The sequence below is a fragment of the Lathyrus oleraceus genome, chromosome 7, assembly GCF_024323335.1.
Source record: "Lathyrus oleraceus cultivar Zhongwan6 chromosome 7, CAAS_Psat_ZW6_1.0, whole genome shotgun sequence".
NCBI lineage: Eukaryota > Viridiplantae > Streptophyta > Magnoliopsida > Fabales > Fabaceae > Lathyrus > Lathyrus oleraceus.
This window is the reverse complement of record NC_066585.1, coordinates 12,173,327-12,245,415: the sequence shown is the minus strand read 5'-3', so window position 1 is coordinate 12,245,415 and position 72,089 is coordinate 12,173,327. Positions and strand designations below refer to the sequence as shown.

General features: G+C 36.8%; 3 protein-coding genes and 1 non-coding gene across 8 annotated transcripts; 2 read left to right on the top strand and 2 right to left on the bottom strand.

Moving 5' to 3' along the window:
• The first annotated feature begins 49,383 nt into the window (after nt 1-49,383).
• On the top strand, nt 49,384-50,478 carry LOC127101343 (dirigent protein 11). The gene has a single exon (XM_051038734.1). The coding sequence runs from the start codon at nt 49,569-49,571 to the stop codon at nt 50,103-50,105; it is 537 nt and encodes a 178-aa protein (XP_050894691.1). The 5' UTR covers nt 49,384-49,568; the 3' UTR covers nt 50,106-50,478.
• LOC127109752 (U4 spliceosomal RNA) lies at nt 50,320-50,472 on the top strand. Its single transcript, XR_007797007.1, has one exon. It is a non-coding gene; the product is annotated as a U4 spliceosomal RNA (small nuclear RNA).
• LOC127101717 (uncharacterized) lies at nt 50,373-50,512 on the bottom strand. The gene is given in 2 exon segments (XM_051039167.1): nt 50,373-50,456; nt 50,459-50,512. Coding segments are annotated over 2 exon segments (138 nt in total).
• A 275-nt stretch (nt 50,513-50,787) lies between these two features.
• LOC127101342 (uncharacterized) lies at nt 50,788-57,954 on the bottom strand. 5 transcript variants are annotated; one of them, XM_051038730.1, is made up of 8 exons: nt 57,577-57,954; nt 57,076-57,308; nt 55,481-55,891; nt 55,310-55,402; nt 54,682-54,915; nt 53,928-54,030; nt 52,144-52,373; nt 50,788-51,699 (listed from the first exon to the last, which is right to left on the bottom strand). In XM_051038730.1, exons 3-8 carry the CDS (start codon nt 55,768-55,770, stop codon nt 51,480-51,482), a joined length of 1,170 nt encoding a protein of 389 aa, XP_050894687.1. In that variant the 5' UTR covers nt 55,771-55,891; nt 57,076-57,308; nt 57,577-57,954; the 3' UTR covers nt 50,788-51,479. The 5 variants fall into 5 exon arrangements, with proteins under 5 accessions (XP_050894687.1, XP_050894686.1, XP_050894690.1 ...); XM_051038729.1 differs by having other exon boundaries at nt 55,481-55,888; XM_051038733.1 differs by having other exon boundaries at nt 55,481-55,756.
• Nucleotides 57,955-72,089: the final 14,135 nt, after the last annotated feature.

Below are 72,089 nucleotides of genomic sequence, written 5' to 3'. Positions count from 1 at the left end.
TCTTTTTTATGTCGGTAAACATCGAGTCTCATCCCAGTCATCGGTAAATGTCTGGTCATTCTTTTTGATGTCGGTAAACATCATCTTTCGATGTCGGTAAACATCGTGCCTCATCCCCAGTCATCGGTAAATGTCTGGTCATTCTTTGTTCTCTTGTTAATAAAATCAAAATCCCCAGAAGTCGTCGGTAAACGTCTTGTCTGGTATCACCACGAAGGTTTTGTTCCTCCCCAAGCGGAGATGCCATCGGTAAATGGCCCAGTTTTCTTTCGATATCGGTAAATGTCGAGTCCCCAGTGAAGTCACCATCGGTAAATGGTCTTGCTTCCTTCCTACATCAAATTATTTCCCAGCAGCCATCGGTAAATGGTCTGGCTGAAGTTGATATCGGTAAATATCAAGGTCCCAGTTTTAACCATCGGTAAATGGTTTTCGCTTTTCAGAAGTTTGTTTTCCCAGCAGCCATCGGTAAATGGTCTGGCTGAAGTTGATATCGGTAAATATCAAGTTTTAACCATCGGTAAATGGTTTTCTTTTTCCAGAAGTTTGTTTTCCCCAGCCGCCATCGGTAAATGGTCGTGCTGAAGTTGATATCGGTAAATATCAAAGTTTTAACCATCGGTAAATGGTTTTGTTTTTCAGAAATTTTGTTTTCCCCAGCCGCCATCGGTAAATGGTCGTGCTGAAGTTGATATCGGTAAATATCAAGGTTCCAGCTCTTCAACCATCGGTAAATGGTTTTGCTTTTCTGAAGCTGTCATGCAGTTTGTCATCGGTAAATGACGTGGTTCTCCTGTATTATATTCAGTCGGTGCAAATTTCTACGGTTCTTCGGTATTCAATCCCTGTTTACCCTGAAAGTCTGACAGCCGTTGCTATCATCCGTTCGGGTCCCCAGCTGATTGAATAGGGGCAGCTGTAGCACCTCAAATTTGCACCTATCATTGTACATACTATCTCATATTAGGTCATAGCATATCATGATCCATTGCATAGCATTTGCATTGTCCCCCAGTTGCCTCAAGAGCAAGCAAGCAAGAATTAGGTCAAACTGACCAGGAGATCAGTCCATCAATCAAGCAAGGGTGTTTCTCAAGGAATCAAGGCCCTAGGGTTTGTCCATCAAGTTCACATGACTTGGAGGTCCATTTGAAGTGTTCAAGTCAAGGGTTGAAGGCTCAGAGGTCATCAGTCAGTGCACAGCCAGGCAAAAACCCTAGAAAGTCAACAGTCAGTCAAAGCAGTGGATGGTGGCCATTCTTGTGGAATTTGGGCACCATGATCAATAATCAAGAGTCCATACAACTTGGGACATCATTTGAAGTCAAGGTCTCAAGGATTTAGGGTTTGGAATTCATCAGTCAGTGCATAGTCAGTCCAAAACCCTAGAAAGGTCAAAGTTGGTCAACTGTGGTTGATTTTATGGTTTTGATGGATGGAAATGGTTTGAGAGAGCTTATTCATGTCCTAATAGACCTTATGTGTCATGGCAATCAACATCATGGAAGAATTTGAAGCTAATCAGAAAATTTCCCAAAATAGAAAGTGGACCTGTATTTTTAACTGCCAAAAATGGAAACTTCTTGATCCTCAACTTGCATCATGATACAAGCTTCAAATGAATTTTTGCCCAACATGAAAGTTGAAGATCTGGTCCTCCCATTTTCAAAAAGTCCAAGAACTCTCAAATCCCATGCATGGTTGTCAAGATATGATCAATGCAATTTCAAAAATTTGTGAACTTCAACAAGCCATAACTCATGAACCATAAGGCCAAATTTGGTGGGGTTTTTTCCTACAAACCACATTTTTCATCCTCTTTCCAAAAATATAAATTTCATGAGCCAAAACCTTACCAATCAAAATGGCATTTTTTGACCTTTTCCATTTAAAAATCAAGTTTGACCAAACTTTGACTTTTTGATTCAAACACTTTTTACACAATTGGCCAATGGGGATTCATTCTAAATGGTATTTGAAACTTGCTCCAAGCTTAAATTCATGCTCATACCACCATTTTAGACCAAAATGCAAAATTGGTAACTTTGGCAAATGGTTTCATTAAGTAAAAACAAGTTAACCATTCATTGAACAAACATAAAACAGATGGATTAAGGGTCAGTAGCAGCTTGGCTAAGGCCCATTCTCGTGCAAGACACACACCCTCCATTTCCATATTCTCCAAACTTAGCAATATGCATAATATTTCATTTAAGCTAATATGGTTTAACACTTGATTAAGGAAGTTTAAACAGCACATATAAACCTTTTTTCTGACATTTTCCAAACCCTAGTAGCAGTCACAGACCATAAAAACATTCATTCTCTCCTCTCTTGCAATTTTGCATTTTGCTCGATTTGGAATCAAACCTCAAAGACCACAAGGAACCTTTGCTTCCTTCATCACTTGGACCATCTTGTGGAGCTCTTTGAACCATCAATTACCAACTGGAACTCCCTTTTGAGCACTGCATCTTCAAGGCACCCTTCAATGGCAGAAATCGTTTCAAGCTAGCTTGTGCATCCTTGAGTGGAAATAGCTTCATCATTCATCATTTCAAGGCCTAGAGAATACCTGTTCCAAGCCAAAGTAGCCAAAACTTCATTGCAACTCAGTTGTGCTTCAAACTTGGTATTTTTTCGAATCCCTTATTTTTCAAAGCTTTGCCATATTTAATGAAGATCTTTGAATGCTGGTTCCATTAAACTATGCCTTGCTCAAAATGATTAAGAGATGTGTGAGAAATCTGAATTTATATTTTTCATGTTCAAACTGGTTTCCTTCGATTCCCCTTTTGTGAGCTTGTTTTAATGTTTTTGATTGCTGGATATGTGATGCTTATTGTTGGTAGATGCTATTGCCATGTTTAATTTGGATTTCTGGGTGATTCGATTTTGCTCATGTTTGAATGATGGTGATGATGCTCTGCTGTTTGAACCTTCATATCTGCCCAGAATTCCCATGGTTGTGTTTGTTTTGTTGTTAGCTAATGTTGCTTAGTGATGATGTTTCATGGCCACGCTTAATTATTGATGCTGTTGTTCATGATTGGTGTTTGGATGTTGAAGTTGATGAACTGCATGAACATGAAACCCTAGGTTGCAAGAGTAGGAATGTTGCCCAGAAATCCATGAAGCTCGATTGGTCTGTTGTTGCTTGCCTTGCCTGAGGTCACTGTTCCATTGGGAACTGACCAATCACAACATTCCCTGCCTTTGCCTTAAACTGTGTCGTTTTGTTAAATGAAGGGGTTAATTACAGAAATGCCACTGTTGACCATTGTTTGACTCGTTATACCATGCTTCTTGTTCATGTTTCATTCAATTATTCACTCAACTTGCAAAATTCGTTTCTCTCTCAAATTAAATCCAAAAATCATGAGATCTTTTCCACCATGATCACAAGAATGTCTAGTATTTGATTATGATTTTTAATTAATTTTTCATTGGCTGGATTTTGATTGGTAATTGATTTTTTGAAATGTGACAAAATTTGATACCTCTTGCCATTTCTTTTGTGAAATAATGATGATGCATCCTTTGGTCCTGAAATTTTTTGTGGTGAAACTAGACTCACTCATCTTCATTTTGATATAAAGTTTGTGGATTTCCCATTTGTGGTTTGTGTGATATGATTTTTTGAAGTGAGGTGTTGCATTTGGTACTACATGAATGATGTGCATTTTCCCAATTTTGTTTGACATGCTTCCTTACATCCAAATGATCCAATTTTTTGCATGAGCCATCCTTTATATGTCTAGTTCATGTGTGATTTTTCTTGGAATTGATTGTGCTGTTTTCCATTTGATTGTGAATTTTCTTCCCTGCCTAGTCCATGGTTGACTTTTTGTGCTACACATTGCCATTTCATTTGGGAAATTCTCATACCATATTGTATGATCATGAAATTTCATATGTGATAACTAGACATCTTGAGCTTTGCATTGGTGTTAATCTCATTCATTTCTCATCTGTTTTCAATTTGTTATGATTTTTTGAAGTTGACCCATGTTTGTTGACTTTCATTGTGCTTACTTGAAATTATGTTGACTTCATGATTTTCATTGACTGCCTTCCTCTCATCCAAATGCCATGAAATTTGACATGCTTACCATGCTAGATGTTAGGATTGAGTGTGATTTATCTGATGATTTTTGAAAATGTTTGGGTTGACTTTTGATGTAAGTCATTATGTTGACTTCTTTGAGCTTTCATTTGCCTTACTTTGACTTCAAATATTCATGAAATGATAATAATGATTGATATGCATGTGAGACCAATTGAGATTGCTTCTTGAGTGTTTGACCTTGACTTTGGTTGACTTTTCTTTGCTGTTTTGACTTTTTCATTTGTTTTTGACCCTAGGCTTGTCCTAGGGGTCTTTTGGACTTACAATTGAGTTAATGTTTCAGGTTAAGCACCAATGCCTCAAAGATCATTCAAACTTGTTTGAACTTGATTGTTTACCATGTGCTAACTTTTGTTTTGTAGGTGTGACTCATGTGTTTGAGTCTTGCTTTGCACAGTTGATCATCTGTTTTGTTTGTTTATCCATTCCTTTTGCTTTTAACTGTTTAATTGCATACTGATTTGTTTGTTTTTTCTCAGGTACCCTTTAGTTGCTTTAGTAGCTTGCTTTGCTTTTTAGCACTTGCTTGAGGTATAATTACTTCTTCTTCATGTAGTCTGGAGACCCGGTCTGTTATTTGACCGGGCAAACTGTCTGAAGTCCTCCTTAAGAGGCCATGCTTGTGTGTGTTTAAAATTGTCCCAAGCAGGAAAAGTCCTTCAAGTAAGGCAATTGGTGGAAGGTAGGGATATGCAATCTATCCCCCACTACTCTTGTTGTGTCATCCCTCTGCTCACGCTGCTGTGTGTTGATGCATTGGGATACAAACCCAAGATCTTGTACAAAGTGTACAGTGTCAGAGTCTTCGAGTATAGAAGGGTTCCCACTTTCTGGACCCATGCTCATTTGTCAAATGCTCTCCCAGGCCAGGGATAGAAGCAATGAGGCACACCCCTCATCTCCTTTCATCTGCTTCACCTTAGCCTCTCAATGGCAAGGTTAAGAGCAACTCTTTGACCCTATTCCAGTTGGCCTCAGTGCCTAACCCTTGTGTGAGCCTCTTGTGTGCATATAGTGTGTGCTTCCTGTGATTGTGTTTTGCTTGCTTTGCCTTTTAGGTTTAGCTTAGACTTGCTGCTTGTGCAAGATAGGTTTAGTTTAGACTAATCCTTGTTTGCTTTCGCCCTCGTTGCGATCCTTTGCTTTCGCCCTCGTTGCGATCCTTTGCTTTCGCCCTCGTTGCGATCCTTTCTCTCGCCCTCGTTGCGATCGAGACTTTCCCTTTCTCTTGCCCTAGTTGCAATCGAGTCCTTTTTCCCTCCGTTGCCGAACTACGGCAACTCTGATTCTCATGTTTAGATGAGATACGTAGGCACGAGACGCGATGTCTTGCCGAGTTTGACTAACAACTAACACTAACTCTTTTCTCTCACCCCTGTGTGATTGAGATCTCTCTTTTCTCTCGCCCGCGTTGCGATTGAGACCTCCCTTTTCTCTTGCCCTAGTTGCAATCGAGACCCTTGCTTCCTGTGCAAGCCTTGTCTAGGATAGGTTGGCCCTTGTGCCATTTAGCTAGAAACCTTAACTTAGGGTTGACTTTGCATGACAACATCTAGGCTCGAGTCGTAGTCTCCCTAGTGTTGTGTCTCCCTCTGTTATCTGGTTAGGCTAGATCCTTTGTCCCTGCGTAGGGGAACTACATCGCCCTGATCTTCATACCAGATGAAGTATGTAGGCAGGAGATTGAGCTGATCTCTCCGGGCGCCCTTTTTTCTTTTTTGTGCGTGTTTGGCAACTATTAGGCTCGAGCTCTAGTCTCCCTTTTAGTCTGTTTGTTCGCCCTTTTTCTCTTTTCACCCTTTGTGTCTTAACCACCCTTGTGTGTGTCCTGGTTGGAGTCCGACATAAGTCCAGCGATTGGCAGTTGGTTTCCTGTGTGCGTTTTCTGGTTCGGATGCTGATGTAAGTCCAACGATTGGCATTCAGGCTCCACGTTTGCCTGTGTTTGTGTTTGTTTGTGTGCGTGTCAGCCGAGCTACGAATGCTCTGATTCTTCTCTCGTCCGAGAAGATACGTATGCATAGGATGCGACATCCTAGCGAGCATGTGTCGTTTCCCCGGTCCGAACTACTTCGACTCTGATGTCTATGCCTGATAGACTAAGTAGGCCCAGGATACGATATCCTGCCGAGTCAGTCTCAGTCAGTTTCTTTTGTCTCTTTTCAGCCAGTGTGTGTGAGTTTGAGCAGTGTTTAGCAACCAATTTATCCTTTCTATTGTGCGTGGATCCCGAAGAGTACTACGGATGCGTAGGGTGCCTAACACCTTCCCTTCGCATAACCGACTCCCGAACCCATTCTCTTTGGTCGCGAGACCATGTTCTTTCCCAGGTTTACTCTGAGCGTTTCCTTTCCCTCTTTTGGGATAAATAACGCACGGTGGCGGCTCTGTTGTTTCTTTCTTTTCCCGCCGGTTTTTCGCGTGATGCGACACTATGCTCTATCAAGCTCATATCTAGGGTTTAAGACCCTCAATGCAAGGAGCTCAATCAATAAAGTGGTATACTATGACTCTAAGTATCATATATGGATCCCCATTATCTTCACATGTTATTTTGATCAAGAAATCATCAAGAGTTTGGAGTTGGTTTGCCTTGGAAACCCTAATTCACCTGGGTATCTTATGTGACTTCTTCAATAAGTTTCTTCACCAATTGATCAAATATTTCAAGGGATACTTCACATTACATCATATTATGCATATAGGATCCTCCATGAGTCCCGAAAGTCAAGATAATATCAAGCTAGCATGTTGGTTCATGGTGGTTGACTAGAGAAAGTCAACTGGTCAAAACCGGGGTTCCCTAGACCCTATCTCCTACAATATTTGTCATACGAAAATGATTCCCAGAGTAAAGTTACTCTAAATTAAATTCCAACCAACTTTCATGTTGAGCTCAAGAGCTATTTTTGCTTGGAAAGTCATTTTTTATGGTGAAAGATTATAGGTCATTTTGTCTAAACCCTAACTTGAAGGTCAACTTCCCAAGCCCATAACTTGCTCAATTTTTATGAGATGAAATCCATTAAAATTTCATGATCAAATTAACGATGTCTAATTCAACTTTGATGTTTGGAGGAAGTGGAAATTCAACTTGCAAATGCATGTGATAATAAGAAATATTATAGGTCATTTTGGGCCAATACCATTAAACAAGTGATTTTCCTCAACTTCTAAAATGCATAACTCCTTCATTCTAAATCCAAATGGGGTCAAATTTGTGACCAAATTTAAGGTATTTTAAAGAGATACAACTTTAATGAAGAAAAGTTTCTAATTTGAAGTCCATAGAAAAAGTTATTCAAGGAGGAAGAAGTCAACATATGGTTTGACACTTAGAATATTTTTTGATATGTTTGATTTTCCAAACTTCCACCTCAAAATTCATCATGATCCAAGCTTCAAATGAAAAAGTGTTCAACATGAAAGTTATTCCTCTTGATCTAACCTTTCTAAGAAGTCCAAATTCATCTCATTTGGACAAAGTATGAATGACTTGCGCATGGCTTAAAGTTGAAGGACCATTTGGAAGATTTGAAGTTTCACCTTTCATACACGATTGCATGGCCTTTCCACATGATTTTAGCATTGCTTACATACAATTTTGGACCTAAATGCATCATTACATGGGCCTATTACACGCCCATGCAAGCATGCAAGTGAGGTTTCCAATTTTGGCCAAAAATGGAAGTGTGCAATTATCAATCTCCTTGGCTATAAATAGAAGCTCCATTGCTCAGAATTAAGGACCCTAGCGCGCAAGGTTTGAATCAACAACCCTAAACCCTCATATTCATAGGATAAGCTTAAAGATTTTCTTTGAAAATCGAGTTTGAATCTCACACTATTTTTGAGATTGAAACTCCAAGAGTCATTCTTCTTCTTTGATCCATTTCCACTCCATCAAGCATATGAATCAAGGCCAAGCATAATTGAAAGCAAGATCATGCCAATCTGAAGCTACATTGAAGGTGATTTTCAGAATTTTTCATCTCTTCGATTCTCACTCAATTCTCCACTATTCTTGCTGATTTTTGCTTGTCTAAAGTCCTATCATTGTAGGCAACAAGATTGAGTTGCTTAGAGGTCAAATCGAAGAAACTCAGATCATGATCCTCAAAATTTAACTCCCTTTTCTTTCTATATACTTGGAGTTTGACAAAATTGAGGCCAGATTCGAGCTCCTGAGCATTTTTTCTTTAAATTCATGTTCTCCTTTTTTATTTTGGTGATTGTTGAAGATGGACCAGTCCGGTGAGGTCCACCGGAGAAGAAGACCGGAGCTCTGGCTCCAGCGATGTGTTGGCGTGTCTCTGAACCACATGATCCATTCATTTTGTTTTAATCTTAGGGGTTGGTTTTAATTACCACATGTGCAGCGTTGTTGAATCAAGAACACATGGATAGCACGCTCTGATCCACTTGATCTGCCACCTCAATTAATGAGGGAGATCAAGTGGTCCACGTTTTTTGTAATTTCTTCTTTTTATTTTAATTGCCTTATTTTCATTAATTCATATTAATTTTAATATTGATCCAAAAAATATGGGACTTTCACCAAAAAAATTCAAATATTTTTCTTTTTAATTTTATGAATTAAAATTATTTTTTGGATCAATATTAATATTTTTCATGATTTAATTATTTTGGTGCATATTTTTAATTGTTTAAAAATACTTTTAAGTTTCCAAAAATTATGAAATTTTTTCTCCAAGGTCCTTTGACTTTCATTGACCTAGGATAAATCTCTTGGTCATTTATTTGGTGTTTAAAGAGATTTTAGGTTTTTGATTAAACATAATTTAATTTAATGCATTTTTAGCTATTTGTATTGACTTGTGTAGTTTAACTTTTGTTGTTTGGGCCTTGGTCAAGGTTGATTTGACTTTGTTGGATTAAAATCATTGGATTTAGGGGATTGATGAAATATACATTTCATCTCCCAAAATGAATGAATGATTTTAATTTGATAAAAGTTATCCCTTGACCAAGTTGTGTTTGTCTCATTTCCCCTCCCTCTTCATCTTCAATTCCATTCTATCCCATCCACTTCATTGACCTATGATATCTCTATATCCTAAGGCTAATTGGTTCATAAACCAATATAAGTATGGATGAGATTAGGTCCACCTTTTTGCCATTTTCTTTTTAAGTGTGGTATGTTTTAGGAGGGTGGTTCATTATACCACATCTATAACATGCATTAACACTAAAATTTCAATTGCCCGACCTCGGATAGTTGAGACTTCTATATAAATCCAATTACGATTTCTTAACATAGAGCTAAATTTTGACCCAAAAGTCATAGCATTCTAGTAAGTGGGATTGTAAGTCTCCCCCTTTCATGGTATTGTATGGAAACTTAGCCTTTTTTCCTTCCTTTGGAAGATGTCTTGGTTCAAGGATCCATGCTTGTGAATAGAGGGTTGAGTGTTCTCCAAAGAATGACTTAATCAATTAAAAAGCAAAAATAAGACTAACTTCTAATCAACTAACATTTGACTAACTTTTACTTTTATTGCTTTTAATTTCAAGTCATTTACTTTATGCACTTTAAATTCAAGTCATTTATCATTTGCCATTATTCATATCATTTAACTTGTTTACCCTAATGCTATTTTCACTCACTTGAGCCATATATTGTGAATATATTGTGATTGTATATATTTATTTGTGTATTTTGATTTGTGTTTGTGGTCTTTTGACCCTAATGTACATAATAACAACAAAAACCCTAAAAAATGTTTGTGTGGACTGTTGGATTTGATCTGAGACTTTGGACTTAGAATTAGGCAACATTCCCTATGCAAAAGGACTTGGCCAATGCCAACATTTCTGAAACCAAATGCTTGTGAATTGAACTTTCATCTGATGCAAGTGTTGATATCTATTTGAGTTCATCTTCCACATGGTCTTGATGAAGATGTTACTTTGAACCTGTGTCTAATGCCTATCTCTGAGCCATTCAAGGAGTTTGTGTCATCTGATACATGGAAGATTATGAAGAAGACTATGAAGCTGCTAGCTTGGATGTGGCAATCTTTATTTGATGTCGTGCTCTTCACCTTGCTATTTGTGTATTGATATTTCTTGATTTCTAAAGTCCAAAGGGAAAGTGGGTTTCTATATGACACTCTTGTCTATTGGATTGCATCCCACTAGTTAGATCTTTTCAACTCTTAACTTTTAAATTTTTTGCTTAGGATTAGTCTCTTCGTCTCCTCCCACTTCTTAAATTTCAAATTTATCCCCCCTTTCAAAATCTTCTTGGTTTGTTTTCTTTAAACTTATACTTTATTTCAAATTAGAAACTTTGGCCTTATGCCATTGCATTTTTAAACTTCTTTCTTAATTCAAACTTGTAAATGAAGTTAACCATACTTGACTTAAAATTTCAAAAAGGCAAAAAGAATTAACACTCATTCAAACTCTTTTAGGCCTTTTGTGCCTCTTTTAAACTTAAATTTTTGTTAAAAGCAACTCACTCACTTTGAAATTGATACCACGAACTACGGGGTTTTGATCCCTTATTTTTATGTTAGTACGTAGGCATAAGTCCGAAGGACTTGTCAAACACAAAAATATAATCAATGAATTCTTTTCTCTTCCATACACTCTATTTTTTCTCAAGCATCTTTTATCCAAAAACACATACACACATAAGAAATGGCTCCCTAGGAGTACCTAGGACACTTTGGGTGCTAATACCTTCCCTCTGTGTAACCAACCCCCTTACCTGTAATCTCTGGCATTTTATTAGTTTTGATTTTAAAACTTCTTATCTTTGGGTTTTGTTCGTACTTTTCCCTTTTCCTTTGGAAACAATAAAAGCGCGGTGGCGACTCTGGTTTAATTGACATTAAGTTTATCCATAGCTTAATGGTCATGAATTTACCGCTCACTGGGCGATGATGAATGGTTCCCATAATGATCTTCAGCCATACTTTGAGGTTATGGTGAAGTTCCTTGCTCTTGGAAGAGTTACCCTCAGCGTTTTGTTTGAAGATGGTTGGAGCAATTTCCTGGGACATATACTTTTCCATAGGGTTTATGTTGTAAATCCTTCTTCCTCCTGTCTTCTCCATGTTCAGAAGAGAGGCAATAGACTTCTCTGTGATGACGATCTTCACCCCCAAAACATGGGACACGATGTAATGATCATCTGTGTCTGTAAAGCGCCAGAATTCCTTTACTATAAAAGTATAAATGGGACCATAGAGCCTTTGGAAGTATTTTTCCCACCCTTGCTTTCTGAGTTCTTCAATGAGGTCTATTCCATTTCTCTTCATGTTCTCAAAATCCACCAATGATTCACACAAAACTTCAAGCTTGTCAAAGGGAGTAGTAAGATGAATGTGTGGTTCACGATCCAAGATGTATGGTTCTTTGTAAATTGGAGTGGAAACAACGCTAATTGTTGCTGAGGTTTGCTGAGAAGAACTTGGAGGTTGTTCCGTTGATTCCATCTGTTGAGAATAGTTGTAGACAGATTGTTTCTGGGAATCCATGAAGAAGATGAAGTTGAAGAAGGTTGAAGATCTTTGAGGATGCTTGATAAGGGGAGAGGTTTGTGTAGGATGTGAGTGAAAAGTGTGAAATATGGGAAATATAAGTACACATAGAAAGCATGCAAAACGAAAGTGTTAGGTACAAAGTTAAAAAAATTAATGATGGCACAGAAAAGGAGTTGACACGCTTAGGGGAGACATGATTACAGCTAATGATGGAAGTCAAATCCCCAAATCAGCATATTTCTCGAGGAGATCTCAAGGGTATGTCTCTTGATTTCTGCTAGACAGTTGTCTAGAAGATTCAAAGTCAGACACAAGATAACCCACGTGATGATCTATATGATCTTCAGGAATACCAAGGGATTGGATCCTGAGGATTTCTGATTCAGATGACTCCTAACTGGTAGAAGTATCAGAGTCATATCTGGATACTAGATGTTATTTTCAAAGCCTTATTTTGCTATTTCAGATAAACACGTTAGATTCATTCTGAGCAGTTTTCAATCTTTAAGTGTTTCAGAACGAATGAGAATCTATCTTCAGCGAGGGGTTTTGTGAAGATATCAGCCCATTGATGGTCTGTATCTATAAATTTTAAAGATATTACCCCTTTTTGAACATAGTCTCTGATAAAATGATGTTCTATTTCTATATGCTTAGCTCTGGAATGCAGAACAGGGTTCTTACTTAAACAAATGTCGATAGTATTGTCACAGAAGATAGGAACGTTACTCTCATATATATGAAGATCTTCTAGTTGATTTTTCATCCAGAGCATCTAAGTTGTGCATAGTGAGGCTGATATATATTCTGCTTCTGCAGTAGAAAGCGCAATGGTAGACTGTCTTTTGCTGGCCCAAGATATGAGATTGTTTCCCAAGAACTAACAGTTTCTAGATGTGCTTTTACATTCCATTTTGTCCCCTGCATAATCTGCATCACAATATCCAGAGAGCCTATACTCTGATGTTTTCTCATACATCAGGCCAAGGTTAGGAGTTCCTTTCAGATACCTTAGGATTCTTTTAACTACTGTTAAGTGAGATTCCCTTGGATCTGATTGGAATCTGGCACAAAGACATACACTAATGTTTTTACAGAAAAGTGTAGAGTCAACCTTTCCCCTAATAAAGTCATGTTCGATAATAAAGTTGCTTAGTCTTTCATACCAAGCTCTAGGGGCTTCTTTTAGACCATACAGTGATTTTTTCTGTTTAAAAACATGTTCTGGACATTTAGAGTTTTCAAAACCTAGGGGTTGATGAACATACACTTCTTCTAAGATATAACCATTAAGAAATGCGCTCTTCACATCCATCTGATATAATTTGATGGAGTGATTTACAGCGAATGATACAAGTAGACGAATGGATTCTAACCTGGAGACTGGAGCAAAGGTTTCATTGTAGTCAATGCCTTCTTGTTTACTGTAACCTTGTGCCACCAGTCGTGTTTTGTTTCTGACTACTTCTCCTTTTTCATTCAATTTGTTTCTGAATACCCATCTTGTTCCAATAATATGAATTCCTTTTGGCTTTGGAACAAGATCCCAGACATCATTCTTTCAAAATTGATCAAGTTCTTCTCTCATTGCCAGAATCCAGTCATTGTCTTGAAGTGCCTCATCACAGGAAGTAGGCTCAATCAGAGATACTAATCGCATAGGAGTTTCTTTAGATACTTTGAATGTACACCTTGTTCTGACAGGTTCATCCTTGTTTCCCAGAATCAATTCTTCAGAGATGTTTGGACGATTTCTTGATCTTTTATGGATAGTTGAGATTTCAGTTATTTCTGGACTTTGCTTCTCAGCTTCCTATGATGCTTTAGTCTTTTCGTCAGAACCTGCAAGAGTTATCTCTAAATCTGCAAGTTTTTCAACTAGCCTTAACTTTTCAAAGTCAAGCTTATCATCAAATCTGACATGTATTGATTTATCCACAATTTTGGTTTCTGTGTTGTATACTCTGTAGCCCTTAGAGCATTCTGAGTATCCTAACATAATACCTTTTTGTGCTTTGAATCAAACTTGTTCAGATGTTCTTTAGTGTTAAGAATAAAACATGAGCATCCAAAAGGATGGAAGTAAGAAATGTTGGGTTTTCTTCCCTTGCACAGTTCATAGGGAGTCTTTTCCATAATAGGTCTTACAAAGATTCTATTCTGAATATAGCACACTGTATTTACTGCTTCAGCCCAAAAGTGCTTAGCCACATTTGTTTCATTAATCATGGTTCTGGCCATTTCTTGGAGTGTCCTATTCTTCCTCTCTACAACTCCATTTTGTTGTGGAGTTCTAGAGCAAGAGAAATCATGGGATATTCCATTTGTATCAAACAATTCTTCAAAGAACTTATTTTTGAATTCTCCATCATGATCACTTCTGACTCTGATGATTTTAGAGTCAAATTCATTTTGCACTTTAGAACAGAAGCTAGTGAATACAGAGTGAGACTCACTCTTGTGCTTTAGGAATTTTACCCATGTCCAGCGACTAAAATCATCAATAATAACCAATCCATACTTCTTTCCATTGACTGAAGCTGTCTTAACAGGTCCAAACAAGTCAATGTGAAGAAGTTCCAGAGGCTTAGAGGTAGAAACAACATTTTTATTTTTAAAAGATGTTTTTGAAAATTTTCCTTTCTGACATGCCTCACACAGAGCATCTGAAGAAAACTTCAATTTAGGTAGACCTCTGACTAACTCGAGTTTATTTAGATGAGATATTCTTCTCATGCTAATGTGGCCCAAGCGTTTATGCCATACCCACTGCTCTTCGTTTACAGACTTTAAACATTTTACATTTTGATCTTTTAGATCTGAAAGATTTATTTTGTAAATATTGTTTTTCCTCTTGCCAGTGAATAAAACTGTTCCATTATTCTAATTAATTGCTTCACATGTTTTTTATTAAAGATTATATCATAACCGTTATCACTTAATTGGCTTATTGATAGTAGGTTATGCATTAATCCTTCTACATATAGAACATCAGATAGAGGGAAGAGATCCATTACCAATAGTTTCGGAGCCTCTGATTCTTCCTTTCTGATTTCCTCCAAAACCTATGAAGCCAACATCCTTAAGTTCCAAGCTTTGGAACATATGCTTTCTTCTCGTCATGTGTCGTGAGCACCCAGAGTCCAGGTACCATGATTGGTGTCTCAACTCTGCTGCATAGGATATCTGCAACATAGACTATCTTATCCTTTGGTACCTAAAATCTTTTGGGTCCTTTGTGATTAGTTTTCCCAAAGTTTCTTAAAACTTTGGGTTTTCTAGAATTAGTAAAACTTTGTGTTCGTGCATATGTGTAGTGATAAGAAAATGGGGATTTAGGTTTTTCATTTGCAGAAGATATGTGTTTGTCTTCATTAGGATCATATCCTATTCCACTTTTCTTATTCTGACTGACTCCATAAATTATAGAGGCCATTCTGCTTCTTTCTATCCCATTTTTCAGAAACTTTTGAAAATCCTTTTCATATTCATATATAATTTTGTTAGAGGTCCGTGGGGCTTGAGAAAACGCTTCTTCAAGTTTTAAACTTTGTTTATTTGTAGACATATTTTCTCTTGTCAGAAATAGAATATCATCCTTTAATTCAGAAACTATTATCTCAAGCTTATCACATTCTTCAATGGTTCCTTCAAGGACCATTTTTAAGGCTTTAAATTTCTGTTTAAGTTTCTGATATGAGTTTAGAGATTCAGAAAGGCAAGATTCAAAGTCAGAGTGAGAAAGATCAGAAAATACCTCTCCAGGATAAGATTCTCTCTTTGATGAGTTTCCAGATGTGGTAGCCAAGAATGCCACATTTTCCTGTTCTTCTTCAGAGTCTGAGTTTGAGGAATCAGATTCAGAGTCATCCCAAGTGGCCATGAGTCCCTTCTTAGTTTTGAAGGAATTTTTCTTGAATCCTTCTCTTCTGGAGCTTTCCTTCTTGAGCTTTGGACATTTGTTCCTGTAATAACCTGTTTCTTTACATTCATAGCATGTTACCTCTTTGTTTGATTTTCTTCTGGAAGTTGATTCTAAGCGATCTCTCTTGGGTCTTGGTCTTCTGAAATTGTTATTCCTTTTTCTCCAGAGTTGTTTCACTCTTCTGGTCATAAGAGATAACTCTTCTTCATCGTCAGAGTCTTCCTTTTCAGATTCGTTATTATCTTCTTCTTTAGCTTGGAGGGCTTTGTTCCTTTCTGGTTTACGTCTCTCAGATCTGGATTTCAAGGCCACATATTTGTTCTTCTTCTGGTGCTCATCTTCCTCAAGTTCTATCTCGTGACTTCTGAGGGAACTGACAATTTCTTCCAGGCTTATGTTGTTAAGATCCTTTGATAATTTTAATGCAGTGACCATAGGTCTCCACTTCTTTGGAAAGCTTCTAATGATCTTTTTAACATGATCTACAGTTGTGTAGCCTTTTTCCAGAACCTTGAGTCCTGCAACTAAAGTTTGAAATCTAGAAAACATTACCTCTATAGCTTTTGTAAGACCCCAATTTTGACCCTAAGATCCCTCATGTAACTTCATCATAGGCATTAGCATGGGATCATACCTTGGCAGCCTCCTTCCCCTTTTTCATTGGGTTTGTTTTGGGAGAGATCACCAAATACTTTGTGATTGTATCATACTTGTATTTTATCATTTCACTAACCAAAATACCCAAAATATGTCTTTGTATTTGCCTAACTCTTTTGTAGGAAAGGCATGATCCCATTGATTCATCAAGTTCACATCTAGGGTTTGAGACCCTCATGAACAAAGAGCACAACCAAGAATTTATCCAAGAATGGTTATGAGCATCATATATGATTCCCAATGTTCTCTACATGTTATATTGATCAAGTTTTCTTCAAGAGTTTGAGGGTCATTTGCCTTGGAAACCCTAGTTTGACTAGGTATCTTGAGTAACTTCTCCAACAAGCTATCTCACCAATTGATCAAATTTATCAAGGGACACTTCAAAATTCATCATCTTATGCATATATGATCTACCATGAACCAAGAAAGTCAAGAGAATTGGAAGTTAGCAAGTTGGTTGATGGTGGTTGGCCAGATGAATTCATCTGATCAAAATTGGGTCTCCCTAGACCCTATCTCCTACAATTTTCACCATATGAAAATTATTCCAAGAGCACACTTACTCTAAATGACATTCCAAACAACTTTCATGTTGAGACCTAGAGCTATTTTTGCTTGGAAAATTATTTTCTATGTTGAAACATTATAGGTCATTTTGTCTAAACCCTAATTTGAAAGTCAACTTCCCAAGGTCATAACTTGCTCAATTTTTATGAGATGAAAGTTTTCCAAGTTGCACAATCAAATTAAATGTGTCTACTTAAACTTTGATGTTTTGAATGGGAGCTAATTCAACTTTTTTGAGCATGTGATATGAGGTTATATTATAGGTCACTTTTGACTTATACCATTGATCAAGTGATTTTTCCAAACTTCAAAAATGCATAACTCTATCATTTCAAATCCAAATGACATGAAATTGGTGACCATTTTGAAGGTATTTGAAAGAGCTACAACTTTTATAAAGACACGTTTCTCATTTGAAGCTCATATAAAAAGTTAAGCAAGGAGGAACATTGAGACATATGGCTTGGCACTTAGAAAAATTTTAATATGTCAAAAATTTCCAAACTTCCACCTCAAATTTCTTCATGATGCCAACTCCAAATGGAAAAGTGTTAAACATGAAAGTCATTCCTCTCAATCTAACCTTTCCAAAGAGATCAAATTCATCCATTTTGGACAAGGAATGCATAGACTGCGCATGGCATGAACATGGTGTCATCACTTGGCAAGGATCAAACCTCAAATCTTCATGTACACTTGCCTTGCAACCCAAGTTGAATTCAGACTATCTCACACTCATTCGTGGACTTAGGGAAATGATTTTATGGGCCTATGCGCGCCCATGCACCCATGCATCATCAATACCAAATTTGGAAAGTGGATTTCAAGTGTGCAAAAAGCAATGGTTTCAGCTATAAATAGAGGCTCGTATACTCAGTGTCATTTTTACTTTGAAATCAGGTCCTTGTTTTTAATTTTGGTGATGGTTATGACTGAACCAGTCCAGCGAGGTTCGCCGGAGAAGACAACCGGTCCTTGGCCGTCGGTGGTGTGCTGGATGGTTCTGATCCATAGGATCCTTTTAAAATGATCTAATCATGAGCATTCCTTTTGAATACCAACTGTGTGGCACGTTGACTTAAGTGCACGATGGAACGCGCGTTGGTGGCCAATTCATCTGCCACCTCAATTAATGAGGGAGATCAAGTGGTCCACGTTTTTTCTGATATTTTAATTTTCACTTTAATTGCTTTATTTTCAATAATTCATATTAAATTTAATATTGATCCAAAAAATATGGGACTTTCACCAAAAAAATCAAATATTTTCCTCTTTCATATTCTGAATTAAAATTATTTTTTGGATCATTATTAATATTTTTCATGAATTAATTGATTTTGCATTTGTTTTTAATTGTTTAAAACTATTTTTAAATGTCCAAAAATTATGAAATTTTTTATCCAAGGTCCTTTGACCTTGTTTGACCTATGATAAATCTCATGGTCTTTTCTTTGGTGTTTTGATGAGATTTTAGGAATTGGACAAACCATATTTAATTTAAATGCACTATTTTAGTATTTTTAATTTGAATAAATGTCAAATAAATTTGTTGACCAATTGTGATGACTTGTTTATGTTTGACTCTTGTTGTTGGGCCTTGGTCAAGGTTGATTTGACTTTGTCAAATTAATATCATTGGATTTAGGGGATTGATGGAATGCACACTCCATCTCCCAAACTGAATGGATGATATTAATTTGGTAAAATTCCTCCTTTGACCATTGATCCATTTCCCTCCCACTTCATCTTATTCCCTTTCTTCATTCATTCATTCCATTTGGCCTATGATATCCCAAAATCCTAATGCTAGTTGATTGAAAAATTGACATGAGTATGGATGAGATTAGGCCACCCCTTTTGCATATTCTTTTTGTGTGTGGTATATTTCATGAGCATAATCTACTATACTATGTCTTTAACATGCATTAACACCAAAATTTTATTGCTCGGTCTCAAATAGTTGTGACTTCTACATAAGTCCAATTACCATTGCTTAACATAGCGCTAAATTTGTGACATAAAAGGCATAAGCATTCTAGTTAGTGAGATTGTAAGTCTCCCCTCTTTCATGGTATTATGTGGAAACTTGACCTTTTTTCCTTCCTTTGGAAGATGTCTTGGTTCAAGGATCCATGCTTGTGATAAGTGGGTTGAGTGTTCTCCAAAGAATGACTTCAATTAAAAAGCAAAAGCAAAGCAATACTAACTTCTAACCTATTAACTACTAACTTTTAATTTCAAGCCCTTTACTTTAATGCCATTTAATTTTTGCTTTTATCCATTTGCCATTGTTCATATCATCCTATATGTTTGTGTTAATGCAATTTTCACTTTGTCCATTTGAACCATATTGTGTGATATATTTTGTTTCTTTATACTTTGTTTGTTTGTGTGGTATTTGACCATTAATGCACATAATAACAACAAAAAAAACCCTAAAAACTTTTGTGTGGACTGTTGGTTTGATCTTGGACAAATGGACTTAGAATCTAGGCAACACTCCTATGCTAAAGGACTTGGCCAATGCCAACTTATTGAGAAACCAAGTGCTTGCAATTTGAAACTTCATCTGATACATCATTCAAGATCCTTTTGAGTTCATCTGCAACATGATCATTGTGAAGCTGTTATTTTGAACCTGTGACTTATGGAATTCATCTATTACATGGGCTATTTTGGAGAAGATCATGGAATGGATAAGCTTGGATGTGACTATCTTTATTTGATGCCTTGCTCTTCAAGATAATATAATTGTGCATTGTGTTGTTTGATTCTAAAAGTCCAAAGGAATTTTGGGTTTCTATTGACATTCTTGTCTATTGGATTGCTACCGACTTGGTCAGATCTTTTTCAACTCTAAACTTTTAAATTTTTTACATAGGATAGTCTCTTCATCTTCTCCCCATTTCTTTAATTTCAAAATCTCTTTCTCCATTTTTCAAAATCTTCTTTGTGTGAACTACTTTTGTTCTAAACTTTGACCACTTTGCAAAAAGATAGAAACTTTGGCCTTATGCCATTGCATTTTCAAACTTCTTTTCTTAAATCAAACTTGTAAATAAACTTAACTATACTTGACCTAAACTTTCAAAAAGCCAAAAAGAACTAACTCATTCAAACCATTTTAGGCCTTTGTGCCTTTCAAACTTAAATTTTGTTAAAAGTAATGCATCCACTTTGAAATTTATATTACGAACTACGAGGTTTTAATCCCTCATTTTTATGTTGGTACGTAGGCACAAGACCGAAGGTCTTGTCAAACACAAAAATATAATCAATAAATTCTTTTCTCATCCCCCATTCTATTTGTTTGTAAACATCACTTTATACCGAGTACATATGCATACAAAAAGGGCTCCCTAGGAGTATCTAGGACACTTTGGGTGCTAACACTTTCCCTCTGTGTAACCAACCCCCTTCCCTATAATCTCTGACATTTTATTAGTTTTGATTTGAAAACTTCTTACTTTTTGGGTTTTGTTCGTACTTTTTCCCTTTTCCTTTGGAAACAATAAAAGCGCGGTGGCGACTCTTGTTATTTGATCTCTAGCTTGTCAATAGCTTGATGATCATGAATTTACCGCTACAGCTTCATCATCCTCCATATTGAAGGCTTCATAATTTTGAATTAGAGTCAGAGCCTTTGTTTCTTTGACTTGTGAGTTGCCATCGTGAGTCATCCTTAGGGAGTCAAGTATTTCTTTAGCAGTTTCCCTGTTGGTGATCTTTTCATATTCATTGTAGGAAATGGAATTCAACAATATTGTTTTGGCTTTGTGATGATTTTTGAAGTCATGCTTTTGTTCATCCGTCATCTTGTTTCTGGCTATAGCAATACCAGCATCAGATACAGGAGGAACATAGCTAATAGTAACTATGTCCCATAGTTCAGCGTCATAACCCAGGAAGAACACTTTGAATAGTTGGACCAGCATTACGTTTGGACTAATGCTCTACTCGTCACACACTATCACGTCATTCCAATAAATGATTTTTTTCAAAACATGCATGAGCATTGCATTAAAATTACCATTTTTGAATGAACAATTTTAACTGCAAGTAAGTACTCGACATCAAAGAGATTCCAACAAGGAGTAGTCAAAGGGGAACTTGAAGATTCGTTGATACTGACCCGAATCAAGACCGCCTCATATTCCTATGGATTAGGGGAATGTCACCCAAGGATTATGGTGATCGAAGAAAAAATCACTTCGAGAATTGGCAAGTTGATCGGGGAGAAAAAATCATCTCAAAACTCAATCAATCTGGGGAAATTCACTTTAAGATCGCAGCAAAATCAACCATTTCAAGAGTTGGTTAGTAACAAACGAATCCCTCAAAAGCTCAATTAAGGGCAAGTCATCTCAAGAGCATAGAGAAAACCATATTCCAAAGATCACTTGATCCGAAGTAAATTGTTTCAAGAATCAGTTAATCAGGGGCAAGTCACTACAAGGTTCAAACACTAAGGCAAATCATCTTAGACCATGTTATGGTATGATCGTTCCCAAATTTTCCTTTCGAGGCAAATTCCTTCAAAAACCATATAGACAGGAGCAGGACAAACTACAAAGGGGTAAGTCTCCTTTATGCTATCAAGTGGGTCAAGCAGACCATACCAAACACTAGTAATTGTTGAGTTCACAATAAGTGTCAAGAGATCACGCTAGTACACCATCATATCAACTCTTGGCAAGAAGCCTTAGGGCATGGAAAAAACACAATCGTCATGCATTGATCATGTCCCTGCGTTCATAAAATCATTTGCAAGCCATCATGGCATATCATGTAGAGAAGTTGAGGTTCTCTTAGAAGCAAACACGCAGCTTATCAGCAATGGATCAAACTTGGGATACCAAGAGCATCCACATCCACATTTCAATCATTACGTCGTCAAATTCCGAGTGTCATGAAGTCAAATCCTTTCACCAACAGTCCAATCCCATTGGCATCCATAAAATCCAAAGTCCAATCTCTATTGGTATTTCCACAAACCAAAATCCAATCCCTATTGGCATCATTTTTAAAACTCGATGTTCATTGGTAACCCAAATTCCAACAATATTCAATAAACCAAAATCGAATATCCATTGGTACCCCAAATATTCAGTTTTGCTTGACCTTTCTGAGGAAAGAAGATCAAACCCCATATAATTCAACCACTCATTTGCATTCATACATGCATCAATCATAATATTTCATGTGTAACATTTCCCCCAAGGCAAGGCGTTACATTACACAAAAATCCAATCATTCATTTGCATTCCCACATGCATTAATCATGACCTTTCATGCATCATATGCAGTATTTTCACTGAGGTGAAGCATTACGTCATTACAAATTAAAAACATGCATACATAGCATATGTCAGGATCCATGATCAATCATGAGTCTAGGTCAATTCTTCTATAAATAATTTTCAAAATATCAAAATTGGATGAAAAGGGAATGAGAGACGCACGCCTCGCTGCTCCTCGATTTAAGTGAGTGATTGGTGCACTCCATATTGCTCGAGCTTTCGCCGTCCTCCTAAAAATAACTCAACACGTCAACCCTATTTTCTCACCCTCGCGTGATCAAAAACCTTTTCAAAAAGAACATTTTTTAGTTTGTTTTATCACGAATACAAACAAATACTTTAAGCCTCCAATTGCAAGCACAACGTTTAAGCGATAAAGCATATAAAAATAACATTAAGGTTGAGTATGTACAAATAACATTAACAAACAAATACTTTAAGCCTCCAATTGCGATCACATGTTGGATGGAAAAATAACATTAACAACAAACGTTCCTTGGAAGAATGTACAAATTCAAGTTAGTGAGTCAAAAATACCTAATAAATCAGTTGTAAGGTCGAGTATGAAGTTTGCAAGAAAAAAGTCAAAAAGACGGAGGAAATGAACAATCAAGAAGAGGTTTGGAGAGAAGAAGATAAAGGCGATGATAGAAATAGGTTGGATGGAAAAAATGAGTTAGGAAAGAGAAATATATGTAGTTGAATGATCTTTCATAATGCAGAGGCAGGTAAATGGGAATATTTAAAGGATGTTGTGATGGGGTGCCAAAAGATATTGATTTTACTCTTAGTTGAGATTAAAATGGGACAAGAATAAAATGTTAGAAAATTTGAGTGAATGAGAAGTTTGGAAGAAACGAAGAAACTGGGGATGAACTAGAGCTGACATTTTGTTGACAAAAGTATTTTTTGGACCAACAATGTCCTATTTTCAGGTATATGGCAAAAGCTGGATTAAGGTTGGATGGAGAGTTCCAAAATATATGATTTTCTTATATTATAAATATTATAGTGGATTTCATTTTATTTTATGTGTGTTGTCTATTGTCCCACGAACATCACATAGGATAAAAAGAATGATTTAATCTCTTAAAAGTTTGCCATTTGCATTTTTTATCTTTTTCTGAATCAAAATGGACCAATATGTAATTTATACAAATTTAATTTTAGGGAATTTCTTATCTCATCCTATGGGATGGAAAAACACCTTATAGAAAACCCAAAAGGCCCCTAAGATTCTGGAGATGCACCTTTGAATGCACCTTATCTTAAGTCAAAATGTTACAACTGATTCGGAGATGGATCACCAAAATATTTCAAAACACACCTCATGCATCCCTCTCTGAAAGGCTCATTATATTTATTGATCCGAAGATGCATTTGTGTTTAGGATTTATGGATATGGATCTCTGTAACCTATCAAAATAGTGCAAGTTTAGTTAATTTTATTGTCACTTAGATGAAAATGACGATGTATAAATGTTAAGTCCCATGTTATGTGATGAGTGCTAAACCACACAATCGATATTCAAAAAATGACATATAAATCCAGATGGTCAAAATAAGTCATCATCTGATACACAATGAAGTCGAAATACAAAATAAAGTAAAAATAAAATACAATCGATAGTAAATCCAAAGTAAAAATATCATAAACTACTGTGTATGCCAGACTATAGCTCACCAGGTTCCTCGGCCTCCTCTGTCCCCCGTTCTCCAACGTTGTCTCTTGTACATTAGTGTCTCTTGTGCCTCCGTCATAATGGCATCTAGGATCTCCCTCACCTCAGAACCATTAGGAAAGATACATGTGCCAATGTCTGCATGTGGTATCTCTATAATGCGACGACATCTATGAAGCACATCATGAGCATAATCTAATTGTTCATGTTCCTCCTCTAGTATCTCCTGATGAGCTGGCCTCGGTGGATCTCTTGGAGCAGCCTACACCATATATGCATTTGACACCCTGGAGAACTACCTGATGTACTCGTCTACATAGCTCAATTCGCTTTCAACTATGATACTCAGTGCCTCCTCTAGTACCAGATGACTAAGATAATCATCAAACATTGCATTCATATCTCGGTGTGTCATAGTAGGAGGAGCAGAGACATCAGGGTGTCTGGGAATAATCTAGGTGTAACTAAATTGGCACATGACGCGCCCAGGAAGATGAGGAAATGTTAGACGTGAACCACAAGCCAACCATCCTAAGTATAACACTATGTTGTTAGATGGTCGCATATCACGGTGATCGACATAGTTGTTAAAGTGCATATCCTCGGCTACCAAGCGATCAAGATACACTCGAAACAACTTTATCACCTGGTTCCCTCTGAGAAGGGAAAATGCAGAAGCATGTGACATATTCTCGGTATAGGTCGATACACACAACCATCTAAAGATGGTCAGGAAGTACTGGAGGATCCAAGCCTGAAAAGTGTTGGAACACAAATCATTAGTAAAGGCGTTGCAAAAATGTAATGAAAATGACACACAAAAACTAAAATACCAATAAATATTACTATCAAAAGTGTGATGATTCCTATCACCTTCTTCGTCATCCACCTACAACTCTCGGATAACTTAGAGTACAAGTAGACTAAACAAGTAGCCCCCCTAGTTGTACTCATGGATCCACTCAAAGTCCTCTAAGTATCATACGTAGACGACATCCACATAAGTGGCACTCTTGTCCATAAAAAAGGCAGTACCAACCAAATATAACAGGTATGCTCTCATAGCATACGCTCTATGATGCACCACCTCTAGCCTACTCTGCTCTAAGCATCTCATATGTATATACCTTTTTCAGGAATTCAAACCTAGCATGAGCCACTATGGTTTTTCCCATCTCCTTCACGGCAGCCTCTGGGTTATCTCCCAGACAGCCTACCATCAACTCGAGTGCCTCATCTTTGATAATCCTCCCATGATCTAAAATATTCCCCTAATCAGAAGATGCAGCAGACACGACACATCGTCGAGTGTGATAGACATCTCACCAAGTGGTAGATGAAATGATAGGATTTCAATGTGCCATCTCTCCACAAATGTATTTAGCATCTCGTAGTTCACCATAACATAATCAGTCTTGCATAAGTCATTCATCACAAATAGGGACAAGGGAGCCTGAAATCACTTTTCATTTGGTTGATGCAAGCCAGTAATCTTTCGCTCATGGTTAATGAATTTCAACGAATCACGGTCCTGCAAAAAAATAAATCATCGTCAGAAACTTGTTATATAATAATAAACATAATTTAAAAAGAATGAATATGAATAATTTTACCTTTTTGTCCCAGATATGTCTGGTGGTATGGTCTGGGTAAAGAGGCAGCAGTGACAACTCTAACATGCCTCCTCCAAATACCTGAGGTGGCACTGGCTCATTAGCCTAAGGTGGCACTGACTCATCAGCCTAAGGTGGCACTGACTCATCAACCTGAGGTCTCTCTGGTGCCTGGGGTGGAATTGGTGCATCAGTTACCTTCGGTTACTCGGCTACCTATGGCGCCTAAATAGGTGAAACATGTCGTCTACGGGAAGATGAAGACAATTATGCATCACTAGTGAGACCCGTCTCCTACGGGAAGAAGAAGGTGAAGATATGTGAACCTCAGAAGTCGAAGCCTTCGCATGAACTGGGCTAGAGGGAACATGAGCCTCCAAAACCTGACCATCTTCCCTCCAAACAAATGCATGTTGCGCAATCCTCCTGTGCCTCAGTCTATCGTCTCTATCAACCATAATGCACGTAAGTAAACCAGACAAGTGTCACACAATTACTACAAATAAGCAGCCCTACAAGCAAGAAAAGCAACAAAAAAACAGACAGATAAGTTACGGAGATGTATATCCGGTTCTTGGGAATCCAAACATTGAAAATTAACGGAGATGGATCTCCAGAATTTCATGCAACTTTCTTCTTTGTCAATGACGCTAGAGTTGTTTTTTTAGAGGTGAAGACAGAGATGCATCTCCGAAATATAGCTACATTTTTATATTTTTATATGGTATCTTAATAATACATAATGTGTGTAAGACCCCAATTTTGACCCTAAGATCCCGCATGCAATTTCATCATAAGCATTAGCATTGGGATCATACCTTGGCATCCTCCTTACCCCTCTTTCATTGGGTTTGTTTTGGGAGAGATCACCAAGCACTATGTGATTGTATCATACTTGTATATTATAATTTTACTAACCAAAATACCAAAAATATATCTTTGTATTTGCCTAACTCTTTTGTAGGTAAGGCATGATCACCATTGATCTATCAAGTTCATATCTAGGGTTTGAGACCCTCATGAGAAAGAGCACAACCATGAATTGACCCAAGAATTGTTATGAGCATCATATATGAGTTCCATTGATTCCTACATGTTATATTGATCAAGTGTTCTTCAAGAGTTTGGAGGTGATTTGCCTTGGAAACCCTAGTTTGACTCGGGGTATCTTGAATAACTTCTCCAACAAGCTATCTCACCGATTGATCAAGTTTCTCAAAGGATACTTCAAAATTCATCATCTTATGCATATATTATCTACCATGAACCAAGAAAGTCCAAAGAATTGAAGGTTAGCAAGTTGGTTGATGGTGGTTGGCCAGATGAATTCATCTGATCAAAATTGGGTCTCCCTAGACCCTATCTCCTATCATTTTCACCATATGAAAATGATTCCAAGTGAAAAGTTACTCTAAATTATATTCCAAACAACTTTCGTGTTGAGACCTAGAGCTAGTTTTGCTTGGAAAATCATGTTCTATGTTGAAACATTATAAGTCATTTTGTCTAAACCCTAATTTGAAAGTCAACTTCCCAAGGCCATAACTTGCTCAATTTTTATGAGATGAAATATTTAAAAGTTTCACAATCAAATTCAAGATGTCTACTTCAACTTTGAGGTTTGGAGTGAAATAAAATTCAACTTTTATGAGCATGTGATATGAGGTTACATTATAGGTCATTTTTGACCTATACCATTGAATAAGTGATTTTTCCAAACTTCAAAAATGCATAACTCTATCATTTTAAATCCAAATGACATGAAATTGGTTACCTTTTTGAAGGTATTTGAAAGAGCTACAACTTTGATAAAGACACGTTTCTCATTTGAAGCTCACATAAAAAGTTAAGCAAGGTGGAATGTTGAGATATATGGCTTGACACTTAGAAAAGTTTTCAACATGTTGAAATTTCCAAACTTACACCTCAAAATTCTCCATGTTCCAAGCTCCAAATGAAAAAATGTTGAACGTTAAACTTGTTCCTCTTGATCCAAGCTTTCCAAATAACCCAAGTTCATGCATTTTGGATAAAGATTGATAGGTCTGTGGATGGCTTTAACAGCGTTGCATCATTGGAAAGAATCAATTGTACAAACTTCAGTTCACAACGCCTTACCATTCAAGCTTCATTCAGACTTCAATTTGAATCATTTTTGGACCTTAAATAATTGCATCATGGGCCTGTACATGCTCATGCACTCGTGCCATCCACATTGCCAATTTTGGACAGATTTGGAAGTGTGCAAATATCATCCCCTTTGGCTATAAATAGAAGGCTTATGAGCTCATTTGAATCACACTTTGTGCACCAGCTTTTGACCCCTATTGAAACCCTCTCATTCTAAAGGAAAACCTTAGAAAATTCAATTTGAAATTTGAGTTTGAACCTCAACTGTTGGAGATTCAAGAACTCCAGGATCCACAGCCTTGCAACCTCTCCAATCACTTCCTATTAGCTTCTCAAGTGTGATCAGATCGTGTTTGAAGTAAGCAACATAAAGAATTGCATATCATTGAAGGTAATTTTCAGAAAACTTCATCTCTTCGATTCTCACTCAATTCCACTCAATTCTCTTAGATCTTTGGTTGTCTGAAGTCCTACCAATGTAGGCAAGAAGATTGAGTTGCTTAGAGGTCAAATCGAAGCAACTCAGTTGACACACCTCAAAATTCAACTCCTCATATCTTTCTATATATGTGGAGTTAGTTAAAATTGAGGTCAGATTTATGCTCTACACCATTTTTTCTTTCAGACCACGTCCTTCTTTTTTATTTTGGTGATGGTTGAGGGTGGACCAGTCTGGTGAGGTCCATCGGAGAAGAAGACCGGAGCTACAGCTCCGGCCGTGTGTTGGAACGTCTCAAACCATAGGATCCTTGCAAAACGTTTTAATCTCGTGCATTGGTTTTAAATACCATCCATGCAGCGCATTGACTAGTGTCCATTGTGGAACGCGCACTGAGGACCACTTGATCTGCCACCTCAATTAATAAGGGAGATCAAGTGGTTCACGTTTTTTGCTATTTTCTGATTTTCATTTTAATCCTTTTATTTTCATTAATTCATATTAATTTTAATATTGATCCAAAAAATATGAGAGTTTCACCAAAACATTTCAAATAATTTCCTCTTTCATATTTTGAATTAAAATTATTTTTTGGATCATTATTAATATTTTTCATGATTTAATTGATTTTGTATTTGTTTTTAATTGTTTAAAAATACTTTTAAGTCTTTAAAAATTCAGAAATTTTTTCTCCAAGGTCCTATGACCTTGTTTGACATATGATAAATCTCATGGCCATTTCTTTGGTGTTTTGATGAGGTTTTAGGAATTTAACAAACCATATTTAATTTAAATATATTATTTTAGTCTTTTTAATTTGAATAAATGTCAATTAATTGCGTTGACCTATTGTGATGATTTGTTTGAGTTTGACTCTTGTTGTTGGGCCTTGGTTAAGGTTGATTTGACTTTGTCAAGTTAATATCATTGGATTTAAGGGATTGATGGAATGTACATTCCATCTCGCAAAATGAATGGATGATATTAATTTGGTAAAAGTCCTCCTTTGACCAATTTGAGTTTTGATCCATTCCCCTCCCTCTTCATCTCATTCCCATTCTTTATGCATTCATCTCATTTGGCCTATGATATCTCAAAATCCTAAGGCTAGTTGATTGAAAAATCAACATAAGTATGGATGAGATTATGTCACCTCTTTTGCATATTCTTTTTGTGTGTGATATGTTTCATGATCATAGTCCATTATACTATGTCTCTAACATGCATTAACACCAAAATTATATTGCTCGGCCTCAAATAATTGTGACTTCTACATAAGTCCAATTATGATTGCTTAACATAGCGCTAAATTTGTGACACAAAAGGCATAGCATTCTAGTTAGTGAGATTGTAAGTCTCCCTTCTTTCATGGTATTGTGTAGAAACTTAGCCTTTTTACCTTCCTTTGGAAGATGTCTTGGCTCAAGGATCCATGCTTGTGATAAGTGGGTTGAGTGTTCTCCAAAGAATGACTTAAAAATGAAAAAGTAAAAGCAAAACAATACTAACTTCTAACTCATTAACAACTAACTTTTAATTTCAAGCCATTTACTTTAATGTCATTTAATTTTAATTTTTATTCATTTGCCATTATTCATACCATTCTAATTGTTTATATTATATTTTCACTTTGTCCACTTGGACCATATTGTGTGATATATTCCATTTTGTGTATACTTTGTTTGTTTATGTGGTCTCATTAATGTATATAATAACAACAAAAATCCTAAAAAAAACTTTTGTGTGGACTGTTGACTTGATCTTGAACAAATGGACTTAGAACTTAGGCAACATTCCTATGCTAAAGGATCTAGACAATGCTAACTTTTGTGAAACCAAGTGATTGTAATTTGAAACTTCATCTGATACATCATTCAAGAACCCTTTGAGTTCATCTGCAACATGATCATTGTGAAGCTGTTATTTTTAACCTGTGACTTGTGGAATTCATCTGTTACATGGGCTAATTTGAAGAAGATCATGGAGTGGCTAAGCTTGGATATGGCTATCTTTATTTGATGCCTTGCTCTTCAAGATTGATATAATTGTGCATTTATGTGTTGCTTGATTCTAAATGTCCAAGGGAATTTGGGATTTCTATATGGCATTCTTGCCTATTCGATTGCTACCCATCGATCAGGTCATTTCAACTCTTAACTTTTAATTTTGTGCATAGGATTAGTCTCTTTATCTCCTCCCCATTTCTTTAATTTCAAAATCTCTCCCTCCTTTCAGAAATTTCTTTGTTTGAACTTATTTTGTTCTATACTTTGACCACTTTGCAAAAACTAGAAACTTTGGCCTTATGCCATTGCATTTTCAAACTTCTTTTCTTAATCAAATTTGTAAATAAACTTAATTATACTTGACTTAAACTTTCAAAAATCCAAAAAGAACTAACTCATTCAAAGCATTTTTAGGCCTTTGTGCCTTTCAAACTTAATTTTTGTTAAAAGCAATGCATCCACTTTGAAATTTGTATCACGAACTACGGGGTTTTGATCCCTCATTTTTATGTTGGTACGTAGGCAAAAGCCTGAAGGTCTTGTCAAACACAAAAATATAATTAATGAATTCTTTTCTCATCCCCCCGTTCTAGTTGTTTGTAAACATCATTTTGTACCAAATACATATGCACACAAAAAGGGCTCCCTATGAGTATCTAGGACGCTTTGGGTGCTAACACCTTTCCTTTGTGTAACCAACCCCCTTACCTGTAATCTCTGACAGTTTATTAGTTTTGATTTGAAAACTTCTTACTTTTGGGTTTTATTTGTACTTTTCCCCTTTTCCCTTGGAAACAATAAAAGTGTGTTGGCAACTCTTGTTATTTGATGTCTAGCTTATCCATAGCTTGATGATCATGAATTTACCACTATAGAAATTAAGTGGTGACTCTGGTGGGGACTAGTCGCCAGTGGGTTTAGCCTACTTTTTATGTGTATATATTTGTATATATGTGATGTTTGTATATATGTATGTGTGATATAATCTGCTTGTTGTGCTTGGTGATCTCTGAGTGGTGAAATAAGTTCTAACCCGAACTTGAGTGCAATTAAGATAGGAGGATAGTATAGTCATGTTCGACTTGTGTGGAGTAGTCTTTAACAACTTGGCTTGAGATCCATCTGCTCAGTGGAGACCCTTTTGGATTTGGAAATGTCATACAAGTATTTGTGGTTAGGCATTACTATCTCTAATTTAGGTCTGAGAAGCTGAAGACCGTAGAACATTTACCCCTCTTGGCCTATTTAGGACGTAGTGCGGAAACTGTTCAAGTGTAGACTTGAAAACAGTTGTTACGTGATACTACACTCAAACGAGTTTCTATTGAGAATATTATGGGTCGATGAGTCAGTCATCTTAACCTGTAATATCCTATAGATGGAATTAGGACTCTGGGAACTTTTTAGAACATGATCTACAGGTTTTTATCCTTAGTTCACTCCTTTGAGATGGTTGTTACCCAGACTCCATGCTCGTGACTTGCAATAAACCCTTGATTCTTGGTTGATCCAATCAAGTGTTGTCAATATCAATGGCACTTGGGTGTTGATAAGGTGTAAACCATAATCCACCAAAATGGATGATTGATCTTGCCAATGACTTGATTCATCCCTTGACCTTTGTTTGTTTGCCTTGTGTGTGATCCCTTATTTGTGATTGTTGCATTCATGAATTCATGCGCATCATAACATTCATCACACGAAAATTTCAAGGAACTGAGGTATTATTTGCAAATATTTTCAGACCATGAATTATGGACGAAGGAACACTAAGAAGTACAGTTTCAGATATCCTGACTTGAAAGAGTTAAGGAAGCTAGTATCTTTTGTATTAGATCCCTTGGACTTCAAACAATGTCATGGGAAGCTTTTATTTATCTTGTCTGCCGATGTGGTTGAAGGACTTTTGAGTGTATCGGTGTAGTTCTATGATCCTCTCTACCGCTGTTTCACTTTCCAAGATTTTCAGCTTGTGCCTAACTTGGAGGAGTATTCTCATCTTTTGGGGATACCTGTTTCTAGTAGAGTACCTTTTAGTGGATTGGAGGAGATTCCCCGATCTTATCTTATTGCTGAAGCTCTTCACTTAAAGAAGTCTGAGATAGAGGCTCATTGGGAGAAGAAATGAGGATTATTTGGGTTGCCATCTGATTTCCTCATCAAGGAAGCTACTGCTTTTGCTCAAGTCGGTAATGTGGACGCTTTTGAAGCTATCTTTGTGTTGCTCATTTATGGATTAGCTTTGTTCCCTAACATTGACGGTTTTGTTGATGTTAACGCCATCAGACTTTTCTTGATTGGGAATCATGTGCCTACTCTGTTGGGTGATTTGTATTTCTCTTTGCATCTAAGGAATTCTAAGGGTGGTGGAACTATTGTCTGTTGCATTCCTCTTATGTACAAGTGGTTTATTTCGCACTTGCCTCAGACACCTGCTTTTGTGGAGAACAAACAATGTCTACGGTGATCTCAGAGACTTATGTCTCTCACTAATGATGATATAGTTTGGTATGATCCTTGTTTAAGCAGTTTGGATATTATTGATAGTTGTGGTGAATTCTCTAATGTGCCTCTCATTGGTACACAAGGAGGAATTAACTACAACCCTGCTTTGGCTCGTCGTCAACTTGGGTTCCCCTTGAGAGACAAACCTAATAACACTTTGTTATAAGGTCTTTTATATCAAGAGGGTAAAGATCCCCAACATTTGAAGCAGAAGATTGTGCATGTTTGGCATAATGTGCATAGGAAAGGAAGATCCGAGCTTGGTCCGCGCAATTGTGTAGCTTTGGAAGCTTACACTCTTTGGGTGAAGAAGAGAGTTTTGGATTTGAAGATGTCATATCCTTGTGAAAGACCTATGTCTATGGTTGTGGTTGAGCCATTAACTCTCCCCAACCAAGATATAGAGGAGTTGGAAGACACACTCGTCAAGATGACGCAAGAGAAAGATATGTGGGAAGAGCATTTTCATGCTTTGAGCAAGAAGCATGAAGAGTTGCAATTGGAGTCTAAGGACAAAGATGCACTTATTGAGCTACTTGAAGATCGAGTGACAAAGAGACAGAGAGAGCGGAGGTTTCATCTTCTAGCATGCCTTAGCCTTCCATTGCTTGGAAGAAGATTGTTGATAAGCTTGTCCTCGAGAAGACTCAAATGAAGACTTCTTTTGAGACCGAGATCCGTCGCATTCAAAGAAAGTACGCGCCTTCAACTAGGTCTTCTGACATTGTTGTTAGGGATCCTTAGGATGACCAGTCTCCTTTTCTCTTGTATTTTCCATTTGGTTTCTGAAAATGTACTCAGTCTAATCCTTCCAATTATATAAATGAAAAGAGATTTTTGGTCATATAAAAATTATTGCAATTGTTGATATATATATATATATATATATATATATATATATATATATATATATATATATATATATATATATATATATATATATATATATATATATATATATATATATATATATATATATATATATATATATATAGTAAATGATATAGTAAGTTCCTTGAAAACAAAAATAAATAAACAAGCATTGCATTTCATGCATCATTTGCATAAGCAGGTTTCTCTTTCGCCAGATGTCTCATTGGTGTTTCTTCTGTGCTTTAGCCAAGCTGACTCATCAGTACAACACCCGTGTCAATCATCTTAAAACTATGGAGCATCTAGAGCAAGAGAACAGAGAGCTGAAGGACGAGATCGCCCGCCTGACTGCCATGATGGAGTTAATGTTGGTTGCTCAGAGCCAAGCTTCTCCAACGCCTGCAACTCCTCCTCCTCAGAGGACAGTTATTTCAGAGGTGGCTACCTCTACCATGCCTGCTGCTACCGCCCACTTCGCACCTACTATGCCTGCCGAATTCCCGTGGGGAATGCCGACAAACTTCATGCCTAAAGGCTTTGCGCCTACTTTTGCTTCCATGTCGGTATCTAGCCCGGTCATGTCTGTGCCACCTCCCGTTGTGCATACTTTACCTATCACTCCGAGCCGTCTGAGGGTCCGGATGTCTATGAGAAAATGGATGAAATGAAAGATCAGTTTCTTGAGTTGCGCAAGGAATTGAAGACGCTAAGGGGTAAGGACTTGTTTGGGAAGAGTGCTACTGAGTTGTGGTTAGTGCCCAACGTCAAGATCCCAGTGAAGTTCAAAGTGCCTACTTTGAAAAGTACAAAGGGAACACATGTTCGCTCAGTCATCTAGTGATGTATGCCCGCAAGATGTCTACCCAAGTTGATAATGATTAACTGTTGATTCATTACTTCCAAGACAGTCTGACCGGTGTTGGGCTCAGATGGTATATGGGATTAGACAGTGCAAGTGTTCGTACTTTCAATGACTTAGGAGAGGCTTTTGTCAAGCAATATAAGTACAATGTGGACATGGCACCTGATAGAGACCAGCTGAGGTCTATGTCTCAGAAGGATAAGGAGACGTTTAAAGAGTATGCGCAGAGATGGAGGGAATTGGCTGCCCAGATCACTCCTTCTTTGGAGGAAAAAGAGATGACTAAGATCTTTCTGAAAACTTTGAGTTCATTTTATTATGAACGAATGATTGCTAGTGCCCCCAGTGACTTTACCGAAATGGTAAACATGGGGATGAGGCTTGAGGAAGGAGTCCGAGAGGGACGTTTGTCGAAAGATGAAGCATCGTCGAGTAAGAGATATGGCAGCAATTTTGGGAAGAAGAAGGACAATGAAGTGAATGCAATAAGCAGGGGGAGGCAGAGGAGGCCTCAGATCAGAAGGAATCAACCATCCCGTCAACATCATCATCAAGTATCTTCAGTTATCCATGTATTTTCTAATCAACAATCAACACCAGTTCAACAACCACAACGTCAACAACAACCGCAACAACGAGCAAACACCTATAACAACAGCAATACCAACAACAATCATCATCAATAAAACTTTGAGAGGAAGAAGGTCTCTTTCGACCCGATTCCTATGTCTTATGCAGAATTATACCCGTCTTTGGTTCTCAAGAACCTAATCCAACCAAGAAACCCGCCATAAATTCCAGAACCACTTCCATGGTGGTACAAGCCTGAGCTCCGTTGTGCTTTTCATCAAGGAGCATCCGGACATGACATTGAGAACTGTTATCCGCTCAAGTATGAGGTTTAGAAGCTGATGAAGAGTGGAATGGTGTCCTTTAAGGACCGAGCATCGAATGTGAAAGAAAATCCACTACCCGCCCATGGGAACTCTTCTATGAATATGGTGGATGGTTGTCCCGGAGAATTTAAGGTTTTTGATGTGCGTTTTATCTGGAGATCCTTGGTGCAGATGCATAAGGACATTTGTATGGTGAGTGATTGTGAACATGACCATGACGGTTGTGTTATCTGTAGTATTAACCTGAGGGGTTGCGAAGTTGTAAAAAGGGACATCCAACGATTGATGGATGAAGGCATGATTCAAATTGTTCAATCCCGTCATGTAGATGACGATGTAAATGTCATAGTGCCCATTTTCAAGCAACTAGAAAGATTGGTAATTGAGTATAACAGCATCAACAGTAACAATGTCAGCAATAGATCAGTATCGTCGTTGGTTATACGGTTAGCGGGCCCAGTCCCGTATTCATCTGATAAAGATGTGTCGTATCAGTATAATGCTACAATGATAGAAGGTGGTCAAGAGGTCCCGTTACCTATGACTAGCTCTGTGGTGAGCATTGTTGATGTTACCAAGGTGACCCGTAGTGGTCGAGTGTTTGGGTCGGTGTTCCCAAAGGATAAAGAAGAATCAGTTGTTGGAAAGAAGGTGGAAGTGCCTGTTGTAGATCCAGTTAGTGATTCAAAGGGTAAGTCTGGTGAATCCAGCGATTTGAAGGCTAACGATGATGATGAGGTACTTCGTTTGATCAAGAGAAGTGAGTTTAATATGGTGGAGCAGCTGCTCCAAACCCCCTCAAAAATCTCAGTGTTGTCTCTGCTCATGAATTCTGAAGCACACAGAGAAGCACTGCAGAGAGTTTTGGAACAAGCATTTGTAGAACAAGATGTTATAGTGGATCAGTTCGATCATATCGTGGCTAACATCACTTCTTGCAATAATCTTAGCTTCTATGATGAAGAAATCCTTGAGGAGGGCAGGAATCATAATCTGGCTTTGCACATCTCCATGAATTGCAAAGAGGATGCTTTATCTAATGTGCTTGTTGATATCGGGTCATCACTGAATGTGCTACCAAAGTCAACTCTGTCCAAGCTATCATACCAAGGAGCGCCTATGAGGTATATCAGTGTAATCGTCAAAGCTTTTGACGGTTCGCGCAAAATGGTTATTGGTGAAGTGGACCTTCCAGTTAAGATAGGTCCGATTGATTTTCAAATTACTTTTCAAGTAATGGATATCCACCCGCCCTACAGTTGTTTGTTGGGAAGGACATGGATCCATGAAGCAGGAGCTGTTACCTCCACTCTGCATCAGAAACTCAAATTTGTGAAGAATGGGAAGCTTGTGATTGTTGGTGGGGAGAAGGCGCTGTTGGTTAGCCACCTGTCATCTTTCTCTTATTTTGAAGCTAAGGATGAGGTTGGAACTCCGTTCCAGGCCTTATCTATTGCTGCTGAAAAGAGAGTTGGGGCACATATGTCCTCATTGAAAGATGCAAAGGAGATTGTTGAAGAAGGCAATGTTGATCAGTGGGGGCGCATGGTAGAGGTCTCCGATAACAAAGGACGAACCGATTTGGGGTTCCAGAAAGGTTCATCAACTGCAAGGTCTGAAGATATTCAACTTAGCTTCTATAATGGAGGGTTCATTCATGGCAATGAACAACACTTAGCTGCTGTGCTAGAGGATGATGAAGAGGAAGACTGCACCAATTTTGTGACGCATGGAAAGGCTTGCAACAATTGGACTGCTGTTGATATTCCTGTTATTTTGCATCAATCTAAGTAATTGCTTTTATATGTTTTCAGAATCCTTCTCCTATGCCTAAGGGAGAAGATAACATTGTTTGGGCATTTTCAAATTGATCATTAATTAAATTAATTCTATTCATCCACATCTATGATGTTTTGTTTTTACTTTTTGCTTTATTCTGAAAATGGTAATCACAAAAAACATAAATAAACAATATAATTGTCCATCTACATAATGTTTGGTCACAAATCCACTTCTCTAAAATCAAAATATCAAATCATTATGCATGTTGGTTTCTAACCCCATTGAATACAATGATCCTTCTCCTTCTCAAAATTTTGAATTCCCTGTGTTTGAGACCGAGGAGGAAAGTGACGAAGAAGTGAGCGATGAATTGTCTCATCTTCTTGAGCAAGATGAAAATATCATTCAGCCGTTTGAAGAACAGATTGAGCTAGTCAACTTGGGTTCCGAGGATGATGTGAAGGAAGTCAAGATTGGGTCTCGACTGTGTCCAAATGTCAAGAAGGGGTTGATTGATCTTCTTCGAGAGTATTCAAATGTGTTTGCTTGGTCCTATCAAGACATGTCTGGTTTGGATTCTGAGATTGTGGAGCATATATTGTCGTTGAAGCCAGAATGCCCGCTAGTCAAGCAGAAGTTGAGAAGAACGCGTCCTGATATGGCTGTGAAGATCAAAGAGGAAGTGTAGAAGCAGATTGACATCGGTTTCCTTGTAACCGCTGAGGATCTGCAATGGGTGGCCAATATTGTGTTTGTACCAAAGAAAGATGGAAAAGTCAGCATGTGTGTCGACTATCGAGATTTGAATAAAGTCAGTCCGAAAGATGATTTCCCTCTGCCACACATTGATATGTTGGTAGACAATACTGCTAAATTCAAAGTCTTTTCGTTTATGGATGGATTTTCCGGATATAATCAGATCAAGATGGCACCCGAAGATACGGAGAAGACCACATTCGTTACACCTTGGGGAACATTCTGTTATAGAGTGATGCCTTTAGGTCAAAAGAATGATAGTGAAACTTACCAAAGAGCAATGACTACTCTTTTTCATGATATGATGCATAAAGAGATTGAAGTTTATGTCGATGACATGATTGTTAAATCAATTGATGAAGAGGAACATGTTGAGCATTTATTGAAGCTATTCCAGCGTTTAAGGAAATATAAACTCCGCTTGAATCTCAATAAGTGTACTTTTGGTGTTTGTTCTGGTAAGTTGTTAGGCTTTATTGTCAGTGAGAAATGTATTGAAGTTAATCCTACCAAGGTCAAAGCAATACAAGAGATGCTTGTGCCCAAAACTGAGAAGCAAGTCAGAGGTTTTCTCGGCCGCTTGAATTATATCTCCAGATTCATTTCCCACATGACTGCCACATGTGCGCCTATATTCAAGATTCTTCATAAAGATCAGTCTTGTGATTGGACCGAAGACTGCCAGAAAGCTTTTGACAGTATCAAAGAATATCTGCTTGAGCCTCAAATTTTGTCTCCGCCTGTTGAAGGAAGACCGATGATCATGTATTTGACAATGCTTGATGAGAGTATGGGTTGTGTTCTTGGTCAGCAAGATGAGACTGGAAAGAAAGAATTTGCAATTTACTACCTCAGTAAAAAGTTTATCGACTGTGAGACTCGGTATTCTATGCTTGAGAAGACTTGTTGCGCATTGGCTTGGGCTGCTAAGCGTTTGCGTCAATATATGTTGAATCATACCACTTGGTTGATATCCAAAATGGATCCAATCAAGTATATATTTGAGAAGCATGCTTTAACTAGGAGGATTTCCCGTTGGAAGATGTTGTTATCGGAGTATGATATCGAATACCGATCTCAGAAAGCGATCAAAGGTAGTATCTTGGCCAACCATTTGGCTCACCAACCAATTGAAGATTATCAGTCAGTGTAGTATGATTTTCCTAATGAAGAGATTTTGTACTTGAAAATGAAAGATTGTGATGAACCATTGCTTGAAGAAGGGCCAGAACCTGGTTCCCGTTGGGGCATGGTATTTGATGGAGCTGTTAATCAATATGCTAATGGCGTTGGGGCAGTGATCATTACTCCTCAAGGCACGCATCTACCATTTACAGCTAGATTGACTTTCAAATGTACAAACAATATGGCAAAATATGAAGCTTGCATTATGGGGCTTGAAGAGGCCATGAATCTCAGAATCAAGTATTTAGATGTCTTTGGAGATTCAGCTTTGGTTGTGAATCAAATCAAAGGTGATTGGGAGATGAACCAACCTGGTTTGGTACCGTATAAAGATTATGCGAGGAGGATTTCAACTTTCTTTACAAAGGTTGAGTTTCATCATATCCCTCAAGATGAGAACCGGATGGCAGATGCTCTTGCAATGTTGGCGTCAATGATTGTGGTGAAGTATTGGAATGAGGTTCCCAATTTGTCTGTGATGCGTCTTGATAGACCAACTCATATGTTTGCTGTTGAAGGAGTCAAAGACGAGAAGCCGTGGTATTATGACATCAAATGTTTCCTGCAAAGTCAGATTTACCCTCCTAGGGCATCTTTGAAAGATAAGAGGACTTTGAGAAGATTAGCTGGCAATTTCTACTTGAATGGTGATATACTGTACAAGAGAAACTTCAACATGGTTTTGCTCAGATGCGTGGATAGACACGAAGCAGACCTGTTGATGACTGAAGTGCATGAAGGTTCCTTTGGTACTCATTCTAATGGATATGCAATGGCAAAAAAGATGTTATGAGTAGGTTACTATTGGCTGACAATGGAATGTGACTGTTGCAAACTTGTGAAGAAATGCCACAAGTGTCAAATTTATGCTGATAAGATTCATGTTCCTCCAACACTATTGAATGTTATTTCTTCCCCATGGCCCCTCTCCATGTGGGGAATTGATATGATTGGGATGATTGAGACCAAAGCTTCGAATGGACATCGTTTCATTTTAGTGGCAATTGACTACTTCACAAAATGGATTGAAGTGGCATCGTATGCAAATGTAACCAAGCAAGTTGTTGTAAGGTTTATCAAGAATCAGATCATATGTCGTTATGGTGTGCCAAGTAAGATCATTATTGACAATGGATCGAACTTGAATAACAATATGGTGGAAGCTCTTTGCAAAGACTTTAAGATTGCACATCATAATTCTTCTCCCTACATACCCAAGATGAATGGGGTTGTTGAAGATGTAAATAAGAACATTAAGAAGATTATTCAGAAGATGGTTATCACATGCAAGGATTGGCATGAGATGCTCCCATTTACTTTTCATGGGTATCGTACATCCATCCGCACTTCAATTAGGGCAACCCCTTTTTCTCTTGTATATGGTATGGAAGCAATACTCCCCGTAGAGGTTGAGATTCCTTCATTGTGTGTGCTCATGGAAGCCAAGTTGACTGAGGCTGAATGGTGTCAGACCAGGTATGACCATCTGAATTTAATTGAAGAGAAAAGATTAACTGCCATGTGTCATGGTCAGTTATATCAGTAGAGGATGAAGAAAGCTTTTGATAAGGAGGTCAGACCTCGGGTATTCAGAGAAGGTGACCTTGTGATCAAGAAGATCTTGTCGTTCAAACCAGATTCTAGGGGAAAATTGACTCCTAATTATAAAGGCTCGTATGTTGTTAAGAGAGCCTTTTCAGGCGGTGCTTTGATTCTTAAAACTATGGATGGTGAAGGGTTCACTCGTTCTGTGAATGCAGATACAGTCAAGAAATACTTCGCCTAAAAAAAGAAAAGAATGGCTCGCTAAGTTGAAAACCCGAAAGGGCGATCCAGGCAAAAATTAGAGACATAAAAACAGAAAGAATTTCCCGATAAGTTGAGTACCCCACCTTGGGAAAACTTATGCAAAAATTAGGGATTATGGCAAGTAACTGCAGTCTGCTGATCGTCTAGTTTTGGAAAGACTTTGTTGAGCACAAGGGTTGACGTCGATTCATCATCCCATTAGAGGTCAAGAGCATAATGGATATCAAGAATTGGTAGAAGGATTAAGGATTATTTATATTCAATGTAACCCTTTTCCATGTAAATTACCATTTTCAACTTTGTAAAAATCTATGGAGTCTTATCATTTACAGACTACCATCCCACTAAATAAAGTTGAGCTTTTGTCCAATTGTTTCTACTCTTATTTACTTCAGCCAATAGTTTAAATTTTATTATGATCATTTTGGAAATTTAAATTTTTTTAATCAAAATCATTTTTAAAAACATATAAAAACAAGAAAATTTTCAAAGCAATTAAAAGGAAGTATCAAAAGCACTTCAAAGAGCAGCAAGTCCTTAAGTGTTAAACATCAGAGGTTCTCCAAGCAGTTAACCCTTCGGGTATCCCTAGTTGTTTGTGTTGATCCGGTTCCCCTGCGGAGTGTTTGTTCCTTAGCGGAGTTCCGATTCTTTTCCCCAGCTAAGTTGGTTGATTCAGTACCTTGCAGCGTGTTATTTCCCCGGCAGAGTTTTTGTGTTCCCCAACGGAGTTTGTGTTTCCTCGGCAGGGTTGATCTTCAGCAGAGTAAGATGTTATTCCCCAGTAGATCGCGTTGGTTTCCTCACCAGTCGCCATCCGACTCGCTCCTAGTTAGAGTTTCCTCCTGGTTTCTGAGCAGCTATTTGTGTTTATCCTCTGTATGGTTGTCTCCCATTTGATATGGTGTTGACCTAAAATTCCCTGCAAACTTGATAATGATTCCTCTCCTCAGCAGATCTCCTCCCTCGGACAGATTTGAGCCTTTGGGTTGTTGATCTCTCTGTTCTCCAGCAGTTGTCTCCCTCTTTTTGCGGATTGATCGAGGATTGTACTGATGGTTCAAATTCTTTGCGACACCTTTGTATCCTTTGTGATCGTTTTGTCAGCATAATCATCATATATATATACATATACATATACATTCATATAATTTCATAATTGCATATTTGCATCATCATATCCGATTAACTTGTTGATTTGAGATTCTCATTCTCTGTTATGGCGGTACTTTATCCCCATACGAACCTCGGTGTTTGTCCTCCCTCAATTGTAGAGCGTCAGCCCCTTAGGCAGAAAGACTTTAACCTTTCTCCTCTTCCCCACTGAGTTGTTTCCCCGTGGATGATTATTACTTCAGTTTCCTCCCCAATTATTTATCTGGATGGAATCACTCCCCTTGAGTTATGTCCTCATTGGGTTGAGTCTTGATTGACTGTTTCTTTCTAGATCATGCATAGATAGATGCTTTGAGTCTCCTAAGAGCTTATTACCCAGTAACTGGTAATATTCTTCTTAGTTGACAGTTTGTTACTTCTTGCCCAATACTCGGCATAAGTACCCCTGTTTTTCCAGCAGTGGAGTTCCTAGTGGATTCATTTGTTTCTGATTCCCCAGGAAGTATATCCTTGATATGTTCATCCTAACCGATGACAAATATCTTTCTTTCCCCTTCTTGAGTCTATCCTTGATATGTTCATCTTAACCGATGACGGATATTCTCATCCTTGGTATTCTACCCAGTAAAAAGGTAGTTGTAATCCCTATGTTGTTCCCTAGAGAGTTAATCCTTGATATGTTCATCCTAACTGATGACGGGTTTCCTTCTCTTTGTGGTATTCTACCCAGTAACCGGTAGTTGTAAACCCTACTTTTTCCCGTAGAGTCTATCCTTGATATGTTCACTTTAACCGGTGATGGATACTCTCCCGTGGTATTCTATCCAGTAACTGATAGATGTAATTCCTATTTTTCTCCCCTCACAGAGTCTATCCTTGATATATTCATCCTAACCGGTGACAGATTTTCTCTTTGATGGTCTTCTATCCAGCATTCGATAGATGTAATTCCTACTTGTGGTTCAGTTGGTATATCCTTGATATGTTCATCCTAACCAATAACGACTATCCTCTTTGACAGTCCCAGGCAAGTCTATCCTTGATATGTTCATCTTAACCGATGACGGATCTTCTTCCCTGTTGAGTCTATCCTTGATATGTTCATCATAACCGATGACGGATATTCTCACCTTTGGTCTTCTGCCCAGTAACCGGTAGTTGTAAATCCTATTTTCTGAAGTTTTCCCCAGTAAGGCTATTCTTACCCAGTAACCGGTAATGAGTAATCCCTCATGACCATTCTCAGTGAGTCATCCTTGATATGTTCATCCTAACCGATGATGGGTGTCCTCTCTGTCAGATCTTTATTATCTCCTCCCCCGGTAAGAAGTAGTAGATAATAGATTTCTGCTCCTCCTGTGTTGAAGTTTATTTCTTCCCCAATCGAGTTGAGTGTGCATTTCCTTAGTGAAATCGCTTTTCCTACGTGATTCAAGTACTTCAGTTTTATCCTGACTTACTCGTATCCCCTGTAGATGTTGTTATTCCCTGGCTGACTCTTTTCCATGTTTGTATGGAATTCCTCGAGTCCCCCAGCAGTTTTAAGTCGTAGCCTGACATACGCATAACTCCTTTATCCCCCAAAGTTTATGTCTCCCCAGTGAGTTTTCCTTATGGAATGCATTATACTCCTGCAGACTTTCGGTCTCTCTGATTTCTTTTCCTTTGTGGCAATATTTCCCCACAGGGCATTAACTTTTGCATTCATATCATAAGCATCATGAGGTCTCTTAGGGACCAAAATTTGTTTCTATATGTTATTATTTAAGCCCATTCTACTGAGTCGACATGAAGATTTTAACCTTCGCCTCCTCATTTAGAATGTCCTTAAATAGGGGCAGCTATAAGACCCCAATTTTGACCCTAAGATCCCTCATGCAATTTCATCATTAGCATTAGCATTAGGATCATACCTTGGCATCCTCCTTACCCCTCTTTCATTGGGTTTGTTTTGGGAGAGATCACCAAGAACTATGTGATTGTATCATACTTGTATATTATCATTTTACTAACCAAAATACCAAAAATATATCTTTGTATTTGCCTAACTCTTTTGTAGGTAGGGCATGATCATCATTGATCTATCAAGTTCATATCCAAGGTTTGAGACCCTCATGATAAAGAGCACAACCATGAATTGATCCAAGAATGGTTATGAGCATCATATATGAGTTCCATTGATTCCTACATCTTATGTTGATCAAGTGTTCTTCGAGAGTTTGGAGGTGATTTGCCTTGGAAACCCTAGTTTGACTGGGTATCTTGAATAACTTCTCCAACAAGCTATCTCACCAATTAATCAAATTTCTCAAAGGACACTTTAAAATTCATCATCTTATGCATATATGATCTACCATGAACCAAGAAAGTCCAAATAATTGAAGGTTAGCAAGTTGGTTGATGGTGGTTGGCCAGATGAATTCATCTGATCAAAACTGGGTCTCCCTAGACCCTATATCCTATAATTTTCACCATATTAAAATGCTTCCAAGATAAAAGTTACTCTAAATGATATTCCAAACAACTTTAATGTTGATACCTAGAGCTAGTTTTGCTTGGAAAATCATTTTCTATGTTGAAACATTATAGGTCATTTTGTCTAAACCCTAATTTGAAAGTCAACTTCCCAAGGCCATAACTTTCTCAATTTTTATGAGATGAAAGATTTCCAAGTTGAACAATAAAATTCAAGATGTCTACTTTAAATTTTATGTTTGGAGTGAAAGAAAATTCAACTTTTATGAGCATGTGATATGAGGATACATTATAGGTCATTTTTGACCTATACCATTGAACAAGTGATTTTTCCAAACTTCAAAAATGCATAAGTCTATCATTATAAATCCAAATGACATGAAATTGGTAACCATTTTGAAGGTATTTGAAAGAGCTACAATTTTTATTAATACATTTTTCTCATTTGAAGCTCACATAAAAAGTTAAGCAAGGTGGAATATTGAGATATATGGCTTGACACTTAGAAAAAATTTCAACATGTTGAAATTTCCAAACTTCCACCTCAAAATTCTCCATGTTCCAAGCTCCAAATGAAAAAGTGTTGAACATTGTTCCCCTTGATCCAAGGTTTCCAAAGAACCTAAGTTCATGCATTTTGGACAAAGATTGTTAGGTCTGCGCATGGCTTTAACAGGGCTGCATCATTGGAAAGAATCAATTGTACAAACTTCAGTTCACAATGTCTTGCCATTCAAGCTTCATTCAGACTTCAATTTGAATCACTTTTGGACCTTAAAGAATTGCATCATGGGCCTGTACATGCCCATGTACTCGTGCCATCCACATTGCCAATTTTGGACAGATTTGGAAGTGTGCAAATATCATTCCCTTTGGCTATAAATAGAAGGCTTATGAGCTCATTTGAATCACACTTTGCGCGCCAGCTTTGCCCCCCATTGAAACCCTCTCATTCTAAAGGAAAACCTGAGAAATTTCAATTTGAAATTTGAGTTTGAATCTCAACTGTTGGAGATTCAAGAACTCCAGGATCCACAGCCTTGCAACCTCTCCAATCACTTCCTATTAGCTTCTCAAGTGTGATCATATCGTGTTTGAAGCAAGCAACATCAAGAACTGCATAACATTGAAGGTAATTTTCAGAAAACTTCATCTCTTTGGTTCTCACTCAATTCCACTCAATTCTCTTTGATCTTTGGTTGTCTGAAGTCCTACCAATATAGGCAAGAAGATTGAGTTACTTAGAGGTCAAATCGAAGCAACTCAGTTGACACACCTCAAAATTCAACTCCTCGTATCTTTCTATATATGTGGAGTTAGTTAAAATTAAGGTCAGATTCATGCTCTACGCCATTTTTTCTTTCAGATCATATCCTCCTTTTTTATTTTGGTGATGGTTGAGGGTAGACCAGTCCGGTGAGGTCCACCGGAGAAGAAGACCGGAGCTGCAGCTCCGGCCGTGTGTTGGTTTTAAATACCATCCACGCAGCGCATTGACTAGTGTCCATTGTGGAACGCGCGCTGAGGACCACTTGATCTGCCACCTCAATTAATGAGGGAGATCAAGTGGTCCACGTTTTTTGCTATTTTCCGATTTTTATTTTAATCCTTTTATTTTCATTAATTCATATTAATTTTAATATTGATCCAAAAAATATGAAAGTTTCACCCAAAAAAATTCAAATGATTTCCTCTTTCATATTTTGAATTAAAATTATTTTTTGGATCATTATTAATATTTTTCATGATTTAATTGATTTTATATTTGTTTTTAATTGTTTAAAAATACTTTTAAGTCTTTAAAAATTCTGAATTTTTTTCTCCAAGGTTCTTTTACCTTGTTTGACCTATGATAAATCTCATGGCCATTTCTTTGGTGTTTTGATGAGGTTTTAGGAATTTAACAAACCATATTTAATTTAAATATATTATTTTAGTCTTTTTAATTTGAATAAATACCAATTAATTGTGTTGACCAACTGTGATGATTTGTTTGAGTTTGACTCTTGTTGTTGGGCCTTGGTCAAGGTTGATTTGACTTTGTCAAGTTAATATCATTGGATTTAGGGGATTGATGGGATGTACATTCCATCTCCCAAAATGAATGAATGATATTAATTTGGTAAAAGTCCTCCTTTGACCAATTTGAGTTTTGATCAATTTCCCTCCCTCTTCATCTCATTCTCATTATTTATGCATTCATCTCATTTGGCCTATGATATCTCAAAATCCTAAGGCTAGTTGTTTGAAAAATCAACATAAGTATGGATGAGATTAGGCCACCTCTTTTGCATATTCTTTTTGTGTGTGGTATGTTTCATGAGCATAGTCCACTATACTATGTCTCTAACATGCATTAACACCAAAATTCTATTGCCCGACCTCAAATAGTTGTGACTTCTACATAAGTTCAATTATAATTGCTTAACATAGCGCTAAATTTGTGACACAAAAGGCATAGCATTCTAGTTAGTGAGATTGTAAGTCTCCCCTCTTTCATGGTATTGTGTGGAAACTTAGCCTTTTTTCCTTCCTTTGGAAGATATCTTGGCTCAAGGATCCATGCTTGTGATAAGTGGGTTGAGTGTTCTCCAAAGAATGACTTAAAAATGAAAAGCAAAAGCAAAACATACTAACTTCTAACTCATTAACAACTAACTTTTAATTTCAAGTCATTTACTTTAATGTCATTTAATTTTAGTTTTTATTAATTTGCCATTATTCATATCATTCTAATTGTTTATGTTAATACAATTTTCACTTTGTCCACTTGGACCATATTGTGTGATGTATTCCATTTTGTGTATACTTTGTTTGTTTGTGTGGTCTTTGACCATTAATGTACATAATAACAACAAAAATCCTAAAAAACTTTTGTGTGGACTGTTGACTTGATCTTGAACAAATGGACTTAGAACTTAGGCAACATTCCTATGCTAAAGGACTTGGCCAATGCCAACTTTTGTGAAACCAAGTGATTACAATTTGAAATTTCATTTGATAAATCATTCAAGATCCCTTTGAGTTCATCTGCAACATGATCATTGTGAAGTTGTTATTTTGAACCTATGACTTGTGGAATTCATGTGTTACATGGGTTAATTTGAAGAAGATCATGGAGTGGCTAAGCTTGGATGTGGCTATCTTTATTTGATGTCTTGCTCTTCAAGATTGATATAATTGTGCATTTGTGTGTTGCTTGATTCTAAATGTCCAAGGGAATTTGGGATTTCTATATGGCATTCTTGCCTATTGGATTGCTACTCATCGGTCAGATCTTTTCAACTCTTAACTTTTAATTTTGTGCATAGGATTAGTCTATTCATCTCCTCCCCATTTCTTTAATTTCAAAATCTCTCCCTCCTTTCAAAATTTTCTTTGTTTGAACTTATTTTGTTCTAAACTTTGACCACTTTGCAAAAGCTAGAAACTTTTGTCTTATGTCATTGCATTTTCAAACTTCTTTTCTTAATCAAACTTGTAAATAAACTTAATTATACTTGACTTAAACTTTCAAAAAGGAAAAAAGAACTAACTCATTCAAACCATTTTTAGGCCTTTGTGCCTTTCAAACTTAATTTTTGTTAAAAACAATGCATCCACTTTGAAATTTGTATCACGAACTACGAGGTTTTGATCCCTCATTTTTATATTGGTACGTAGGCACAAGCCCGAAGGTCTTGTCAAACACAAAAATATAATTAATGAATTCTTTTCTCATCCCCCCATTCTATTTGTTTGTAAACATCTTTTTGTACCAAATACATATGCACACAAAAAGGGCTCCCTAGGAGTACCTAGGACGCTTTAGGTGTTAACACCTTCCCTTTGTGTAACCAACCCCCTTACCTCTAATCTCTGACATTTTATTAGTTTTGATTTGAAAACTTCTTATTTTTGGGTTTTGTTCGTACTTTTCCCCTTTTCCCTTAGAAACAATAAAAGCGCGGTGACGACTCTTGTTATTTGATGTCTAGCTTATCCATAGCTTGATGATCATGAATTTACCGCTACAATGTGGATTAAAAAATCTCTAATTTTATAATAATACAAAGTTGTTATTCCTAATATATATATCTAATTGGAATGGTTGATAGTGACCATTCTCCTGCGGGGTATGAGAATAAAACGGGAGAAGATTGTCTCCCTTGGAATAATGGTTCAGTGAAATTTGAACCACACATTAAAAAACAAAAATATAAAAAAATATAAAAATAATGATTTTTAAGGGTGAGATCTTCAATTGCTCTCTATCCAATAAGATTTACACCGGAGACGATATGTGCCCAAATAAGACCAACATGGTGTCTGAATGACTAATTTAAGACATTCCTTTAGATAAAAACTTCTATTTATTGATCAAATCAACATAAGTATTTGGAATAAATGAAAATTTGGATTATTTAGGAAGATAAATAGTCAGTGTATCCCAACACATTTTCTCTTTATTTTAAGCCAACATTTATAACAGTTTTCTTGGATTTATTTAGTTTTTCAAATTACTAGGAAATTAAAGGTATTTTACTTTGAATTTTACATAGTTTTACTATCATTATTTTTAATTTTCGTGTCGGTATAAATTTCATGATGTGGCATAGTATTAAAACAATACAACTTCAAATTTATTTTTTAAGACAACGGATCTGCACGTTTTTATGTACTTACCAATCAACACTTCATTGAATTCACCCAATTGTTGTTCCTTTATGACCTTTCATACTTCATGTAGTTGTGCTTTCAATGTCAATCTCATTATGCATTGTCCTCAAGTTTTTAAAAAAAGTAAAACTGCATAAGTACAATGCTTGTTGTGCCCATTTTGTGGGTCTAAATCACATCACTTTGTTGTGAGAATCTTTCCCAGATATAAACACTAATTGCTTTCAAATTGCATTCAAATTTGATATTGACTTGTTCTTTCATCTAGTACTTTAGATTTAGACAAGAACTTAGAACATGCAATTGGTACATGTTGATAGTGACTAAGAAATTGTCTAATTATAATGTGTTCGGGCCGGGCAAAGGCCCAGTCAAAGGGTCTATTTCAGACGCATACAAAAAATCGGTATTCTTACGGATTTATCTCGTACCACCATGCAAAGGATCAGCATCATTGATTTCAGAGTCGTGTGTAATCGATTGACAACATAATGTTTTTTAATTCAAGTTGGTGTTCTAGTTGTTATCTTAGTTCATGATATTAAAAATAAATGTTGAAATTTTAATGGTTTAGGTAATGAAATATGCAAAATGGATTAGGTTGCCAACAACTTTTGATTTAACCATGATAAAATGTGGTAAGTTGAAAGAACACAAATCTTAAAAAACAATAAAACATCACATAATGTTGTCTAGGATCATATTCTGTTCCGCAGTTACATTAGCAACAATAACCGTAATTGTTTTGGCTTTAGTATCACCTGTTTCACATAACAAGATCCATTCAAAACCATGGCTTGATCTATCTCTTTACATTCAACAACCTCAAAACATAACAACCTCAAATACACACGCTGTCCCAAGGGAAGAAGCCGGTGCATTCGTGTTTCACCGCGTGCTTACGGAGGGTCCGGAGAACACTTCGAAGGTTGTAGGAAAAGCGCAGGGTTTCATAATTCCCGTGGAACGGTTTCAACAATCGGAATTCAATGTTTTGTATCTGACTTTTGATGCACCGGATCATTCGGGTAGCTTGAGTGTGGAAGCAGTGAAAGATAAGGATGGAGAAGAGTTTAAGGTTGTAGGAGGAACAGGTTCGTTTGCATTTGCTCATGGTGTTGCTGTCTTTAGTCGAAGAGATGAAAAAACAAGCGATGAAGGTTTGATTTATCATGTTAAACTTGAGCTTGAATTCCCAAATCGTTCTCGAAAGATAGTATAATGAAGCAGAGTTTTAGTTTTTAGTTCATTTTTGGTTGCTGATTCTTTCTTATGAGAAGAATTTTAAGTGAATTATATGTCAAATTATGATTTATAATATGTTTTTGAGACTTGCGAGTATTATTCTGTGGAAGTGTAAGTCCCACATCGCTGGATAGCAGCACATGCGAGCAATAGAGTGTATATAAAATGAAGCAGTGAAAGATTGGTGAAGTATCTTTGCGCTTGGGGCAATGACGCAGCTAGTGAGGTACTAACCGAGGCGCGTCTATTGCTGGTTGAAAACTATTTCCAAACCCCCTCTTGGGCCTGGGCTTTGCTTGGGCCTTTGAGAATTTCTGGAAGGGCTCCCTCTTTTGGGTAAAGCCCTACAATCCTTAGTTCAATTTTTTTGACATAAATTACCATTAATGTTATTAAGTAATATGATTGTAATTAACGTCCCAAATAACATATTTGCATGAGTTTATTGACTGAAAATAATCTGGATAACTTGAAAAAGGTCGCGTTTATTTGGTTCAAATTTTAAATTTTCTTTTCTCATTATATTTGAATAAATTAACAAAATTTTAAAAGGAGCGCACTTACAGAGACAATGAACAAAAATATTAGCAAAATGTACGATTAATACAATATCTATCTTTGAGGAGTACAATTATCTTCCAACTTAAACATGAAATCTATAGTTTAAAACTCAAGAATGTGTCAATTTGAAACTGTAATGAGAGCTTAGTTGTTACAGAGAAACCATGGATAAAAATCTCCATTATTTTCAATAAAGACTGAACGTATAAAGAATTGCTTCATCATCTGCCTGTGTTCCTTGGCAGATGACACAAACCACGAACTTCAAAATCCTCATTTCTTTCATCTCAGAACAAGCAATCCTCCAAGCAACCCGTATACTCAGCGCCACTTCACAATGCGCGCAACCATACTTCTAGAAATTGCCCAAACAACCTTCATTGTCTATAGGATGAAAGAGTACTTTGGCACTTTCTTTCCATCAAGATGTCTACCATTCACCCTCTTATCTATTCTATTTGTGTTTCTGACTTGACTTTTTTTCACATTCTGATTGTTTCTAAATGCTACTATCAACGGTATTATAAATCATCGTAAGTGCTGCATAGGATTTATAAAGCCGGTGTTTGGAGCAAGAGGCCGTTCATACAAACTAATGCCTAAAATATTAAATTGTGGTCACTTCACTTCAGCTTTACAGTGAGACAAGTGCATGTAATGAACAAATTAAAAATTTCTTGTAGCTAACATCACAATTTACAACAAAAATTTCTTCCTAAGGATTTCGGCCATAGAAAGTTCTTTTTCAATATTATGTGAATTGCGTACTTATAGTAGACGTATGTATGTCTCAACAAGTTTCATCCCCATCGTAAACAGGTATCTGCCATTTTTTTGTATTCTTTTTTGGGTCATCAGAAAGGCTAAGATCCGTCTCATCTTCCTTGAATGTTTTTATGAACCTTTTAGCACCTCTCAATATAAGCCTCTCGATCATGAATAATTGGTAGTTATTCTCGATCACTGGATCTATTATATGGCTGTAGTTTGACGAATATGCCAATCTATACCTGCAAATTTGAATCACAATAGCATAAAGTTAGCATTCGATGCCAGCCAAAAGTTTCCTTCAAAAACTAAAGCATACGAGTGTCAGTTACATAATTTCTATTAAGAAAATGGTTAGATATGATCAAGTGACCATTAGCCGTAAAATCTATAGCAAACCATAAATAATCCAACATAAAACAGATAAATGACATTATAAAACAAAACTACCAGAGAGAATAAGATTGTAACTTTAAAATGCATTGCTTTCTTGAGTTCAACAAAGATACAGTGAAATGAATATTAGCATGCTACATTTATTGATGAACAAAATCAAATTTATACAAAATTAAACACAAACGTTTCTATTACTGTCAAACTGCTGAACATGCTTTGTGCTGTCAAGGATAATCATTGTGTATATTTCTAGGAACCCTCCACCTTGATACAAACAAGAAAACAGATACCTGACAGAAAGCGATGAAAAAAACCCTGGAGTCCTTTCATTTGAAGCAATAAATAAGGTTCTTCCAGGTGCAACCCACTTTGCTATTCTACAACGAATAAACTCAGGGCGGGTATCCCTATCAAGGTGTGGGTGCAAGGTCCTCGACACGCCAAACCTGTCCTTCCTAGTTTTTATTTTATCCCCACGACGAACATGGATTGCATCATAATCACCAAGTAGTGCTTTGATCTGTGAGCAAGTGTTCAATCAGAAAATTCAGTGTAACAAGGAGAGATTGTTCAATTGTAATGCCACAGTTTTGGCATGTCAAGCATATTATAATCAACATTTGAAATTCTGAAATGTGCAGGATAACTAGAGCAGAGTCATCTGTTGGATAAAAAGATAAATTTCTATGAAGCACAGTGATGGAACTCTAAAATCCATTAGTAAGAAATTAAGTAAAGAAAATGTATCAACAATGTAAACTATTCAATAGATGAAAAAAGAGAACAATATAGAAAGGAATAAATTCCAATCTACCCCAGAGCAAGACTCCTCTGAGGAGATAACTCTCTTTGCCTAACGATAACTGTTCTTTTCAATATTCTAATATAATACATACAATTCACTAACATCACCATTTATATTACTAAGGCATAACTCACATGCCAACTAAGAATCCTAACTCACTCTTTATTTATCATATATCCCTACCATCCTCATTATTGCATAATACTTACTTTTTCCTTATGGTCTCTATCACATAGACCCCGACACTCATATAATTTGAGAAAATTACATAATTGAATTTAATTACATGTGTCGGTGTCAGGCACTAACATGTCTTGGACACCAGACATGCCTTCAGTTATAAGTGTTGGTGCTTCAGAATTCTCTTCAAATATGCTCTAAGTTTTATCCTTTTGGTAATTGATTCTATCAAACTATCAATGCAAGTAAGAAATCAGAACAGAAAGTGTGAGAATCACTGTATATTGATGATAACAAACAGAATTAAGGTAATTCTGGATGTGAATTCCCTTTTATTCATCTAGATCCACTTTCTCTCTCATCACACCTTACACACCTGGCCACCTCAGCAAGTTAGTTACTAGTGTGCACTCCTATTCCCTGCTTCCCCACATACACCCTACCATATCTGTCATATTCTCAGGAGGCCAAAAAGGAAGCAACAAAATGATAGGTGGAAGCTCCCACAAAGTAATGCCAAGACAGACTTCCTACCAGCAAGAAGCTAGGATGTGCAATCCCAACTCAAAACTATAGCCAGGATTAGCTATCCAGACCGCAAGCATGTTGCCTTTCACAATACTTGTCTCCCACTGCCATTTGATCTGACAATGGATGGTCATCACAATCTGGTAGCAGGGATTCAATCAAGTCAGTCCCTTATAAACCAAGTTAACAGCAGCTAACAAATCACACTCGATACATTTTGTTATTATTGGTATAACTATTTATTTTTCCCTATATTACATTTAATAATTTATCATCTCTTTCCCTCTATTTCTCTCTCGGCAATAAATAACTAAAGGTAATATTGACAAAATAGTAATTAATGTTGCATTGATCTTTGAAAACAAAGAGTAAATAGGAGCAAAAACTTTCTGCAAATGCGACAAATAAAAAAGGAACGGAGGGTAATTTCCAAATCCAATACAGGAAAGCAAAAAATATTAACAATCATGTGCTCGAAGGAATAGATTTAAAATCCAATGTAAAATTATATTGATTCTACATGTATATGTTAAGAACTAAGAGGTTATGAATGAAGCTAACCTTATCTGCGGCTTCTCTTAGTTTTTTTGAGGCCATTGATGGCAAAAACGAATATGGTAACATTATAGCACTACGGTTGTTTCGATCCTTGCATTCCATAAACCTGGAAAGCCATCATTAGCACCTCAAAATTCAGAAAAATCTCTGCTCGTAGCATATAACAATTTTTTATGTTATGAGCAATCATCTTCATAGTAGCACCACTATGGCAGTTTGTAAGGCATGATTCCCATCTCAACTTGTCGAGTCATAATACAAATAAAACTTTAAGTCAAGTACATCAAGCATATGTTCAACTCGTAATTAGACATTAGCCATATCATGTCCATCGGTTTTAAACTTAATAGCTTATGCAAATCTCTCTATCACATACCAGCTTTTAGAACTGCAAGTTCAAATTGAATTCTTTTAATTAGAAAATACAGGTTAACTTAATATTTAATACGTTCCAATGTGGAGTGAAGTCAAAAACACATTAGTGCGAAGTTCATGGTGACAGATTTAATGGAAATTCAAAACCATAATTTGTTTCCTTGTAATGCCAAAGACCTTTATCATATTTACAGCTTCTCAAGTATCACCAATTGCACACAGAAATTTGCCACCCACAATTTAAGAATCCAATAACAACATACCCCACCATATATATTCTAGGCATCATCAACCTTAATTTTCAATATAATCAAATAAAAATGGTGCATCATAGTATACTTGAATGGACATTTAGAGGAGGGAAAAAAGAGATGAAACCTACCAAGAAAGAGGGCTAGCAGTTCTGTTTATGAGCATTAAATTAGAGTACTGATTGTTTTCTTTAAGCTCGACACGACTAACGCCTGCCACGTGAGCAACTCCTCTGTCTCCAAGCTTCATGCTGGTCGATAGAACCTTATACCATTCTTTTGAATTGTCAAAAATTACAGGGACAGTTTCCGACATGAGTTCTGCATCATATAAAGAGTCCATGGCACAAGAACTTGCCGCCCACCTGTAATGGATAAACAAGTCCAGCTAAATGTGTGTCTTTTAAAAACAACTACCACATGCTTTGTTTTTATTGGACATCAGTGTAAAACTAGTTTACATTGAAACTAGTTTACACTGACGGTTCATATCCTTATTTCTCTAATAAATATGTTACAATGCAAAAAAACCATATGATTTAAAGGATACACTGTTAGTGCAATTCAATGAAAACTCACTAGTCTTCCACATCACCCCACTTTTGTGTGGGTAGTTTGAAATTAGTGGTATGACATGGAGAAATGGTGGCCTTTCGTTGTTTGTCCGTGTAAAACTGTTTTACACTAACCGGGTATGTCCATTAAACTCATAAACATAAATAATGATGATTTGAACTGTGAAAGAAAAAAAAAACTTACTGATCCTCCGAAGTAGCATTAGTTGAACGATGAAGGATCCCTTTCTTATTATGTATAGGATTGATACACATTCTGGATGGCATAACAAAAGTTCTGCAATTTCAAAAACTTATGAACCAAACCGTAGGAAAGTAATAATTAAGAAGAAAATGAATTTAAAAGTTGTTATACCTGCGGAGATAAGCGGCTTCTTCGAGGGCACACCTAAGGCTAGATTCTTGGTGACCCAAACCCTCACAGGATCCACAGTGTTTTCCAGGGCAATCGATTCGTGTGCCCCAATACAGGTACTTGTTGTCATAGCTAGAGTACTTAATGTATTGGGATTTTGGAGAATCAGTTGTGAATACAACTGAGGACAGTAGGAACAAAAGAGCTATTGCACACACGGTTGCGCCCAACACTACAATTCTGGATCCCACTGCCTTTGGTTTCCCCTTTAAGGTTCTGTTAAATGCCATTGGATTGGATTAAATAATGAGTGTTGATTTAAGACTTTGGTGAGGAATGCATCTGTTTGTTTGTGTTTATTGTCTGTTTAATTGATTCTGACTCGCGTGACGAGCATCCGAAGTAGAACTGCTATAATGTAGCATGCATGAAATAAAGTTAAATAAAATGATTTAAGAAACATTTGGCTGCATAGTTTATCAAGAAACATGTTTAGTTCAAGAAACCTAATGCCGTGTAATTCAGGAAACTGAATCTATTATAAATGTCTGAGGCAAAAATATAATGAAGTAATATGTGAAACTCCAAACTATTACAAAGAACCAATCTGCTGAATGCTATCAGCTGAAGTTACTATTTGCTAATTTGAAGCAAAATGAGCAAACCAAACAGTATATGAAGATCACCAAATTCACATCAAATGGATTGAAAACGAAAGATAAGTTATTAATATAACTTGAAATCTGAAATCTGAATACCTAAAAGTCCTTAACCATGTAGTGTGAAGGTGCAAGCAAAATCTTAAAAGTAAATCGCGAATGTGAAGGAAAGAATCACGAACTAACTCAATCACAAAATGTGGAGGTGTGAAATATGAATGGCGAAGGAGTCAAGCACAAGAGTCAAAGAACTGTGTAGTTGTGATACGTGAAGGTGTGGGAATACACAACGAAGGTGTGAATCCCGAACGAAAATAAAAAATGAGGAAGAATATGATTATCACGGCGAGAATGAGTGACGAAGAGTGAAAAGCAAGAGTTAGGGATGATTGTGATTGTCTCAAATCAATTTGGGATTAGGGTTTATGTTGCAAAGGCTAAGAGAAGTTCGAGAATCACTATTACAACGGTACAGTTGCTTCCCCACCAATTTCTAGAGAGTTTAAAAGATCTTTAAAAAGGTAGAGATTATAATGCCACAAAAGACACAAATGCTTGTGTTGTTATAAGGATAGTGACGATAATGCTAATCATCAATTCTCAACAAAGAATCATCATTTATAATGTCACCAACACCACCAACAATTATTTAGAACTTGCCTTTCATAGTAAGATTATTTATCAGTTCATTTATTTATATGTATACATGAAGAAACTTTTTAAAAATAGCAACTTCTTATAATCATGTCATAATTAGCTATTTTTATGTTGTAGCAAAGAAAACTTGCGTTCTCTTTGGATGAGTTACAATAAAATGAAAGAAATTTGACAAAAGTAGAAAAGTAGTGTAAAAGGTAAAATTGATCCAAAACACTATTAACTCTTAGAAGTTCATTAACCAGGACAATAGAAGTTCAATGATTGATAGCGCGTTACCTGTTCTTCGGTGAACTTAGCAATGATTAATCTTTCTCTTGTTAATCTGCTTGATTCTATTTCTCTTATTCCTTTCAATTGTGAGTATCGATTTAAGATGTCGGCGATGAACACATCTGTTTGTTTGTGATGTATGTGTTTATTGTTTGCTTGATTGATTCTGACTCACTTGAACGGTGTCTCTTTCCAGAGAAGCTCTGTATGGGTAGTTCACAGTAAGTGGCGAGTTAAACCTATCATACAAAAGTAAACCCATGAACCAAAATTTCTTTAGCTTATAAAAATTCTTAAGCAGAGTCACTCATAGTGCACCAGTATTGTAAAAGAATTGACAGCAATTCAGCATTAGTGTGAAAGATTAGCATCATATTTGATTTTTCAAAAGTAAATATTTCAGTTCAGCCATGTAAGAAAAGCAGTTTCAAAGTGGCATGTTCACCTAAAGTGTCTCGGCACACAAAAGTACTAATCTAGTGTGAAATCTGAAAGATGAATGAATACCTTGTGAAGATGCAAACTAAATCTGGAAAGTGAATCTGAAGCGTGAAGTAGGTTCTTGCGAACGAACACAATGGTGAAGCGTGAGAGTGGTGATTGTACTAAATCAATTTGGGATTAGGGTTTGTGTTGCAGAGTGGTGTGATTATAACTCTATGTCATCGTTGAAAAACATCAATGTTGTTTTCAAGAGGAAGAAGCAGAAGAAGAGAATTTTCGGACAGAAATCGGTTGATTCCGGTGGTATTTCAGTTTATTTTACGGCGGCGAGTTGGTCACTCACTCACCGAGTTGGTTGCCTCGGTGCTAGATCTGTTTTTTTTACAATGAAAAGTGCTCTGTTTTTTTACATGATTGAAAGGGTAGCAATAAACATATCCTTTCTTGTTTTGTTTTTTTTTAAGTAATATATGATTTATTCTAATTTTTAATTTTTAATTTCATTTTTATTTTTCTAAATATGTTTTGAGATTAAAGATGCTGCATTTTCGGTGTAAATCATTATTCAATAAATTTATAAGATTCAATTATATTATATCACTATTTTAAAGATTAAAAGTGTGATTCGGCGGAATACACGTATCTGATTGGTTGATAGTATAAAAATATTTTATATTGTCAATGCATATTCGTTTTGTCATATTTTTTTAAAGATTAATTATTGTTGAAGGGTAATTCAATATTTTAGTATTTCGTCTACGTGACATTATTGTTTTTGTATATAAGTAGTAGTGTGTTTAGCAATTAAGAAATGTAATAGCTGTAAGAGCAGTTTGTGTAGCAGTGGGTGTGCAACTATTTTAATATTTACAGTAACCGTTTTAGTAAAGTAGTGGAAGTTTGTTATTCTTTTTTCTCTCTCTTCTTTCATCTTCATCTATTTCACCTTGTGCACCAATAATTGGTATCTAGAGCTCTGATTCAGATCCATAAGAAAACACGAGTGAACGGTGAGGCATTGTGTGATTGATTTCGTTTCTTGAGTTCGTGTTGAACTTTTGATTAGAATCGTAACAAAACCACATTTCTTGATTCTGCGGAATTGGGAAACATTATTGTTTGGTGAGATCTAAGTTTTGCACAAGGTTGAAGATGAACAGAAACGGTAATCTAAGTACCAAGTTTTCAATGTTCGATGGCAAGAACTTGAATCGTTGGATGATTCAGATGTGTGTGTTGTTTGGCGCTCAAGATGTTCTTGATCTCGTCAATGACGGTTACGTACAAGTTACACTTCTTGAAAATGCAACTAACGTGCGGAGAAATGTTCAGCGTGATCTAAGGAAGAATGATCAAAAAACGTTATTTTACATCCATTAGTGTGTGAATGTGAACGTGTTTGAGAAAATCGATGACTCGACAACGACGAAGGCTACATGGGACACACTGGTATGGTGTTATGGCTGTGATGCATCAGTGAAAAAGGTAAAGCTTCAGTCTCTACGTAAGCAGTATGAGAATCTCAGCATGAAGAACAATGAAAAGGTACCTAACTACATCTCTAGAGTGATTATGATCACAAATAAGATGAAGTCATGTGGAGAAACATTGTTTGAAGAAAGTATCATTGATAAGGTACTTAGAACCCTTACTCCTCGGTTTGATTACATCGTTGTAGCAATTGAACATTCTAAGGATCTTAGCACCATGAGGATAGAAGAGATGCAAAGTAGTCTAAAGGCACAAAAGTTGTGTCTGATTGAAAGAACCTCTAAGAGAGAGGTAGAACAGGCTCTAAAAGCCTCTTTTGTCAAGAAGGACCAGAAACGGTCTTATTCAGAAACCATGAAGAGATCTGATGGTGTTCAAAAGTCAGAAACCTCAACTTCTGAAAGATAAAAGAGTGCCTAGAAGGGGAAGGAGAAGTATGATAACAAGAAAGTTTAGTGCTACTGTTGGGAGAAGTTTGGTCACTTCGCTACTGATTGTTGGTCAAACAAAGAAAGGAAATTAGAAGAAGCAAACATAGCTAGAAGAGATTCTAATGATGAATCTGTGCTATTGATGGCTTCTGAATCTGATGATGCGTATTTGACAGACTGGCGGTATATGGACACTAGATGCTCAAATCATCTTACTAGAAATAAGAAATAACCGGTTGATTTTGACTCTGGAAAGAAGACCAAGTTCAGATGTGCTGATGATAAATACCTCAATGTTGAAGGTATGGGAAATGTTAGAGTAGTTCTGAATAATGATAAATCAACATTGATTCATAATGTGTGGCATGTTCCAGGCATGAAAATCAATCTGATGATTGTAGGTCAATTAATTGAGAGAGGTTTTCAGTTACCATGAAGGATAATCTTTTGAAGTTGTATGACTGTAATCAGAAGCTAATTATGGAGTCAGGACAGGGGAGGAATAGAACATTCAAAGTGAATGTTAAAACTGCAGACTCTGAATGCCTTAGTGCAATAAGTGTTGTGAAGGAAAGTGAGTTGTGGAACAAAAGATTTGGTCATTTGAACTTCGGAAGCTTATGGCCTCTGAATTCAAAGAAGTTGGTATATGGAATTCCTGCAATCAAGAAATCAGAGAAGTCGTGCAATATGTGCATGAGAGGGAAGCAATCAAGATTTCCATTTGCATTTGAAATGCCTCCAAGAGAAAAACATGCTCTGAGTGTGGTGTATTTTGATGTGTGTGGACCATTTCCAGTACCTTCACTTAGAGGGACTAAATACTTTATGTCATTTGTTGATGAGTTCACAAAAACGACATGGGTATCTCTTATAAAGTTCAAATACGAGATGTTTGCTGAATTTAAGAAATTTAGAATCAAGGCTGAGAATTAGTGTTGTCAGGAGCTGAAAATTCTCAAAACTGGTGGTGGAGGTGAGTATAACTCTATATAGTTCAGAAAGTTCTGTGAGGAGAATGCAATTGAGCATGAGGTAACTTATTTATACACTCCTCAACATAATGATCTTGTTGAAAGAAGAAATCGAACTTTGCTTGATATGACAAGGAGCAACGCTGGTGTAGTGCAAGCTTCTGAAGAGAGTTCTAACTCTAAAGGACATGCTGCCTCTGAAGAGGATTCAACCTCTGAAGGTGAGTCAGAATAAGAAAATGATTCTAAAAGTGACTCTGAAGGTGAATATGATTCTGATCCAGATTCTGATGGTGATTCAGACTCTGGTGGAGATCCAGACTTTGGGAATGTTCCAGACTCTAGAGGTGTTCATGCCTCTGAAGGTGGTACTTCTAGGGTTCCAGCATATGATATTGTTCCAGCATTCGAAGGAGATTCTGAACAAGTTCAGAGACCACAAAGAATCAGAAACAATTTAAGAGATTTGCAGAGTTTGACATGCTATAAGATAATGAAGTAGACTCTGAAGGAGAAGTCATTCAGTGTACCATGTTAGTAGACTATGAACCAAACAGTTTTGAAGAAGCACTTAAGAAGAAAGTGTGGCTAAAGGCCATGAAAGAAGAACTTGAGGTTATATAAAGAAATAGTACTTGGGAGTTGACTAAGCTTCCAAAGGACAAGAAAGCCATCAATGTCGGATGGGTTTTCAAGGAGAAACTCAAGCTAGATGGATCAATTGGCAAACACAAAGAAAGGTTAGTGGCAAGAGGGTTTCTACATAAACCTGGGCTAGACTACTTTGAGGTGTTTGCTCTTGTAGCGAGACATGAGACAATCAGACTGGTGATTGTGATATCTGCTAACAGGAATTAGCCTCTAATGCATTTAGATGTGAAATCTGAATTTCTGAACGGTCAATTACAAGAAGAGGTATACGTGTCACAACCTCCTGGATTTGAGAAAAAGAATCAGGAAGGGGTGGTGTACAAGTTGCATAAAGCCTTGTATGGACTGAAACAAGCTCCTAAATCTTGGAATTTGAAGATTGATTCATTTTTCAAGCATCAAGGATCCAGAAAGTGTGAGATGGGGTATGGCATGTATGTTCAACATACTTCTGAAGGCAATATGATTATGGTGTGTCTTTATGTTGATGACATATTGCTAACATGGAGTTATGAACATGAGATAACTAAGTTCAAGAAGGTGTTGATTAATGAGTTTGAGATAACTAATCTAGGAAAGTTGACATACTTCTTAGGGATGGAGTTTATGTACTCTGATAAGGGTATCATTTTGCATCAGTTGTAATATGAACTTGAGATTCTGAAGAGATTCAAACTGCTGAATTGTAAGGCTACTATCACACCGTCAAAAACAAATCACAAATTGGATTCTAATTTTTAAGGTGATGATGTAGATGCCATAATCTTTAAAAAGTTGGTTGGCTCTCTGAGGTATTTGTGTAATACCAGACCTGAAATTTGTTATGCAGTTGGAATAGGTAGTAGGTTCATGAGTAAACCGAAGTGGTCCTATTACCAAGTTGTTGTCATGATTCTGAGGTATATAAAGGGAACTCTGAAGTATGGAGTTTTGTTCCCTTCTGGAAGAAAGACTAATTCATAGCTGATAGGTTACTCAGACTCTGCTTGGTGTGGAGACAGAGTTGACAGGAGAAGTACTTCTGGATACTTGTTTAAGTTTCTAGGAAGTCCTATTTCTTGGTGTTCCAAGAAGAAATCATTTGTTGCTTTGTCAACCTGCGAAGCAGAATATATTACAGCTGTTGTGGTTGTGTGTCAAGTTGTTTGGCTTCTGAATTTACTACATGATCTGAAGATCAAGGTAAATAAGCCTTTGAAGTTGATGATTGATAGCAAGTCTGCAATCAATCTTGCCAAGAACCCAATGCTGCATGGGAGAAGCAAGTATATTGAGACTAAGTGTCATTTTCTGAGAAGTCAGGTTCATAATGGAGTGCTAGAAGTTATGCATTGTAGCATTTAGAAGTAACTGAAAGATGTTATGAAGAAAGCGATCAAGACTGATAAGTTTTTCCACTCGAGGGATGGAATTGGTATTGTTAGTTTTGATTAGATAAATCTTTAATTAAGGGATGGTGTTTAATGGTATTTTAGTATTTCGTCTACGTGGCATTATTGTTTGTCTATATAAATAGTAGTATGCTTAGCCATTAAGAAATTTAATAGCTATAAGAGCAATCTGTGTATGCAACCATTTACTTAACTGTTTTAGTAGAGTAGTGGAAGTTTGTTATTCTCTCTTCTATCTCTTCTTCCATTTTCATCCATTTCACCTTGTGTACTAACAATTACTATGCATTATCAGTATGAAAATCTTACACTGTCAATTCATCACCATCATCCGTTGCATTACTTTATAAGTTGTTAAAATAAAAGTCAAAATTTTCCTAATATATAACGTCTATGATTAACTAATATTGTAAAATCCTTTTACACTCTCAATGTATTTTAATTAAATTCTTTTTTATTTCAACTGAAACTGTTAATGTTATCAATCAGTATGTGTTAGAATTAATTCTAGGTAATAACATGTTTACAATAACTGATTATTTCCATATTAGTATCTAATATTAAGTTAAAATATATATGTTATTCATGTTTTTACGTTCTAATGTAAGATATGAGAAGGAATATTTAAGTTATGATTCCGTGGACAGATTGGATGGTGCTGGCAATGAAGCATTTGATGTACTTACTACTGTATTTTAGAATACACTTACAACATCAGGACTTCCTCATCACATGATTAAATTAAAAATTGGTACACTAATAATGCTTCTTATAAATATTGATCAATCTGAAGGATTATGTAATGGAACAAGACTTATTGTTACAAGATTGACATACCATGTCATCATCAAAAAGGGGGAGATTGTAAGAAGAAGATTTGGTTATGCATTTGGCCTTTAGTTTTTATGATAATAATACATTTTTTTCTTAGAGAATAATTTTGTACCCTAATGGTTTTGTCTAGTCTGTAGATTTTGCTAATAGGTTCTGACTCTGAAGAATTGTTGTGTGACATCATCAGATTCTGGACTCAACACACTATGACTTTGAAGAGATACAAAGTGCTTTACAAGATGATGTCTAGTTCTAAGAATTCTCTTAGACAACGGTTCTGATGAACATTTGTGCTAAAGCTTCTGATTGTGACAGAAGAGCCTCTGAAGGTGTGTCAAGCCTTCAAGATTTTACGCTCTCAAGTTCTAAAGAGTCTGAAGAACAAGATCTGAAGACTCTAAAGACTAGGTTCTGATGAGTTGTGTAAAGACTCTAAAGACCATAGTTCTTTAGATTCTCTCAACTAGTCTATTGATAATTCTAAGCATGCATATACGTCATTTATTCATAATCCTCTAAAGATTATAAGATAAGATCAAAAGGTTTTGCGTTAGGAAAATAGTAAATAGTACAAGATTAACCTTCCCTCAATTATACTGATTTTATGGACTTAGAATTGTATTATTGTACCATTTTTCCTCCCATTATGCAAAACATTATACAAGGAGGCAATTGCATTTTGCTATTCCAATTATACCCTCCAACAGATCATTTCATTGCTTATATAAAGGAGACTTGGAAGATTGGATAAATTGCTAATTCACGCTGCTATTTCACATATACACACAATGCTTTTTGTTGAACTAGAAATTATTATGTATAGATAATAGAAACACACATAGAGCTTTTGTTCGTTATTATGTGAGAAATTCATTGTATTAACCTTGTGTTATTCTACTTTCTTAAAAGCAATCTTGTAAACACATTCTTATAAATCTTATTTGTTTGAGTATATTCCTTGAGTGACTAGGGTTTTAGTCAGATAGACTCAAGAAGACAAAGGTGGGTAGTCTTTATGTGTCTGTAATCAATTTCGGTTATAGTGGATTAAGTATTTGTTGAGAATGCAAGATCACCTTGGCGGGTGGACTGGGGGTAACTTAGTTAACAGCGAACTAGTATAAAAATAACTGTGTTATTTTTCTTGTTCGTATTTACTGTTTGATTGTGTTTGTTTTAAAAAGATTTTATTTTTAGGAACCCAATTGAAACCCTTATTTCTTGTGTTTCTTGCCACCTTCAACAACAACAACTAAGACTTATCCCACCAAGTGGAGTTAGATACATGGATTGAATTTTTTCCATAATGTTCTATCTAGGACCATGCTTTATCTAAATTTTTAATCTTGAGATCATTCTTAACAACTTCTCTTATAATTTTTCTAGATCTTTCGCTACCTCTAGCTATTTGACTCCTCTTCATGCATTCTACTCTTCTTACCACAAAATCTACAAGTTTTGTCTCTACATGCACAACCCACTGAAGTTTATTCTTCACCATTTTTTTCTACTATAGGTGCCACCCCAATGTTCTTTCTAATATTATCATTTCTAATCTTATCATGTATAGTCTTACCACACATCCAACATAATATCTTCATCTATTCAACACTTATTTTATTCTCATATTGATTCTTAAACGCCCAACATTTTTCTCATACAACATCATATATTTTATCATAGTCCGATAAAATTTTCCCTTCAACTTGAACGATACCTTTCTATCACATAAAGTCCCTAAATCTCTCATCCACTTCAACCACCCATCTTGAATCTGATTACATCTATAAGACCCCAATGTTGACCCTAAGATCCCTCATGCTATCTCATCATATGCATTAGCTTTAGGGATCACACTATGGCATCCTCCTTACCCCTCATTCATTGGGTTTGCATTGGGAGAGATCACCAAGCACATTTTAGTGTATCATACTTTGTTTTTCTTTATTTACTAACCAAAATGCCACAAATATGCCAATATATAATTTGTTTCTTTTGTAGGTAGAGTGTGTGTGTCCACCAATACTCCCTCAAGCTCATATCTAGGGTTTGAGACCCTCAATGCTAGGAGACTAATCAAAATATGGTTCACAATGATTCTAGACATCATATATGGATCCCTATGGTCTTCACATATCATTTTGATCAAGAAATCATCAAGAGTTTGAAGCTTGTTTGTCTTGGAAACCCTAATTCATCTGGGTATCTTGTGTGACTTCCTGATCCGCTGTCGCACACGGGTCAAAACGAATAATTAGAAAACTATAGTTTAGCGGAAGCGACAACTCAAGTATCGTATCGCAAGGATTCTTGTATTATTATTAACCTAATGAAATCGATTTAAGGGGGGTTTATGTTTAGTAGTCGATTTAGAAAACAAAGCAAAAAAAAGTGATCAAAATAAGAGATTATAAAATAAGCCAATCTACTATTTTCGGTTTCTGGCTAATCACTGGTTTTTACCTACCAATTCCCTAAGAGGCTTTGATCTCTATTCGATTCAAATTCGATTGACAAGCGCAATAGATATATGACAGATTTATATTCCTATATTCTGAATTAAGCAAACAGATAAATACAATCGTGAATTAAGCAAACACGATTTACAAACGCAATTTAACGACAAAGCGGCGAAAACGACGATTAATAGTTAGGAATGCAATCATAGGAATTTAATCAAAACCATTCCACAAAATACAAATTAAGCAAATGAAATTTCATAGAATAGAATTGAAAGAGAATGAAATTAAATTGATAGAATAAAAAACCTCAAAGCCTTGGAAATTCGGTTACAGCAGATTGACTCTAGGAGATTAGTTCCTCTTCATGATCGCACAAAAGCAAAAAGTTATTGGGAATAATGTGTCCCCCTGTTACAGTGCAAAGACTGCTCCTTTTAAACAAAATAAGGGTTTCACTTATAATTCAAAGTGGGTCGGAAAACTTAAATTCGGCCCAACAAATGGCCCAAAAGAAAATATTTCCTAAAGTACGAAACTTCAACAAATTATTTGAGACGTCTTCACTCCGAATCAGATTTTGGCTTCAACATAAAAGGTGTAGCTCTTTCTCTTAGCTTTCCAACGTATGTCAGAACTTGCAAAACGGCATCCCGTAGCTCAAGTTATGATCCGAGAAATGGACAAATATCAAATAACCGCTAAAACTGAAAATATCAAACGAAAATAGATTAAAGGCAATCATGAACTTAAATCTAAAAATAGAATAAAATAGTAAAATAAGCAAAATAAAGTAGATAAATGTTTAAGTACAATTATAGAAGAATGTGCATCAAAATGTACTGATCAAATTCCCCCATACTTGAACTTTTGCACTCCGAGCAAAATTACAATTTTAAAACAAAAGGAAAGAAAACAGAGGATGCACTTCCAAAAAATTTCAAGATACAAGGTGTCGCATTACGCGAAAAACCGACGGGAAAACAAGAACAACAGAGCCGCCACCGTGCGTTATTTATCCCAAAAGAGGGAAAGGAAACGCTCAGAGTAAACCTAGGAAAGAACATGGTCTCGCGACCAAAGAGAATGGGTTCGGGAGTCGGTTATGCGAAGGGAAGGTATTAGCACCCCTACGCATCCGTCGTACTCGACGGGATCCACGCACAATAGAAAGGAAAATGGTTGCTAAAACACTGCTCAAACACACACACACTGGCTGAAAGAGACACAAGAAAACAAACAAGACTGAAACTGACTCGGCAGGATATCGCATCCTGGGCCTACTTAGTCTATCAGGCATAGACATCAAAGTCAAAGTAGTTCGGACTGGGGAAACGACACATGCTCGCTAGGATATCGCATCCTATGCATACGTATCTCCTTGGACGAAGGAGAATCAGAGCATTCGTAGCTCGGCTGACACGCACACAAACAAACACAGGCAAAGGCAAACATGGAGCCTGAATGCCAATCACTGGGCTTACATCAGCATCCGAACCAACAAACACACGCACAGGAAACCAACTGCCAATCGCTGGACTTACGTCGGACTCCAACCAGAACACACACAAGGGTGGTTAAGACACAAAGGGTTGAAAAAGAAAAAAGGCGCCCGGAGAGATCAGCTCAATCTCCTGCCTACATACTTCATCTGGTATGAAGATCAGGGCGATGTAGTTCCCCTACGCAGGGAAAAGGACCTAGCCTAACCAGATAACAGAGGGAGACACAACTCTAGGGAGACTACGACTCGAGCCTAGATGTTGTCATGCAAGATCATCCCTAAGTTAAGGTTTCTAGCTAACTGGCACAGGGAGCCAGCCTATCCTAATCATGACTTGCACAGGAAGCAAGCCACACACACACTTAACTTGCACAGGAAGCAAGCCAAGCAAAACCTAACTTGCACAGGAAGCAAGTCTAAACTAACCCTAACTTGCACAGGAAGCAAGTCAAACAAACACACAATCACAAGTTAGCACACACTATACACAAACAAGGGGCTCAAACAAGGTTAGGTTTTAGTCGAGGGGTCATATCAACCTCAACAAACAAACCTCTGGAACTGGGTAAAGGGTGCTCTTAACCTTGACATTGAGAGCCAAGGTGAAGCAGATGAAAGGAGATGAGGGGTGTGCCTCATTGCTCTTATCCCTGGCCAGGGAGAGCATTTCAATATCAGAAGGTGTGGGAGTTCAGAATGGGGGAACTCTCTCCACAAGTTAGACTCTATAGATCTTGGGCTTTTACCCACTATGCATCAACACAGGTAGTGTGAGCAATGTGAGTGACACACAGACTAGCAGGGGATAGGTTGCTTATCCCTTGGGTTCTGCCAATTGCCTCTTCACTTAGGAGGACTTTGCATATATACAGGGACAAGATTTAAACATACACAAACATTGCCTCTTAAGGAGGACTTCAGACAGTTGCCTGGCCAAGTAACAGGCCAGGTCTTCCAGACTACATGAAGATTAGAAGTATACCTCAATGCAAATTGCTTATACAAGCAAAGCAAAGCAAAAGTTCACAAGGAACTGAGCAACTAAAAGCACCTGAAATAGTCAAGCAGATGTTAGTATGCAACTTCAAAACAAAGCAAAAGGAAACAGACATTAACAGTTTAATCATAGGCAAATGGATGTGCAAGTCACAAGGCTCAAGGCATGTGAGCCAAGCAGCCTACAAAACAAAACATGTTAGTCATGGTATTCAAGCAAGTTCAATCAAAAAGAATTGGTCTCATTGGTCATTTGTTGATCAACCTGAAAAAATGAACTCAACTGTGAGTAATAGGACCACTAGGGCAAGCCTAGGGTCAAAAGGGAATGAAAAAGTTCAAACAGCAAGTGGCAAGCATCCAAAATCATGTTCAAACAATTAAGAAACAATACCAATTGGTTTCATATTCATATCAATCACCATCATCATTTCATGAACAAGTTAAGTCAAGGCATGGCATTTAGAAGCTCATAGGAGTCAACAGCAAGACTTGCATCAAAAGCACACTCAAACATTTCCAAAAATTACCAAATAAATCATGATCAATCATAACACATAGCATGGTAAGCATGTCAAATTTCATCTCATTTGAACAAGTGGAAGGCAGTCAATGAAAATCAGAAAGGCAGGGCAATTTTGAACATGCTCAAAGAAGTCAACCAAACATGCATCAACTTGAAAAATTCATAAATCAGAGATGGCATATGATAAATGAATGGGACTAAAACCATGGCAAATCTTAGGATGTCTAGTTATCTCATACCAAATTTCATGTCCATCTAATAAAGTATGAGCATTTCACAAAACAAATGGGCACATGTGCCAAAGAAAGTCAACATAAGATCAAACAGAGAACAAAAATCTCAATCAAATGGAAAATGCCATAAACAAATCCACAAAAAATCACATACAAACTAGACATACTCAAGCTCAATCATGTAAAAAATCAATCCATTTTGAGGTCAATAGGCATGGCTATAAAAATCAACAAGTTGCACATCAATGGTGTGACACAAATTGTCACACCCTACTTCAAAAATTCATAGCTCACAAACCAGATAAGATAAATTCATGATCTTTATACCAAACTTACCATAGGGATGTCTAGTTTGTGCACAAAAAATTTCAAGTCTATAGGATAAAGCATGACTATTTCACAAATGATTTGGTGGAATGTGCAAAATGTGGATACATGTTACAAACCAATATGCCAAATAAAATCCATTCATCACAAAAATCTGGAAAAAATATGACAATTAAGTAGAGATCATGATGAAAAGAATGCAAAAAATCCCATTCAAATTGGACTTAAAATGATGAACCTATGATTTTTACAAGTTTGGTGATCAAAAATGAAATTAAAAATGAAAAACAACATAATTCAATGGGACAAGGGCACGCTGGATGGCAGTTTTGTAATTCCCAGGTCACTTAACCAATACGCGGTCGTTTAGGGCAATGAAAGGAAATAAAATGATTGGCTGTTGGCCAACAGTGCCATGCAATGCACGTGGGGACAGAAAAATCTGGGCAAGGCATTCATATTTTAGGGTTTCATGTACAGTAGCATAACATTCATCTTCCCAAATCGATTCAACCAAATTTTTTTCCAGAAATTGCAATTAGACACACCAATCGACTCAGCAAAGCACAACTAACATGAATCCATCATTTATTTTCACTAAAACACGATACAACTCATGAATCGAGCAAGAATAAATTTCATCATTAAACTTTAAAACAGCATAACTCCTAAACTACTCAACCAAATCATGTGATTCGAAGCTTAATTTGATCAGGGACAAGAGATCTACAAAGTGCATATCATGAATTAGAGAAAAAAAGAGATCGAGTTTTTACTTGATTCTGAAGAAATTCGAGAAGCAGTGGTTGTTTGGTGCTGCAAGCTTGAAACAGATGTCCTATAACCTTCCAAATGATGAATGATGAAGATGGTTTGGCTCAAGGAAGCTTGGAATGGATGCAAAAGATTTCTGCCATTAGAGGAGCTTGAAGAAGACAGTCGAGCAACAGCTGCTACAGATGGAGAATGAAGGTTGGAACGGGCTCAAAATGGTGATTAGATGATGAAGCAACAATGGCCAGCTCGTGTGTTTCACAAATTTTCAAAGGAAAGCTCAAAGTGCAAAAATGGAGATTTTAGAGAATGAGAGAATTCTGTGTATTTTGGAGGCAGCTAGGGCTTTGGAATGACAGAAAAATGGTTAATATACTTCTGTTTAAGGTTGGTTTAATGAGAGCTAATCACAATTTTGTTTTATGAATCAAATTGCTAAATGACCATTTTGGTTCTCATGGTGAGGTGTGATGGCAAAGGTCACGAATTTGGGCCTTCCACAAGTCACAAACAACATTTCAGATCATATTTGAATGGCAAAAGTGTTTGGAAATGAAGAAATCAAAAATTCACAATTTCACTTTACTTAAAAATAATTCATGTAAGTGAAAAAATGCCATTTTGATCCATGAGGTTTTGGTGCATGAGGGTTACATTTTTGGAAAGAGGAGGTTAAATATGACTTGTTGGGAAAAACCTCACCAAATTTGGCCAAATGGTTTGAGAGATATGGCCTTTTGAAGTTCAAGAATTTTTGAAAATGAATTGATCATATCTTGCCAACCATACATGGGAATTGAGAGTTCTTGGACTTTTTGGAAATGGGAGAACAAGATCTTCAACTTTCATGTTGGGCAAAAATTCATTTGAAGCTTGTATCATGATGTAAGTTTAGGCTCAAGAAGTTTCCATTTTTGGCAGTTAAAATTACAGGTCCAGTTTCTATTTTTGGAAATTTCTGATTTGGCTTCAAATTCTTCAATGTTGATGTTTGACATGATATATGGGGCCTATTTGGACATGAATAAGCTCTCTCAAACCAAATCCATCCATCAAAACCATAAAATCAATCACAGTTGACCAAGTTTGACTTTTTAGGGTTTCTGACTGACTGTGCATTGACTGATGGCTTCTGGGCATCCAATCCTTGACCAAAACACTTCAAATGGATCCCCAAGTCATGTGAACATGTTGGACCAACCCTAGGGCCTTGGCTCCTTGGGAATTGTGCTTGCTTGCTTGGTTGACTGATCTCCTGATCAGTTTGACCTAATTCTCCTGATGATCTTGCACTTGGGCAAAAGGGACAATGCAATGCTATGCAGTGGACCATGTTATGCTATGACCTAATATGAGAATGTATGTACAATGATAGGTGCAAATTTGAGGTGCTACAGCTGCCCCTATTCAATCAGCTGGGAACCCGAACGGATGATAGCAATGGCTGTCAGACTTTCAGGGTAAACAGGGATTGAATACCAAAGAACCGTAGAAATTTGCACTGACTGGATATAATACAAGAAGAACCCCGTCATTTACCGATGACAACTGCATGACAACTTCAGAAAAGCAAAACCATTTACCGATGGTTGGAAAACTGGAGACTTGATATTTACCGATATCAACTTCAGCAAGACCATTTACCGATGGTTGCTGGGAAAAACAACTTCTGAAAAACAAAACCATTTACCGATGGTTAAAACTGGGACCTTGATATTTACCGATATCAACTTCAGCAAGACCATTTACCGATGGCTGCTGGGAAACCAAATTTGCTGTAGAGAGGAGGCAAGACCATTTACCGATGGTGGCTTCAAATAAACTTGACATTTACCGATATCAAGGCCATTTACCGATGGCTGGTGCAACTGGGAATTCGATATTTACCGATATCGAAGAAAATTGGGCCATTTACCGATGGCATCTCTGCTTAGAGAGGAACAAAATCTTTGTGGTGGAACCAGGCAAGACGTTTACCGACGACT

Excerpts from the sequence above, each read along its gene's own strand:
- LOC127101343 (XM_051038734.1), top strand. The coding sequence starts at position 49,569 with ATGTTGTCTAGGATCATATTCTGTTCCGCAGTTACATTAGCAACAATA.
- LOC127101342 (XM_051038730.1), bottom strand. The coding sequence starts at position 55,770 with ATGGCATTTAACAGAACCTTAAAGGGGAAACCAAAGGCAGTGGGATCC. Across the intron at positions 54,916-55,309 it reads AATGCTACTTCGGAGGATCA|GTGGGCGGCAAGTTCTTGTG; the intron begins GTAAGTTTTTTT and ends TATCCATTACAG. Across the intron at positions 54,031-54,681 it reads ACTGCTAGCCCTCTTTCTTG|GTTTATGGAATGCAAGGATC; the intron begins GTAGGTTTCATC and ends ATGGCTTTCCAG.